Source organism: Eumetopias jubatus, unplaced genomic scaffold, assembly GCF_037043125.1.
Source record: "Eumetopias jubatus isolate StellerSeaLion01/CBP00866 unplaced genomic scaffold, mEumJub1_p1.0 scaffold_2, whole genome shotgun sequence".
NCBI lineage: Eukaryota > Metazoa > Chordata > Mammalia > Carnivora > Otariidae > Eumetopias > Eumetopias jubatus.
Genome location: NW_028274808.1, coordinates 166,666,966 through 166,739,054, shown reverse-complemented (window position 1 = coordinate 166,739,054; position 72,089 = coordinate 166,666,966). Strand labels below are relative to the sequence as shown.

General features: G+C 35.3%; 1 pseudogene; it reads right to left on the bottom strand.

The window, feature by feature from the left end:
* Positions 1–37,669: 37,669 nt before the first annotated feature.
* LOC114197583 (small nuclear ribonucleoprotein Sm D2 pseudogene) lies at positions 37,670–37,995 on the bottom strand (annotated as a pseudogene).
* Between the last annotated feature and the right edge of the window lie 34,094 nt (positions 37,996–72,089).

Sequence of the window (72,089 nt, the reverse complement as noted above, 5' to 3'; positions counted from 1 at the left end):
ATAATATTTCCTCCTGCTCCTTTCTTCTTTACAAGGTCTCTGGCAGTATCTGTATGTCAGGTGACTGCTCCTCCAAAATTCCAGTTCTCTGTGAGCTCTGGCCTTGCTCTTCTTGTCTTTTCAGCCCTAACAGTGGTAATGGTTTTGCATTGCTGTTACGAGTATCTCACCATTGCTAATTTATCTCCTCATCCCTGCCCACTTTTTCGTAAGTGGGGTTCCTTTGTAAGTCTGCTCATTGAAATATTTGTATTTCCTGGTTAATGCACTGGTGAAATGAGAAAAGCAAAAATAATACAGTATAATAAGTATAATACAGTATAGTAAGTGGCAAAATCTATTGAAATTTGCCATTTAATTCATGCAATGTGAAAAAATTAAAAAGTGTATAAAACTATTTTAATTTAGTTGATTAATTGACAAGTCAGAATTTTTCACACCGAACTCCAAAATATATGGTCTATTTGGAATGTCCCAAGCCATGAAACAAACTGATTTAATGATAGTTGTTAGTTTATTTAGGACAATTAAAATAGTACTATATGCAAATGTAACTTTCAATATATTTAATTATTATTTTGATAGGGACCATTGTAATAGCTGTTATGGCCATTAATCCAGCGGTCAGGTTTTAATATGGTTACAATGATGTGAAATTTTAAAGTGTAGCAGTCATGTTGTAATTCATTTTCCAAAGATAATTCACTAGAAATAATATATCTCATTATGAGCCCAAGGGTTTTTAAAATGGAAGGTAACCACGCTCCTTTAGCAAAACTGATTAGTCTGTCCTCTTACTTCAATGTGTTTATCTATTAAAGTCAGACTAATTAGCAAATTCGCTAATGAGGTTCCTATATCTGTTGTAAAGAAAAACCTTTCCTTAGCAACCTTGTTATTAAAACAGTAAGCCAGACCGGAGCTCAGCTTGGCAAAACTCTGCAATTCATACTCAAGAAATACAAGCATATTTTCCTCTACTGCCTGCAATGTTGATTGGTAATAAAAGGATCTCAGTTCAAACAAATAATTAGAGTTGATGATAAAAGGGTAAACATAACCCTAATTAATGACTTTGTTAATGGCTGCTGCTTGCTTAGGGTATTAATCCAAGTCCATTGTTTAGCCTCTTCATACCTACTAATGTATATGAAATAATTAATTCACTGACTCAGTCTTAAGGCACTATGTGGTGATGTGGGACTGTATCCTTGAGGTGCTACTAATTATGATTCTGCTTATCCACTCTGCATTTTGGCTGGATCTTTTGCTGCAACTTTCAGTCTTTATCTAGACTTTCTACTTCCATAAACGCCAGTGACCGCAGGCAATTTTGTAACCGCAGATCACCTGGGGTTAAGGTGGAAAAGATTGGCATCTGGATTAATGACCACTATCAACCTGCTTTCCTATTGCCTATGAGCAGAGCTTTTGCATAGTACTGGGTGGTGACTGCTAGACCAAGTCAGGGTGCCCCCCCATTTTGTCTTTGAATTCAAAACATGCAACATGTTTTGAAGGCTTAGAGACAAGAGAATATGGCCCCTTTAAAGAATTGAAATATACTTAGGCAGCAGAAATGCCTAGAAATGAGACTGGAGATGGAGTCATGGCTCATATGTCAGAAAGTTTGCAAACCATCATAAAGATTCTGATATTTCCCATACAGGTTATTGGAACTCTTGACAGAGATAAAACCAGAAAGTCATGTGATCAGATTTACATTTTTCCTCTTTGGTTTATTCTTACATTCAACCTGGTTTGAGGTCATGTTTTAGCCTCAACTTCTGCTTCTGTTAGGAAACTTGCTTTTTTGTATTTTTTAACAATCTTTTCCCAGCTTCTGCCAGTCCAGATAATTTCTGGTAGACCATGTTTTACCACTGTTTAAAGCCTATATTACCAGACTTTTACTTCTCATATGACATTCAGGGTCAGAAGTTTGTGTCTTGGCTCGGCCCCTTGCTAGCTTGTTGACTTGTCTACTCTAATCCCCATAGACTGAATTTCTTTTTTTTTTTTTGGTAAAGTGATATTTTATTTATTATGCTTTAGAGATTTCTTTTTAAAGATTTTATTCATTTATTTGAGAGAGAGTGAGAGAGACAGCGATGGTCAGAGGGAGAGAGAGATGGTCAGAGGGAGAAGCAGGCTTCCCGCTGAGCAGGGAGCCCACTGTGGGACTCTATCCCAGAACTCCAGAATCATGACCTGAGCCCAAGGCAGATGCTTAACGTACTGAGCCACCCAGGCACCCCTATACTTTTTAGAGATTTTTTTTTGTTGGGGACAATTAGAAAGTCTAGATGAGGGTGTTACAAATACAACATGATTCATGACTATGTTATTTAGGTAAAGTGAATTTGATTCATGCGTATTATTGAGACAGAGCAAGAAAAGGTGGGGAGTCCTCTTATGATGGCAAATGTGGGATTTAGAGTCAGACAGGTTTTAGTCAAACCTTTGCTATGTAGCATTTGTGTAGCCCTGGGCAGACTGACTCCCCTAAACTTCAGCATCTTTATTTATAAAAGGGAGACAACAATATCTACTTCACAATGTGTGGATTTAATGAAATAAAATACATGAAGAATTTAGAAAAAAAAGCAATTGGGACACAGTAAGTGTTCAATAAGGTTGTAATTACTTTATTAAGTACTAAAAACATTTGCATTTTAAAATTTATATTTAATTGTAGGAACCTATTATAATTGATTTAGAAAAAATAGCACACAGGAAACTAATTTGGATAGAGTAATCATTCTGTGTAAAAAATAGTCTTTGGGAAGTAAAGTTAAAGCATAAAGAGGGAGTTGATAGGAAGTTAGTAGCTATTTAAGAAAGTGAGCGTTTGTCTTCTTTCTGCCTTCCAAAATCAACTTTAAACTTAGTGTTGAACACACAACATGCTGTTTATAGGTGTTGTTGAATGGACAAATGAAAGAAAGAATGAATAAATAAAGACTGTAAACGCAAGATCACAAAGGGTGGCAACATATTCAGGTCACTCTGTGCATTGGGGGATACAGTTAGAGTCTGTAAGGATATAAGGTGAAATTACTGCTCTAAAAGCAGCTCTAAAAAGTAGACACAGGGGTACCTGTGTGGTGAGTCAGTTAGGTGTCAGACTCGGTTTAGGCTCAGGTCATGATCTCAGGGTCTTGGGATCGAGCCCTGCATGGGGCTCCACGATCAGCGAGGAGTCTGCTTGAAATTCTCTCCCCTCTCCTTCTGCCCCTCCCCCTGCTCTCTCTCCCTCTCTAAGATAAATAAATAAATCTTTAAAAATTTTTCTTTAAAAAGAAAAAAAAGAATAGACACACAAGTCTGTGGGGAAAAAAACTGTGGGGCAATAAACAGCATGGGGATGATGATGAGGAGGATGATGTTGATGGTGACGATGATGATGGTGATGATGATGATGGTGATGATGATGATGGTGATGATGATATCTAACACTTACCGGTGCTTAACAGTGTCAGGCACAGTTTCAAATACTTCATGTGTATTATCTCCTTACTTCTCTAAAACCCTCTGTGATCAGAGGCTAACCCTATTTTTATAGGAACAAGCTCACACAAAGTGAGAGTCAGAAACTTGCCCAAATGTACGTGCTATTAAGTATGAGAGAAATACTATAAAAAAGAAATGACCCGACTCTAATCCCCCAGGTTCCATCTAGGTGATAGAAGAACCCAACAAACCTCTATCTTGCAGGTGCCCTGGGAAGAGAAAACACAATCCCGGTGTCTGAAATCCCCAGAAGAGGGTAGCCGAGGAAGCTGCATGCCTGTTCCACAGGGAAGAGTTTGTCTCTTGTCGACTGCAGATGGGCCTGTCATCACCTTCTCAAACATGAGGCATGGATATTTGCTATGCCCTCATATTCCTAAGGACTGAGTTTGCTGGGTACTCTCTGAATGAAATACGTTTAAGAAGAAGAGCGGAGATTGGCTTAGGACATATTTAAGTGCTGAGAGACAGGAATCATGAAGTTTTTAGGTGCTAAGGATTTAAAATTTTCCTTTCCATACTTTTCCAGTTTCTGTTTCTCAATGAGTAGTCTCTTTTTGTGTGTTCCTCTTTGTTATCATTTGCTGTGAACGGGCAGAAGCTCAAGCCATTACCAGAAAACATCACACCTGTGGGCTAGTCAATGGGAATCCAGCAGGAAGGGCAAACGTAGGCACAAGCTCAGGTACACATCTAAATATTCTACCTTTTCAGTTTGCGCTAAATCTCCTTTCATAATTACTTGGGAGTTTCATTTCTTTCTTGACTTCCCTGCTTATCCTTTCTTATCCTTTCCCCGAGGCCTGGTTTGCTATGCTTCCACTTCTTCTCTTTTCTCCTCTCTCAATCCTATTTGTCTTGTATTTCACATTCTTTTACCCTCCCATGATAGATTATATAAGCCAACCAATGTCTCTCTTGTTAACACTGATCCCGTTTCACAGCACAACTTTAAGGTGGTATTGCCCAGCAGATAACACAGCAGCTCACACATAAAAAGTGTTCAATAAATAGTTCATGCACACATGTTGGATGATGGCTGGCAATCTTACCTGGTCCTGTGGACTGCAGAGACGGACAAAGTGATGGCAGGGCACAGACTACCTCATCCTGCCCCATAAATTATTGCTGTACAAAAGAATAGATGTTTTATTATTAAATAAATATCTGGCGGGACGCCTGGGTGGCTCAGTCGGTTAAGCGACTGACTCTTGGTTTCGGCTCAGGTCACGATCTCAGGGTTGTGAGATTGAGCCCTGCGTCGGGCTCTGTGCTCTGCAAGGAGTCTACTTGTCTCTCTCCTTCCCCCTCTGTACCTCCCCTCTCTCTCTGTCTCTCTCTCAAATAAATAAATAAAATCTGTAAATATATATATATACACACACATATATCTTACAATAGGAAATTTAACTTATTTTCCTAGAGATTTAAAATAATTTCCTTAGGACAGTTTGGAACAAAGCTCCAAACAAACTATGTTGTTAAATATCAAGACTCACCATCCTCTAATAGTCCATATGAGGAGAGTTTGTCCTAGAATCTCTTCTAAGGTTTTTATAATCAATAGTTTCATGTAGATCAGGTAAAACTGACTTGGTTACTGCACGCTTTAGTAACATGGTTCTACAAGGACACAATAATGGTCAAGATCCTATAATTATAATGCAATTTCAATGATAGTATTTTCTATTCCAAATACTAGATAACAAGTACAAAAGTATATTTGCATTTGGAAGCTTATAAATGGAATTTGGAATTTTGGTCTAGTATCCCCATATGTCCAGTGTTTCTTGTATACTTAAAACAGTTTTATTTTTATGATCAGCACTGCGTCTGTAATATTGTCATCTTGAGTGGTCTGTTTAACTGGGGTGTGGTTCCCATGCTTTTTCTTGCTGCTGATTTTATCCTGTTTTCCCATTTCATATGTGAGCCCCTCAAATCCCTAATATAGCTCTCCTTTCTTACAGGGATTTTTTTTGTTCACTTCCAAAGATGTCCATTTTGTCTGAAAGGTTAAACTATTTTTTTTGATAGTCACTATTTCTAATGGAACTTAATGATTTTGGTCATTTACTTGTGTCTAATCTCAGGACAGTGTCTTCCTTTTCAGAAGTAGGGACTTTGATTCCAACTCTGAGAGAAAAAGAAATCCATTTTGCTGGAAGCCTCTGAAAGTGAACTGTAAACACCCAGAGTGTGCAGGTGTTATTAACCTGGTAGTTTCACTCAATTTAAAGTCTAAATTGCTCACCGCTGATTGTGTCATGACCTCATCATCTCCCTCAATGTTTCTATCTAGTCCTTTTCTTCAAGCAACAATTTCTTATTTACTGCTCCCCCTCAGCCACAATCTTTTCATTCTTCTAAGCTTCCATGCCTGCTCCCTGACCGCTTTACTCAGCAGATGGGAATCGTCCTTACCCACTGGCATGTTCTGCCGCCTTTGGACTCTTCCGGAGACCCTGTAGCCATCCTTGAGAGTAAAGCTGCTTCTGGGGCTTAGCAAAGTGGTCAAGTGGTTATGAAGCTAAGCGCTCTGTCCATGACTTTCTGCAGAGGAAAATCAAAACCTTTATTATAGTATATCAAGTTGATGTAAAGGGCAGTATAATTTTGATTCATCCTCAAAGCCGAAGATGGAAAGAGATGCACCCTGGAGAAACTATCTGATACCATAACTGCTCTCACTTTTTGTTCAGTAGCCTGTCTCTTCTGAATCTGACTGGATCCCATTTCCTGTTACCAAACACACTCCACACTACCAAGTGCTATCCTTTGTCTCAACAAATCCCGTTTCTTTTTTTTCCCATTCCTCAACAACCTCATAGCATACACACAGATGTACCCCCACCCACACACACACATACACACACACACCATGCTACTTTTCCGTTTCCCGGAAACTGACCCCTCTTCCAACTCAGTCCATATTGCATCTCCTTTGTGAAACACGGCTGACAGTCCCAAATCCAACAAAGTCACCATCTCTAGCACACCATCTCTGGTGGGAAAAGTCAATCCTCCCACATGTTTGCACACTAAGTGCATGTTACAGGATTACTAAACCTAAGCAAATAGATTAATCTTATTCAAGCAATGCTGTTGTGTTTTTTTTTTTTTTTCCTCCCCAGACATCAACTAGCAGGAAAATTTGGGCTGGTCCATGTAGATATTTGTCAGGATTAGTGGCCAGCTTTAGAATAAACTCCCAATACCTGTGGAATTTTCCATAATGGGAACTTTGACACCTCAAGCTAGAAGCCAGAATCTCACCTTTTCAGTCCTTCTGTGCTTTTCCCATCAAACTGAAGGTTCAAGACCAGCCTGGCCGTACCTTTCACAGAAGTTCTGCCTTTCCCGGGAGGGAGAAGCAGAGGTTTTGGCATCCTGTGCCCTGACTCAGTGTTGCAAGCTGCAGTATCTATGCCCAGTGGCAGGGGGGTGAGGTCTTATGGGAGCAACCTGGAGGTGTGGGCCAGGGTTCTGTTTGGGGCTTTTTTTTTTTTAAAGAAGATTTTATTTAGATATTTGGGAGAGAGCGAAAGAGAGAGAGATCACAAAGGGAGGAGAAGCAGACTCCCCGCTGAGCAGGGAGCCTGATGTGGATCTCGATCCCAGAACCCTGGGATCATAATCTGAGCCGAAGGCAGACTCTTAACCAACTGAACCACCCAGGCACCTCTGTTTTTGAGTGTTTTATGTACAAGCTTGACTATTTGATTCACCAGGAGGTTCTGTGATGCTGAAATTGACTAGAGGGGATTTTATTGTTTGTGAGCTAAAACTTTAACGGATACCTAGCCTCAGAGCCACAAAACTCAAAATAAAGTAACCAAAATAATTAGTCTATGCTGGCAGGCTAATTATTGCTAGTTCCTTCTTTTCCTTATCAAACTTCTTATCCTATCATTTGTTTCAACATCGTATGATTCCTCTTCCTTCAACATTTCTCCTTAGCTGAAGGGATTTTAAAAAGTCACTCAACTCTTCTTGAAAGCGTATGTGTGAGGGTGTGTGTGTGTGAGAAAGAGTGTATGTGTGTATGTGTGTGTTTTCTAGGTATGGGATGGTGATGCAAGGGATGAAGAATCTCGTGCTTTTGTGTCTTGTAGCAGGAACTGAAAAGATAGATGTATTAGGATCAGTTGGAAGTTTTATAAAGTGATTACAAATTAACCACAAAAAGTGAAAACATGTTAATAAACTCACTGCTGTTTTGCTAAATGAGAAACTGATACATAAATATACTGCTTCTCATTTTTATTTATCTAAAATGTGTAAGTATTCTGTTTCTAGAAATGGATTTTCATGAGGATTTACTATGAGTGATGTTGTAGAGAATGTTCAATTTTTTTAAATTTCTGATTTCATTCAGGCATCCTTATATGAGAAATAGTCGGAAGACCTAATTTGATGTCTGGCTTGACCATGAATTCACATTTTAATGCTGGCAAATTTATTCAATTCCTATAAATCCTAGTCTCTTTTACTGTCTGTTGCGGGTGACATTCTTTCATAAGTGGATTCGGATACTGTGTTTAGTGTGCAGATTTGTGTCGGGAAAAGTCCTTGAGATAAACATCTGTGGAAAGCAGAAGAAGGAAGCAGGAGTGGGTTGAGCTGCCATGGAGGCCTGACAAGACTCAGCCAACCCTACAGGGAGCTCTGGAGCTAACATGGCCTGCAGAGTTGTCTGGCACTGGGCCAGAACTGGATGTGGGCTGCACCAGAAAGGGCCTTGGCCTTGGTCAGGGTGTTCTCTGCAGTTGAGGTAACATCTCAAGGGACTGAGATCTAAAAGGTATCTGCCAACAGCGGGCCTAGCTGCTGAAGACACAAGTCCTTCCTTAAAAGGATACCATGGCAAGTTCAGAGTGTCTACAACAATACATGACTAAATAGTGACAATGATTTTCCCACCTCAATCAATTACCATGAGAATAAGACAACATTTTGGAAAATAGTTTGAAAAATAAAAAGTGCTACTGCTAACTAAGTCTTATAGCTCTATACTGATATCTGTACATTTTGTTTGATTAATTCTTAATGTAATAAAATCCTAAACTGTAACAATTTTCACTCTTAAAACAAATGTATGCAAAATGAGTAAAAAATCAATAAAATTGAAGGATCAGGGTATTTTCTAATATTTTTAACAAAAAAAAAGCTAATTTTTTTTTTAATTTATGATTCCTTCTCAGTGTTTGAGGGTCATCTTCCAACAATGCAGAATAAGACAGAAAGCAAGCAAAGCTCAGTTACTGAGGCACACCTGGGGCTGAAGCAGGAATTGGAAGTTGGACCACTTATTTTTTGCTTTCCCCATCCACTGAAATCAGTTTAATTTTCTTGTACCTGTGCTGCTACAGTGGAAGGGCCTGAGAATGGATCTGGGTCTTCTCTATGGAGCTCTGCAAAACTCACAGTGAGAATGTCTGATGATGTATTTCAATTGAAAGTTTTATATTTCATTAGTCTTTTGATATTGGTAAAGAACTGTACTTTATAACATCTTACCATCTTTACTCACTCTTACAGTTACATTGAATTTTTTATTCTAGTTCTTACTGTGGCTTCCTTGCATCTTTTCTTGATTAATTTATCCCTTATTTTCTTGGGGTTTTCAAAGAACAACCTCTTTGATATTTTTATCTTTTCTACATTTTTCTTCTTTTCTTATTTCTGTCTTTATATTTAGAAATTCCTTCTTCCTGATTTCTTCTCTGAATTCTTTCTTCTGGATTCATTATTACTATTTAAAAATCATTATGACTGCTTTATAATAATGACAATAACATTATTTATTAAGATGGTCTCTGCAATGCCAAACACTTTGTAAACAGCACATTTATTTCATTCTCTTTTGTTTAATGATAAGTGGACAATTATTTAATTTTCTTGTAAATTGGTCATGTCACCTGAGCCCTGAAAATGTGAAGTTCTCGTTACTTACCCTTATTCTTTAAATAGTCTATGAATAAAATTTTTATTTTCTTTTCAATTAAAATTGATTTGGAAGAGAATACATTTTAGTTTCAAAATTGTCTTATAAAACTTGATCCAAGGCAATCTGGGTCTGTTGGAACCCTGACATTCAGTGAGTCACACTAAGTTTAAAGAGGCCACACGGGGTGAGGGTCCTTTATCTTAATGTTAAGATGCCATGTCCTGGGCCCTCTTTTGTGCTACCTGAAGTTGTGTAGTAAGAAGATCTAGGACATATCTGTCACTTTTTCTTCCTCTTTTTGGATTCTTGCAGCTGGATGGTAAGAGAGTCAGTGCCTTTCTGCCCCAATGTGACACTTCTCTGTTTCCTCTTAGGAAGGGGAATTTCACATGAATCTGAGGCTTAAGCAACTACTCTGGCTGTGAACTAGGCAGCCTGACCTAACTACCTAAGTGCGGGCATACTGCCGTGGGGCCAAACATCAATTCCTCCAATCTCTTTGAGGCTCACGGGTATGTTTTAGATTATTCTTTCCCTTCACCTCATGGGTAAACTCTTACCCTTATATCTGAGGTCTTCAATGTTTCCTGTCATGTTCGTGCCAGGCCATTTGAGGGAAAAAACAATATGGGATAAGTCAGGGTTGGGGAGAGCAGTATTACTAAGAATACTGCTGAGTTTGAGACCAGTCAAGACCTCAAACTAAAATTAGGGAATCACTCTTGCTTTGGAATGTGTTGAGGTAGGTCTGGGGTGTGGAAAGGTGAGGACTTTACTTAGTAATCTGAGAGTTTAAAGGTTGCTTCTCTTCCCGTGGGTAGAGTTTCATAGGAGAGGACCATTAAATTGTTTGCTGGGGCTGAAGAAGTTGCAAGAAAAACAGGCAGAGCTTCAGTGTTAGGTGGTATAGACACTATGAAGTGAAATAGCTTTCTAACACAGTATATGTGTATTTATTTATTTATTTTAAAGCTTTTATTTATATGAGAGAGAGAGTTAGAGAGAGGGAGAGTGTGCATGCATGTGTGCGAGCACGGGGAGGGGCAGAGGGACAACAGACTCTCCGCTGAGCAGGGAGCAGGACATGGGGCTCAATCCCAGGACCCTGGGATCATGACTTGAGTCAAAGGCAGACGTTTAACCAACTGAGCCACCCAGGCACCCCACAGTGTATGTGTATTTAACTATCAATTCTCCTCCTTCCTTCCCTTATTTATAATCTGGGGTGTTTCTCCAGGGAAAACAGGTTCTACCATGAAAGGAAAATTCTGAGGAAATAAAGGCTGTTTTAGTTTTGTTTTTTTTCATTTTCCTTTTATTAGAATAGTGAAACTAGTAATAACTAGTAAAACTAGTAATCTTGTCTGGTATTCTGTAATAATTCTCTGTATATCTTATTTCCTGGAATTGTATTTTTTTTTTTTGAGTTATTGGATATCAGAGAATTTGTTTTTAATTTTTTTCTAATTCATAGGACATCTATATTTCAGTTTTGGTAGTTGAGAAGGTGTCTTTAAGAATTAGGATGGATTTTCATTAAAATATTTCATTTAAAAAAAGTTATCTGAGGTTGTTCTATTTTCCCAGACTGAAGAGGAGAATCACCCAGAGCAGGCCCAGGCTGGCAGGCCCCAGAAGATGGAAAGTTACGAGCAATACTAAGAGATAACCAGAAGCCCCCCTTAAGAAAGAGATAACCAGCCATTTATGCTTCTGTAGACAGGCTTCCTGCCAGGAACTTCCTGCACTGCCCTAACTGCTGCCCTAACCACTGTTCCCACCTAAAGCAACCCCCCCCCCCACCAATTAAACCTACCTACCAGCAGTCAGCACAGCCCTTGGAACCTGACCCCCTGTACTCTCCTATAAAAGCTCTGTAACCCTGCTACCCGGGGCCCAGAATTTTGAGTGCGAGCTTCTCTGGGTCCACCTGCATAAAATAAACCCGAGTTCTCCTCCTTCTCTGAGTGTCGCTTGGTTTCTCACCGGTCTGATTTTTTTCCCGTAACAAGATGAGAAGTTTTACTATGAAAAATCAGAGGTTTAATTTTTAAAAGATCTTGCCTGTTAGATAAACAAACTGATAACCATTTTAACCTAAAGATTTTTTTAACCAAAAAGTCTTCTCCAGTTTGCTTTTGAAATGTATTAACAGGGGCGCCTGGGTGGCTCAGTTGTTAAGCGCCTATCTTCGGCTCAGGTCATGATCCCAGGGTCCTGGGATCGAGCCCCACATCGAGCCCCACATCGGGCTCCCTGCTCCACGGGAGCCTGCTTCTCCCTCTCCCATTCCCCCTGCTTGTGTTCCTTCTCTCGCTGTGTCTCTCTCTGTCAAATAAATAAAACCTTTTAAAACAATAGAATTGAAATGTATTAACATGAAGAGAAAAAAACATGCAAATTTGCTCTTTAAAAACAAGTAGTTTTAGAGTACAGTATAGCCAAATACAGTATCCATTATTTAAAACTGACTTGTGTTGTTATGTTTGTTCATTTGGTGTATGGGGGAAATCATAATAACTAGAAGTGAAAGTTTAATTTTTACAAATGTGCTTGATAAAGCTTATTAAGGAACATACAGAATATTGTCTCTCCTAAACATGTTAACTATTGTATCTAATATGATGATGAACTAAATTACAAATCTACAGTCCTGAATATTTGTGTTATTTTAAATATCCACTACAGAGCATTTGTCCAATAAAGAATGTGTCTTTAATACAAGGGAAAAAAAATAAATATATATATATAAAAGAATACATATATACATATATATGTATATATATATACACATACACATACATATGTAGTAGAAGCATAGATTTTGAAATTAAAAATATGATTATTTCTGAGTCTTTGTGCTTTAAAATCCCTAATGGAAGCTCCATCCTCACTTCTCTTTGCTGTTGGGCATCTGTGTGCTTAACATTAATCAGACTGAATTTTACAACTGACTGGCTTTAGGAGCCTAAATAAATGAAGCTAAAATAAACTTTGTTTAATCTAAATGCCTCAATTTGATGGCATACCCCCAAATCATGTGGTACATTTCAAAATGGCATTATAGTATTACTTTTGTAAGATGAGTTTTTCTTCCTTAACACAATCCTGTGGAGACATATCTTTGGAGACAAGAGATTGGTAGTCTTCTAAAAATATTTGTCTAGTAATGAAGTAGGTGTAAGTACTAGGAAATGAACTCAGCAATAATTCCTGCTCTGATATTGAAAAATGTATCATTTAGGATTAATATTTTTCTACTAATTAGAAGAAATGAGAAATAAAGTTAACAGACTTTTAGTGACATTCACATATCAGGAACCTAGCAAAGATTTCCTGCGTAAATAAAGGTGACAATTTAGTTGGTTGACTCTCAAACTTCTTTTTCCCTTAAGGAAAACTCACCCATAAGGGATGCCATTTATATGCATGACAGTACTCTGGAAGCATTCATATTTTGATGAAACCAAAATTTCTTGAAGGAAGTAAAGCTCTTCAATAATTTATATGCAGCACAACCATTAAGTCCTGAAAAGAGTTCCTCTCTGTGGACTGAGGCTGAAAAAAAAAAAAAAGCAGATTACAGTGTGCTTAATTCCAAGGACACTGTTCATTACTTCATGTTCTTTTTACCTACACAGGAAAAAAGACACTGCAAAGCAAATGATAGATAGTTATTACAGGGATGATAGTGAATTCCCTCTAATTCATGCAAAATAAATTAATTATCATGAAAATGCCTATGTTTTGATGTGTAACAAGCTAGTTTTAACTAATCCTAATACACCAGTAGGTTGCAACAATACTGTGGAGAAAGCCTAATTGCTTTAATCTTGAAAAGTTAGAAGAGAGAGATACTTGGGCTGTTGTGAACCATCTGACAAATTTTAAAGGCATCAACTATCCATATATATGGTTAGGAGCATTATCTTTATTTTATGAACAAGCAAAAATGAAAATCATGTATGAAAACAAAAATAATTTCTAAAATCCAGTTTACTTAAAAGATAATAGTGGATCATTCTCTTAAAATACCATCTGTAAAAATGCTCTTTCTCTTCTCTTTTTTACAACAAACTTTTTTGTCATTATTTATGTCTCTCTTTTTCAGTTAATAAAAGTTAGGGGGATAATTTTTGACATTTTCTTTTAGAAAAGAAACAAAAGTGTTTATTTATACAAGCTCATGGAAGTTTGTTTAGCAAAAATGATCCAAATTTGGGTATGAAGAAAAAGAAATAAACAAACCCAGAGAGTCTCATTCTATCTATCAATGACTGAAGCCTAGCGCTGACACATATCCAAAAATTTACCTTGCAGGCTTTTTTTAAAAAAGAATATAAGAAAGAATTGTGGCTTTTTTTTAACCACACAGAATTCTATTAATATGCTTTTATAGATCTCTTGCACCTCTCCATTTTAATGATAATTGGATAAAGGGATTTGTCATTGAAGGAGAGAGGTAGGTGAATGGTTACAAATCATCACCGAAAGAGATCTCATCTAGAATCAACAAGGATTTGAAGTTGTCATTCTGTCCACTAGGAGGAAGAGGCTGAGACGCGGGGCCAGGAGCTGGGGAGCAGTTTTAGGAATGGGCTGGAGAATCAGAACAAGACTTTATCCTTGTGTTTGCCAGAAAAGCTTCAGTACTTTATCCTGGTACAATCGAATGGGATAGTTATTGCTTATATTTACAAACCTTGATCAGTGCAGATGTGTATAGTTGGTTTCTGGAAAGATAAGATAAAAGAAATTAAATATTATCGGGATTGCCTGTTTCTGCCTCTCTCTGTTGGCTTTATTTTCTATTAATACAAATGGGCAGTCTCATGGCAGTGGGTAAGACAACACATAGCTCTTTGATCAAATACTTCTAGCTTATCAATCAGGGATGAAAAGAGAACCTGATCAGCCCTTCAAGGCTTTGAGCACTTACTTGGATCAGTCACTAAGTCATACTACACATTACACTGGGCATGGTTTGGGGCATTTACCATTTGTATGACCAGGGGAGTAGGACTTTTTATCAGAAGAAGGAAGGTTAGCACAGACCTGTGGACACTGTAAAACAGATACCAAGGTATCAACCTAACAGGAGACTTTCTTTCTGGTGGAGCCAACTTAGAGATAATATTATGTTTCCCTGTCAAAAGCACTGAACATCCTGGAACACCTGAGTCATGTGAAGTAAATCATTGACATTTGTTAATATTTAAAATAATTTGCTTAATATATTTTTTAAAATTTTATGAAAACTAGTTTGATTTTGACATGGGCAAGCACTGAGACAATTATTTTTGAATAATAATGGAACGAGCATTAAAAAGTAAATGAATTAGGGGCACCTGGGTGGCTCACTCAGTTAAGTGTCTGACTCTTGATTTTGGCTCAGGTCATGATCTCAGGGTCGTGAGATCAAAACCCTCGTCAAGCCCCATGCTCAAGGGGTAGTCTGCTTGAGATTCTCTTTCTCCCTCTCCCTCTGCCCCTCCCCCCTAAAAAAAGAAAGTAAATGAAATATATTTGTCAAATATACACATAAATGTATAATCATTTAAGAGCTTACTCATGAAGCTTTAAAAATCTAGTCAGAAAACCTGACCTATACTAAGACTAAAATTTAGGAAAACTTCAAAATATAGATTTTGTTCAAGTTAAATTATTTTCATCTTTATTATACCATCAACAAAATTTCTAATTTTTATTTATTTAGCTAATATATTTCTTTGGGGTTTTCCAGAAGCAGTTATTCCTCGGTATATCTTCTCAAGCATACTAAGGTGCACACTAACCTTTCTGGCTAAGACACAGAAGTACAGATCTTCCCCAGCTTATAATGGGGTTGCATCCCAGTAAACACATCACAGGTTGAAAAGTATCATAAATCAAAACGCGTTTAAATACACAGAATCTAACAAACATCTTAGCTTACCTTCACCCACCTTAATGGGCTCAGAATACTCACACTAGCCTACAGTTGGGCAAAATCATCTAACTAAAATCTATTTTATAATACAGTGTTGGATATCTCATGTAATTGTTGAATACTGTACTGCAAGTGAAAAACAAAATGGTTGTCTGGGTATCTGTTACCTACCCTCGTGATCGTAGCCTGACTGGGGTCTTCTAGTTGCTGCCACTGCACAGCTTCCCCATCAATAGCCCAGGAAAAGGCCAAAATTCAAACTTTGAAGTATGGTTTTTACTGAGTATGTATCGCTTTTGCACCATCATAAAGTCAAAAGATCCTAAATCAAACCACAGTAAGTTGGGACCTTGGCACGTGAAAGGCCTTTGTTAAGTGTGTTGATGACAACAAAAAGCATAGACAAGAAAAGTCTTCTTTCTTTAGGCTTTAGTGAAGGATAATGGACATAAATCAAAAAATATAAATAAATCATTGGAAATTCTAGAAATGAAAATATAGTACCTGAAATTTTTAAAAACCACCATATAAAGATTTTTTTTTTTTTAAATTAGAAGACATGCTAGAAATTTTCTCTGGTAAACTAAGCTGAGGAAAATAATGTTGCATCATGTATTTGTCAAAAAACTGAATGCAGTATTACAGAATGGATGCAATACTTAGGGGGGATATTTATTTGGCATATATGATAGTATACTTTATTAATAAAATTTTAAAAGGACTTGATAGAAAGTAAATAGGCAGATTGTCAAAGATTGATGAAAAGCTATTTACGGAATAGTTTGGAAAAACAAGTATTATAATGGAGGACCTAGTAGAACTTCCTTTCCTGTGGAATTTACATTTTAATATATCAGGGACTTTCTACCTGATTTCAGGACATGTACAAAGTGTTATGTCAGAAATTTTAGATTTGAAAAATCCTTTCAATATAAATGTTATTGAAAAAGCACTGGTTTTTCATGCTCTGTTAAAATATTAACCTATCACTTAACAGTTGTATAACCTTCCACAAGCCATGCTATTGATTCACTTTTTAAAATGAAGGGTTTGGACTAGGGGCTCTTAAAGATTCTTGATAACATTAATTATTCTGAGTCTATGGCTGCAGGTCTTAATCTTACATCTGTGTTCACTGAACTTGAATGCATCATATTTTAAAGTATTGGCTGAAACACATTTTGGGAAAAAGAATTTCCATGTTTTTAATTAGCACTTTCAAGTATTTTATTATCACCCCCCCAAATTAAATTCCACTGGTGTAGGGGAATATTTTTGAGACAGAATCAACCTTTTCTTTCAGGGTTGAATTCTGAAGAGTAATACCATTTTCAGTGAAAATGTAAAATATCTTAGAGTGCACAATTTTTTCATTCATTCATATTACTATTTACTTAAAACATATTCTGTTTCCTTCTAAAAATTCTATATTGATAAGCCAGCTTATCTGAACAAAAGAACAGTAATGTCTAAGTAGTAATACCTCCATTACTGATTAGGTGAAATATTTCCAAGGGAGACAATGACAGAGTTTGTTTAGATGTGCTCATTCATTCATTCATTCATCAAATATACATTGAGCCCCTCCTATAGACTGAGCAATGTTCTAATCAGAGCAGTAAATAAAATTACCTGCCTTTACGGCACTTGAATTTCGGTGAGAGAGACCACTGATAAATAAATACAGCTAAAATATAAACTGTTTTGTCAGAGAATGCTGAATGGTATAAAGGAAAAGAAAAGGAAGCGTGGGTCTTAGAGGCTGGTTTTGTAGAGGAGCGGTGGATTCTTGTTTGATTAGGGTGTTCGGGAAAGGGTTTGTGAAGACATGGTTTTTGAGCAGAGATCTGAATGAAGTGAGGGTAAGGACAAGCTCTGTAAATTCCAAGGGAAGAGCGAGCCAGGCAGAGGGAAGAGTAAGTCCAGAAGTCCTGCATCAGATATATGATGAGCATGTTTGAGAAAAGTAAGGAGATGAATATGATACGATCACAAAGAAAGAGAGGTCTGGTTCTTAACTTCACCATATTTATAATATCTTAGTGCCTATGACAAATTCCAAATAGACATCCTGTAGCTTTCATTTTGAAAGGATGACTGGCTATTGGATGGAGCCTATGGAAGTAAGAATAGATATCAGCAGGCCAGGAAAGAGGAAATGAAACTTTAGGAAAATAAGACTAATGTCTTAGACTAGAGATTATTAGTGACAAAGGGGCCATTGTCAAACCTCTGTCAAATCCCCAGTGGCTTTTACTTCTGGCTTGTGTTCTGGTTAAAAGCAGTGTTGTCTTAATCAAGAAATTCATGGTTTTCCTGCAACAATTTGTAATCTTTTCTAGGTTAGATTTAGATTGTAGGAGTTCCTGTTTTAAAATAAGTAATTTTAGGGGCGCCTGGGTGGCTCAGTCAGCCAAGCGTCTGCCTTTGGCTCAGATCATGGTCCCAGGGTTCTGGGATCAAGCCCTGCATCGGGCTCCCTGCTCAGCCAGGAGTCTGCTTCACCCTCTCCCTCTGCCTGCTTCTCCCCCTGCTTGTGCTCTCTCTCTCTCTGTCAAATAAATAAAATCTTAAAATAAAATAAAACAAAATAAGTAATTTTAAACATTGTCTTGATAACAATACCCACAGCCCAGATTCAGCTTTTAAGCAAGCTTATAAAGTTTTTGTCTGATTTAAGCTATTCTATTTCAGGATGTATAGGGAGAACTGGGAATTATATTTTGTAGGCAATAAATTCCGTTGCTTTCCTAGCAGGGTAGAAGTTAAGGTTAAATGAGATAATGCACTAGAGAGCCCTTTGATCTCTTTAGAGGAAAGTTATTATGTAAATTGTTGTATTTCTCTTGTTCTACATTTTATGTGGTTTATGCATATAACCACGCCATTTAACATGCTTTTGTAAGTATTTTCTTTTTTACCAGCAGAATTATTTCCTTATTGCCAGACAATGTGAGATTGGCTCTTACCCAATATTTTACTTTTGGTGTATATTGTTTTTCTCTAGATACGTGAAAAATTTGCCCACAGAAGACGTTTGAATATACATGATTTTCTTCTGTTGAGAAAACACAATACATACGTAGTATATTAAGAATTGATTATTCACTTTCCAAGAGAATTCACAAAAGGAACTTACTCATCTTGTAAATCCTTAGTGCATCTATGAAATGATCCAGTTATGAAAATATTCCATTGAAAAACTTATTTATGGATATTTCAGCTATATATATATATTTTATATATATATATATATAGTATAAAGAATTGTATTCATGAGTTACTCTGGCACTTTCAATACAGTCTTCTTTATAGAACTTCTTTAATTTCTTCTTCTGGTCTTTCCTACCAAAAAAACATCATACTACACACCTCAGGGATAGAAATATGGCAAGACAAAGAAACATTTTACACTGTGTCCTGTGAGGGAGCTAACATGATATGCTCTGTCACTTGCCATTCTGCATATCTGTCAGAAATTCCCCCAGGTTCATCTGCAAAGCTTGATTTCTCCCTGATTACCTCTGAAAATTTAGCTTCCTCTAATCCAACTTAAATATCTCAAAACATAATTTCATGATACTATTTTAAGACTGTACTTTAAAATCCAACTGCGTTATTATGCCAAATAATTTTTGGCCATGAATCCATTCATTTCTTTATTAATTCATCTATCAAAATGGTATGAGAGATACCAACATGAGACCTATGAAGTCCCTTCTAATGAGAATCTCATATTTCAGTGATGGATAAAATAGTTTGTACATATACACATTACATATACATATATACACACATGTGTGTATGTTTATGGGTACATAAATGTGTATACATACACATGACAAAAAAGGCTAAGGTAACGATATGAACAAAGTACTATATTATTTGTATATATACTGAGGAGACTGAGACAGCAGCAGTAGGCCTCCTTAACTTAGCATTTTCTATTGGGGGTACTTATCGGACTTTACAAAGTTGAGTAAGTCTTGGATAGAGAAGGAAATTGTAGGATGACATGAACAATACTAGCTTGTATTCTTTGACTAGAAACTTGTGAGGAAAGGGAAAAAGAAAAGAACACTTGTTCTGAATGCACTTGTACGAGATGGAAACTCTGTAATTAGAAAAAATATATGCATATAATTATTTTACAATTTGTCATGGAACAAATAGTAAATAATATACTGTGAAATCAGCAGTTGTTTGTTTCCAGAAGCAGCTGAGAATCCTTAACAAGTGTGGACACAAAAATGCCCTCATACAAAATATATTTTCATCTGTAGTACCAACATGCTTTTGTTTGCGGATATCAAAATGCATGCACTGATACCGGCTTCTAGTTTCTGTTTCTTTTCATTTGATAAATCACAAAATACATTTGCCCTTGTTTATGCAAATAATAGTCTTCACGTAATAATCTTTGGGTAAGGATAGATGTTCTTCCAGTAAGTGCTGCTTGATAGAGCTAGGTGTTTCACGTGGTTCATACAAATGGCAGCTAGCTGCTGGTACAGCTTCTGCCTCTCCCACTTGAGTATTTTTTGCCTTGTTCTGAAGGGCCTGTGGCCTTTCACTCACTATCATCATGGTTTTAAATCCCCCCTGATGACAGAATCACTTTCTGCTTAAAGTCTGAGATGACAGTGGGTCTACCCACTGTGTCCACTCTGCTATTTCCTTTATACCAACGTTAAAGACTCTGCTCTAGCGAGAGTTCATGGACATAACTCTTCCGTCCCTTCCTACTGAAGTCATGTTATCCTTCCAAATACAGCAGAAGAAATGATTAAACTTGTGCTGGATGTCAGGCAAGTCTTCATAGAGGAGACATGAGTCAGTGCTTCAAGGCAGAGGAGGCACTTTCCAGCACAGGAGGTGCAGAAAACTGACTACATGATCATTCTACAGACACAGTGCACAATAAAGGTTGATTCAATGAAGGACTGGGCTCTTTCTTAGCTAACTGTGCATGATATTTCTTTCCCTTTGTCCCACAGGACTTTCAAAGAAATCGCCAATGCAGGAAAAGGGGGCAGAAGAACAAGTTCTCCCTGGCTTATGGTTCTTTGCACATGCTACTCCCTCTGCTTGCAACAGTTTCCTCCTCTCCCTACACAAAACACCAGCCCCACCTCTTATGTTCACACTCTTCAGTTCTCAATCTGATCATCTTTTCGTAAAATCATCCATCGGTGGCTCGAGTTCCCCCCATCGGCATTAGGGCATGCCATATGTGCCCCTGTGGCATTCTGTACTTTCTGGTCATAGCACTGACCTCACCCCACGTCCTATCCTTCTACCTGCTTGTCATCGCCACCATGCCAAGAAGGAAGGGATAGTGCTTCTTTGATTATTATACAAGATAATACCCGACTCCAACTTGACCTATAGCAGTATTTCTAAACCCTTCTGGAACGGTTCAGGGTCAACATTAACTGCTCCATATTGGCATATCATAATACCCAAAAATACTCTATAAATAAATAAATAAATAAATAAATAAATAAATAAATGCATCTATGTAGGAAAAACAAGACCTTTCAGTTTATTCATATCAATTTCATTTTCGAAGCAACCCACTTCTTTGTCAGGACTGATTTCACCAGTGTTGTTATTACTGAACCAAACCAACTTTGGAGTGTTTAGTCTTACTATAACTTAAATGGTAACTAGAGGTTCCCTCTATCTCTAGGGATATGGAATGAATGAAATTCGTGCCCTCTTGACCACATCCTGGTGCTGGAAACTTTCTTTGTCTTTGTGACTATTGCAAAGATTTATGTCCCAACTACTCCAGATGCAAACATCAAGATTTTCCTATTATCTCTTGCAAAGGGAGGGAAGTAGCTACCTTTAGAATAAGGATGCACTCTCTATTGGGAATATCAAAGCTACCAGCTAAAAAAAGTTGACTCTCTTTCCCCAAGCGAACACCCTATTGAAGTAACTGAAGAAACTTCCTACCAATCTTTGTGTTTTTGGTTTCTTCAGTAAAACACAAAGATTGGTAGGAGGAGTGATGAACTACTGAGGAATGAGCAGTGATTTTTACTGCACTGAAATGTTAATGTGAAAATTTGACACATCAGTCCGATTGTTCAGGTTGGACAAGATGTGTGTTCTGGAGGCTCCTGCATTACTGCCTTCAAGCTTGTAAATAATGCAAGATCACTAATGAGAAGTGGCTGGTCAGCAATAATATGTGATGATATAAACTAAGCATGCAAATGACTAAAGCTGGTGTAGTTCCTAGAGTGTTGGGGGAGAAATTGAAATTGTACTTAAGTGGTTTTTAGGTTAAGTGCTATGGTAAGCATATTGTTTTAGGAAAATACTATTTCACTCCTCAAAGGCGATAACGTAGTTGGCAAAACATTTGAGTTCAATTCCTGAGCTGATTGGATTCTCTAGGAGGCAGAAGCTGAGAAAAAGTTAGCAGTGCAGATTTACGGGAGAGTGCCATCTGTGAAGGCAAAGGAGATCAAGTGTGAATGGGTAGAGGAGGCATCAGGCCAAGATGCAGAACTACCAAGGGTATTATGGCATGAGAAAGCTCTAGAGTGAAGACTGCCCGCATGTATGAACACCGTTAGGCTTTTAAGCCACCACTTTGATCAATCCGTGTCTGGGGATTGCCCAAGAATAGCATGACCTTGAAGGCTGAGGAAGACTCCAAAGAACTGACAGCTGGAGGCTTACAGATGACCCACATGTTTGCAGTTGGACAGCAAGTCTGTTTTTTGGGGGGAATCTGAGCGTTTCGTATTTCTATATGCCACAATTCCTAATGTGAATTTTTTTTTTTTTTGATTTGTGTTTCCCCGGCTACTTTATTTTAGAATGCATCGAATACATAAGAAAGTTTGATAAATATTAATCTTGAAGCTTTAAAACAAAGACACCAAGAAATTTTCTAATACAATCCACTTCTAAAATACTGGCTAGAAAATTTTGCAAGTTTGACAAACATAGAAGACAATAAATTATTTAATGACATGGATTTCAGAGGGTCATTTTTTAGAATCTAATATACTCAATTTATCTAGATAATTAATTTTTATGAGATTCACCAATTACAAATTCTATTTATTTAATTTTTATACCCCATATAACATTCTGGCAACATCTGATCAATCACATTTGTATGCTTCAAATGCAACAGCAATTTATATCTGAATAATTTATTAAAATGTATCTCTTAATTTTATAGTTAGATGACATGAAATATGTGTAGAAAGAATGCACAAATGAATGAATAGCTGTGGCAAAGAGATTTTTTTGAGACAAATATTTAAAACTAAATGAAATTTGGATTATATATGCATTCAGTAGCACTGAGCCATTAAACCTTAAAAAAAAGAATGACTTGTTTATTCCGTTTGCTAGAGAGTTTTGTGGTTTGGAATATTTCTAAGCAATACTAAATGCATTAGACATCTAGGCAGTAAAAAAATAAAAAATAAAAAACCCTCATATTCTCTTGATGAAAAATCTCCATTAAGTCCCAGAATTTGCCATTGCTTTACTCCACAACTCTCGTTTTGGAAAACTCTTGATTTTTAAGTTCTCTTTCTTCTTATGTATTATAATTTTTGCCATCGTTTTATGTTGAAATGGTAAAAAACAGTCATAGCAAAATACTATTGTCTTCAAGATTTTTTCAGTTTCTAAAGAGACATATTTCAGAGAAGAAATCTAGGACACCAGTAAATATTTCTATTCATTTTTTGACTAGATGCATTGCAAGCATTATTAACAATAGTTCATACTGATATATACTGTACCAGATATTGTAACTCAGCACTTATCACTGGTTCTCTTATTTAATCATTCCCATGCTGCTATCATATAAATGTTATTATTCCTATTTTACCATTGAAAGAACTCTGGCATAGAGAAGTGGGTGATGTGCACCAATTTACTAAGTAAGTAAACTATAGTGTTAGTATTTGAAACAAAATTTGTCTAATCTACAGACTAAGCTCTCTCCACAACATTATCTAAATATACTTGCAAACAAATAAATTAGTTTTTCATGCATTTAGTTACATATACATGAAATCACATTTGCTAACTGATAAGGAACAGAAAAGCAAAAAGGTAGCAGCTCTGATGTTTAAAAGGGAGGAATTAAATCACCACAGAATATAAAAATAATTGTCTGATGTCTAGAAATATGAAAGATAATACCAACCTCATAAGTTTCTTGTGAGCATTAAACGAGAGTAGAGAGTAACTGAGATAAAATAAGAGAAAATGCTTATCAATATTCTTGATGCAGTGTGATCACTCAAATATTAGTTTCTTCCTATCCATGCCTGCCTTCTCAGTGTAGGCAAAGCCAAAATTGACCTTTAGTGGTAGCCTGAAAGATAACAAAATAGATTTTAGAAAAAAGAAGGTGGGGCAGTTTAGAGGATAAGTAAGTCTTTCTCTACTACCTGAATGATACAAATTAGATAACAAACACTAAACCACAAAATTATTCTAAAGAGGTACTACCTTCGTAGAGTAGGCCAAAGCCTGTGGAGTCAGCCAAAAAAATATGATTTCAGTGGGGGTTGTTAATTTGTTCTTTGAGATAAAATTCTAGTTCAAAATTAAATTGCAAACTTTGAAATCTGATGTTAATAATGTTAATTTTTCTTCCCAAAAATTGAAATTTTGAAATGATTCTTTCTTATTTGTAATGAACTCAGTGTGTTCACAAACAAATCTGCCCTTCCTGAAATATTGGAATATTGGAAAAAGTTGATTAAAACTTCTGTTAAAAAAAAATAGACCCATAAATTCCAGCCCTTGCAGTGAGAAAAAAAAAAAAGTCTTACAAAGAGAAACCAAAAATCACAAATATTTGCAAAATAAATAATCGTCTGCTTACAAATTGTGAACTTCAAATGAAAAAGCACTAGAGCTTAGACAACAGCCCAGTGTTTCCGACTGTGGAGACAGAAGCACTTGGATTTGACTTGGGTCTTCCTGCACTACTAGTTGCCATGCAATAATCACGTTAGCCTCAGTTTACCATTCTATCAAATGGGGGTAATAATATTACCCCCCCTTTTTTGGGTAAGAATTAAATGAAAGAATGCAGGAAGCAAATCATATGGCATGGTATATGGCAGATAAAAGAAGTTCAGTCAATGTAAATTCATGTATTCACAAGGTAGATGTGTGATCAATAGTCCAAATGAGAAAATATAGTTGAAAGTTATAAAATGCTTATACATCAAGAAAAGTTTGAAACCCATATGAACAAAACTATGCAACTTTTCCACAGGCTGTAAAGGAAAATCTGAATAAACAGGAATAAAAAGAATGATATACCACGTTAGTCACCTAATACTTCTCACCAAGATAGTCTAAAAATTCTTTGCAATTGCAACCACAATTCCACTTTACAAATTTACAAATTGATTGAAAACGTATGTGAATGAGTGTTTGCATGAATATGACTAAGTCATTTTTTAAAAAGAATAACAATAATGGTAGACATGTCTTATCAAATGGCAACATAATCTAAGATCTTTTAGAGAAGTGTGGTCATGACAGAAATACAGACAAATAGATACATGAACAAAATACAGTTAAGAACGTATATTTTAAATCAGGAGGGAAGAAATGGATTTAGGATAAGCAATGGCCATTTGAATAAAAATGAAGATAGATCCCTATTTTCCATCTTATAGAGAAATTAATTTCTAGATAAATTAAGGAACTAGTTTGAACAACTGAAACCAAAAATGTATTAGAAGACATATGGAAGACCATTTTTATAATCTTAGAGTGTGGAAAGCTTTCCTAAGCTCAACAGAATCCAGAACACATGAGGGAAAAATATTGACAGATATGAATACACAAAAAACTAAATTTTACAAAAGAAATGAAGCTAAGAAATGTGTGAATAACTGAGAAAAATGTTAACATATTGAAAAGGGTAATTATTTATTTGTGCCTTTATATGAACACTGAAAATAAGGATGTGGAAATCTAATAAAAATGTCAGAGTATGAAGTTAATTACCAAAAATAGATTTTAAATAGCAAATGCATATGTGTTTAACCTCACAAGAAATGGAATGAATACAATCAAAACAACAAAAAGATATCACTTTTTACCAACTAGATTATTGAAAATTAAGAAGTCCAAAATTATTCAGAGTAGAGGCAATGCAGAAATGGGATGAGTGTTGGTGGAATGAGACTGATACAATGTATTTTTTAGAGAGTGATGTGACCAAATCTATAAATAAGTTTAAATAGTGCTTGTACCCTGACTCAGAAAATCCACTTGTAATAACCAATTAAACACAAAAATGTATGCATATTTCACCAAATATATTTACAAGTATACTCATTACAGCATTGTCATAAAAATAAAAACTAAACACCAATAAGGAAATTATTACATAAACCTTCAAATATGCATAATACTGAATTATATGCACAGAATGGAAACATTTAAAGATATATTGTTAGATATAAATTCATACATCATCATAACAGAATATTAGAAACTTCTTAAATGTCAATCAGTAATAAAATTATTACATTAATTTTTATATATGTGTTACCAAATTATTTACACCATGACATGGTGAAATTTAAGATACACTATTTTGTGAAATAAGAAAGTTCCATAATAGTAACATGAGATAACTCCATTTTTGTTACATGTGCAATCAGACACACGCACCCACACCCACCCATGTGTGCACGTGTGTACATGCACTCCTTTAATTGTGGTTCCACCATCAAATAGGAAATGGGAGGTAGCAGGAAACAGGGGTTTTATGTTTTCATTTTATATTCTTTGGTATTGCTTGAATTTTTTTTTTAAAGCAACATTCTGTTTCTATGTAGGAGTGATGAAGAGAACACCAACTATGAAATTTTCTCACACAAATCAGGGCTTTAAGCCATCTGACTCTCTTGATCAACTTTCAGATTGTTGTTTCTTAAACTACATTCCCAAAGATATTAGTGTCTAGTGAATTGCACCAAATGGTCCTTCCAATAAAATGGAATATTGGAATTTTCCCCAAAATTCATTGAAAAATAAAAGTTAATAAATACACTTTTCTCAATTTTGTGTTGGCTTTTAATTATGTCAGCAAATCTGTGGGAGGAAGAAACTATGGAACTAGCAAGCAGGCGGATCTGGGTTGAAATATTAATTGTCCTATAAAATGTGTTAAGAAGTTCCATAACATTAGCTAGTATATGGCTTTAGTCAAAGAAGATGCTCAAAACATAGTAGATATTAGCATCATTTTTTACTCTGAAATAGTACACAAAACAATGAAATAGAGGCAGTGAGCTTTGCACCCAAATTCCTTCCCGCTTTTTCAGTGCGTAAGGATACCACTGGACAAGGGCTACCAGACCAGGGACTCCATTTTCTCTAGCACTTATATGTGGCCTGGTGCCAGGTTACTGCCAACATAAATGTGTATAAGTTTTGTGTTTCACTTGTAGTCTGAGCCTTAAAGGAAGTGGGTGGGCCTCCTCTCCTCTCTATTTATTTTTATTTTTAAAATTTCAATATAATTGACATACAGTGCTATATTCATTTCAGGTGTACAATGTAGTGATTCAACAGTTCTAGACATCACCCAGCGCACTCCTGAATCCCCATCACCTGTTTCCCCCATCCGCCACCCACCTCCTCTCTAGCAACCTCTCAAAACCACCCACCTTTCTCTCTATGATTAAGAGTCTGGTCTTCTATTTGTCTCTTTGTTGTTGTTGGTTGCTTTTATTTCTTAAATTCCACATATGAATGAAATCTTACGGTATTTGCTCCTTTGCAGACTAGATGCAGAGGATTCTGAGGCTTTCTCAACCAGGGCTCTTAGCTACACCACCAAACACAGAAAATGATTTGATTGACTAACCTCAGTTCTCCCAAGAATCCACGTAAGTATTACTATGTTAGATGCCTAGGAAGAAAGTTAATTCTTTATATAAAATGGATGCTTTAGGGCATTAGGGCTTAATTGTCTGAAGAATCATCTCCCCCACTGAGAAAAACTGACCTGTGTGGAGCCACAGGATGGAAATGATATAGGTTGCTGAATCACCACATATATAATCACCTGTAGATTAAAGAAACTCACAACCAATAGGACATCTGTGTTAGATATTTACATAAAAGAAAAATAAATACCTAGTTTGTTAAAGCACTGGAAAACTGATGTGTATTTTTTATCACAACTTGCATTAACCAAATTAAAACAAATAATAGATCCTTTAACCACAGTACTGTGTAACTGTTTGCAAAATCAACAAGTACATGTAATATGCCAGCTATTGAAATAGGAATTGGGAACAAAATATTCATAAGACACATTTACATCCTAAATTAAATTTGGTTTAAGAGAGGAAGAATAGAAATACACATATTAAAATGATTTTTAAAGATATTACTATTTATCAAGAAAAGATGTAATACATATTGTTTAACTGTTTAATAAATTTCATTAAATGAAAGTATACTAATAATCACAAGTAGCAATTATATAGTACAATAAAACTGTAATAGAAATAAATATATACATGTCTTACAAAATTAAAGAGTTTAAAGGAATTTTCAATAAGGGGAAGCTACATATGTGCCATTAAACCTCAAGGTGAACTAATGGAATATAGATTATGTCTTGCAAACTTTCATGGTTAAATTACTGAAAAACAATCATTACATGTGCTTGAGGATAATTCTACCTTCGTATTAAGGACAATAAAGCTTTTTTACTCATTCCTTTAAAATATTTTAAAACCTTATTTCCTTCATTGTTTTAACCCCAGAATAATTTTTTTTACTGAATTATTTCATTAGTTTTTATTGAAGGATATCACAAGATTGTTGTATAAAATCAATGTAGTAATGATTAAGAACAGTTCTATTACATTGCACAGGCATCCTTTTTTATGAGAATGTGTAGAGAATATTATTTCCTCTCTCTAATAGAGAGAGGTCACATACTTTCCTCAGCTAAAAAAAAATCTTTAATTTTAATATGCTGACTTTATTTTGATTTCCTGGATTTTGCAGATAAATGCTTTTTAAGGCAGAGACTGCCAGTTGCCTCCCCTAGGACTCCCAAAATTCATTCTTTCTTTTTATAGTAATAAGAATTCCAAATTTTAGAATGCATATTTTAACTAGTACATTGATTATAAGATAAGAAATTTGCTAAACTTGTCATCAAATGGGTTCTGTTTAGGGATGAAACTGAACCATGAGACATGGTGGGAAAATGTGTATATACTAATACAATATCTAGAACAGTTAGGTATCTCCGAACTACTCAGTAAACTTCACTTTTCTCCTTCCCAAGAAACCCTTCTACTGTGCCCTCTGACATTTTTAAGCTGGGACAGAAAAGTATACCAGTGCACAACTATGAGATTGTCCAAAATCTGGAACACTGACATGACCAAATGCTGGCAAGGATGTGGCGTAACTCTCTTTCATTGTTGGTGGGAATGCAAAGTGCTTCAGACACTTTGGAAAACAGTTTAGCAGATTCTTACAAAAGTAAAAGTCCTTTTATCATAAGATTCAGGAACTCCTTGGTATTAACCCAAAGAAACTGAAAACTTATATAAACACAAAAACCTGCACATGGATGTTTACAGCAGCTTTATTCAGAATTGCCAAAACTGTTCTTCTTTTTATTAAGACACTTTTGACATATAAAATTTTTGTATATTTAAAGTGTACAACTTAGCGTCTAAATTTGCTGAATTAGTGCTCCAGCCTCGTAGCTGGTATCCATATCCAAATTCATTCCTTTTTTTTCCCACATAGGATTCCAAATTATCTGTTGATAATGTAAATAGAGTCATGTGGCTTCCTTGTCTAAAACCCCTTATTGGGTTCTTATTCCTATTAAAATAAAATCCAGGGGCGCCTGGGTGGCACAGTCATTAAGCATCTGACTTCGGCTCAGGTCATGATCCCAGGGTCCTGGGATCGAGCCCTGCATCGGGCTCCCTGCTCCGTGGGGAGCCTGCTTCTCCCTCTCCCACTCCCCCTGCTTGTGTTCCCTCTCTCGCTGTGTCTTTCTCTGTCAAATAAATAAAATCTTTAAAAAAATAAAAAAAATAAAGTCCAAACACCTGACTTAAAAGGATCTGTATGATCTAGTTCTCCTCTATTCAAGGTCACCTCTGCCACTTTATCTTTATTTATGATCCATACACATGGGCCTTCTTATGGGACCATTCTGAACCCCTAACATCTCAAATATATTATTTCTTAACATGTGTTTGTAAAAATAATTTTATTTTTGAACATTCTTTCTTGTACCTTTATATAGCTGAATCCTTAATCTGTTTTAGATTTTAGCTCAATTTTTTCTTTATAAAAATTCTTTCCATCATTATCCCTTCAAACCTAGACCCTTCTTCTTCCATCATTACAATCATCTATCTCAGGTTCTTGTTTTTTCCTTCATAACTAATTATTTTATATTTTGTATTGCTATAGTATTTTTTACTATTTCCTCCACTAGAACGGTACCTACATGAGGTCAAGGGGCTAGATCCATCAGCTCACAAGTATACCTCCTGAGCTAGCTCAGTGGGTTCAAGGAAAGAGACAATTACTTTGTATTTCCTGAATGAAAATAAAAGTCTTGCTAAAACACAATTCCTGAGAGTTTGTGCTGGCCAGATATTAAACTGTTAGTAACAAAATAGAGTCCACTCTATTCACATTACTATTTATAATAATAAACTTGGAGACGTTACTTACCATGGGACTTTAAAAAGATCACAAAATCATGTCCTAAGAGTGCCTCACATTTTCTGATAATAAAAAGTTAACTAGATTTGATTCCACACATAATATATAAGAAATTAAAGGCTGTGTCAAGTTTCCTGCTATAAAATTGTAGGGGTATGCTTTTCAAAGGCACTGGCAAAGACCCCTAAGCAACAGAGCTGGATGTCTTCAGGTAGAGCCAGGATTCTCTTCTATAATCATCTGCCATTGTTCCATTCTAAGTTATCTATGCTGGGGTATCCACTTCGTGCTTCAGAGGACTCATTACAAAAAACAGCAAGTCTTTTATCATTGTCTGAGTCCTGTAAGAACTGAATTTTTATAAACTGATTGTTATGGAAGACTTCTTTTCTTTTTAATATCTTCTGCTTAAAACTAGCTACGTGTGTTACATTTGAAAGAAAGTAGCTGCGTGATACCGAAGTTCTTGTTTTCTCTAACCTGAGAAGTGTGTGTATGTGGGGGCAATGGGGGAGTTGTGTTTCCCACTGTAATCAGCAGCCTCTGCTACTGGGTGATAGGAGAGGCGTTTTAAATCTCTTTGATGAAATGAGCCATTTTCTGCTTGGTTTTGGCTTAAAATGGATCCCCCACGGTGGAGCAGCAAAAGCATCAGTATACATCTTCCACAACACTGTTAAATTTCCATCTAAGAAATGCAAGGAAAATGTTAGAGCAGTGTGTTTAATCATTACATGGCAAATATTGTGCCGGGATCCCAGTATTTACTTACTTTAAGAAATACATTTTAGTGAAAAACTTCATATTACAAGAGCAATTTAAGAACTTAATAGCACCAGACTACAAATTTTTATTTGTACTACCTTTAATACCAGTGGATTTGGGCATAAACAATAAATAACTTTATAAACAAATGACTGATTATCATATTATGCTTACCAACATATAATTGAAGAAATGTTCAAGTCAAGAGAATGCGAAAACTCTACATAAGCATCCAAAAAAAGTTTCTGAGAGGAGAAACAATTAGGTATTTAGTCAAGTAATAAAGAACAAGATACTAAAGACCACAGGGAATAATGTGAAAAACAAAGCGGACAGCTTTTTTCATAGCAACAATATAATTAAGGGTGTAAACGAGAACTAATCTCAGAATTTATTCTAGGTATTAAATAGGCTGCAGAGAATTCCCTAATTTATTTCCTAATAGAACGAATATTAATTAGGTGAGTAGATTAATACTTATACTGTGACTGCTTTCTGGGCAAACAGCAGGAATGCAGGCTAAGAGGAACACAGGAAGTTAGGAACCAGGTGGAAGGACTGGTTAATGGACATAGAAAGAGAGGAAATGGCACACTCTACTTCAGTGGTTCTACAGTTTAATTGTATGTGAGTCGCCTGAAGAGATTGTTGCAGTTCAGATGGCTGGACTCCAGCCCCAGAGCTTCTGACTTAGCAAGTCTGGGATGGGACACATGCATTTCCCTCTCTAAGAAATTCCCAGGTGCTGCTGTTGGTGCTGATCTGGGACCACTCTGAGAACTCGAAGCCGGTTAAAGAGAGAAGTTCAACACAACCTGCTCTAATATAAGCACAGCCCCAGGATCAGTAGCACTATAGTCAATGTGTGACGAGGAACAGTGAACAAGGTCAGAAGTCAGGAGATAAGGAAGAGCAGAAGAAACAGAATTAAATTTGAGATAAGGCAATATTTTCCAGGATTTGAGTTGTTGAACAAACCGGAGGTTCAAAACTCTCAGAGAGCGTTGGCCCAGCTTAGAACTTGAGCTAGACATTCCACTGGCTAGAATTATAGGCTTTTCATGAAAAATCTTAATGAGAGATTAGGCTATTCGAACAGTAGAATTTAAAGTGCATCTGTTGTTTCATACATTTAATAGAATAGTTTGTGGTTCATGAAATTCATAGGTTTATATAGGTATCTACTATACAATTTTAATTTGAATGGTGTGTAAGCTATTGGCGGGATCCACAGCCAAGTATATGGTCACTGCCTAGGGTCACTGTTGACCAGCGGGCCAGCATCCATGAGGAAGGGTGGGCACGGAGGAGAGCATAGTGGTGGTAAATGGGAAGTCAGCACACATCTCTGAATCTGTTAGTCACCACATCTGAACTTGACAAATATCTTTTAGGGATTATAGTCACTGTTGCTATTATGCATTCCAAACCACTCATGGCTTCTCTTTTGGTTAATTTTAACTCAGACACATAGAGGAAGGGGAGTTTCAAAAATTCGATTCCCAGCATTACCAACCCACAGAGAATAGTCCACCACAGTCTATACCTCGTCCACCTGGTATTCATACACTTCATTTTAGTCATATGCAACTTCCAAACACAATAATCTTTTAACTAACACAATGCAACTGACACACATTAAACCCAAAACATGTTAACCTACTCCCCCAAAAGAGGATACACAAAATCTTACTTTATTCACCTTGAGGTGATGTTCGTTCTTCTAAGTCATATTCCCCTTTGATATTTTTTTTTGCATTTCTTTTATTTTATTATGTTATGTTAATCATCACACATTACATCATTAGTTTTTGATGTAGTGATCCATGATTGATATCTTCTCACCTAAATACTGAAATATAAGGTTAATCACTATTAACACATCAACATACATTTGCTTTAACAATAAAGGAACAGGAGTGAAAAAATAAAAATAATAATAATGGCACACGCACATATACAATGTTTTTTCATATACACACACATAAGTATACACACACACACACACAGCAAGGAAGAAACAGCCACAACCACTAGTCCTCCTTGCAGCAAGTGATCACACGGTCTTAGCTAGTGTTGGTAATTTCCATTTTACACTACCAGTTTATTTCCTTTGGCCTCAGAAAGCACCTCAGATGATTATGGTTTCTTGACTGGCACAGTGACCCCAAACTTTATTCCCTGAGGGTCTGTACCATTAAGAATCTGGACTATTTGATTTGTAGTTTGCCATTAGTTGTCATCACAATATATAGGAGTAAGACTTTTGCATTTCATTCATTCTCCCTACTTGCATTGTATAGCTGCAGCCACTTCCCTTATGGGGAAGAGGTTGAGAAAGGAGATGTTGGATAAAGAAAAAAATTATGAAATAAACTAATAAGGAGCCTTGGTAGTGACCAGTGATGCTGAGATGTCATGAAGTGAGGCAGATGATTAATTCAATTTATAATATTTGAAGCTAAAAAAGTTGATAGGACAAACCCAGGATTTTTTTTTAAAGATTCTATTTATTTATTTATTTGAGAGAGAGAGAGTGAGCGAGGGAGAGAGAGAGAACACTTGCAGGGGGAAGGGCAGAGGGAGAGGGAGAAGCAGACTCCCCACTGAGCAGGGAGCCCAATGCAGGACTCGATCCCAGGACCCTGGGATCATGACCTGAGCCGAAGGCAGACGCTTAATGACCGAATCAACCAGGTGCCCTCAAACACAGGTTTTAACATGGAATAAATGATCAATAAAGATGAATTTGCTAAAACGGAGTCTCCATCAAGAGAGGGACTGTCTGTGTAAGATATTAAACAAAGCAACAACATACACTGAAAAGGGAGAATCTGACTTGATTTTATAGGCCCCCAGATTGTAGCAGCTGTATTTCTTGCGTTAATCAGAAATGGCTTAGGAACTGGGTCAGTACAAGGCATGGTAGAGATTGTATTGATGAAGCAAATGTAAAATGCTGAAAATAAAAGGGACAGAGGTAGTAAAACATATTGGGACTGACAATTACCTTTTTTCCTCTTCATTTGCGTATCTGGCTTGCACAGATCCTGGTGAAAAATTAAAATGAATAATTCTTTAGCATAAATTATAGATTAATTCTTCTGATAGTCTAGCATAAACTAACTAATTTGCAATCCATTTTATAATGCCATAGGGTTCTTAGCTTGAGGCCCTGGCTATTTAATTTTTGCATATTTTAATAATGAATAAAGTCCTCCAATGTTTACTGTGTCCTTCTCTGGCTTGCAGAACTTAGATCTTTGTCTTTTTCATGAATTATAGTGGCTCTGGAGTCATTAGCCTTTTTCAGTTGTGAACACCTGGAACATTTGGGTTGTCCCTTGCAGCATGGTATCTTAGCACATAGGATTATGCATTAGCCCCCAATTTTATATATTCCAAATGCTTTACAGCCTATGTTTTATTAGTTGCTGTTAAAAAACAAACCTGTAAATCATCTCCAGAATATTACCTCTTTTTTTTCTCTTGTTTGTAAAGGGAATAAAGCAACATATAAACTAAGCAGCTTGCAATCATAGCAGGAACATCAGGGGCAGAAATCTCTGTTTCTCTGCAGGGAATGCCCTCAATGTACCACCCACAATCTACCTCAAAATTTGAGCTATTTTTAGAGAAATGAGAAGTTGAACAAGAACCTACTGAAAATAACCAAATTGATATTATAGATAAAGTTATTATTCTAGATACTTCAGTCATTCCCTCTACTCATCGTTTCCAAGAAACCTGTGGTTTTATTCTATATCGATTAAGCATTTTTGAACTCTTCAGTTTTCTTTGTCTTTGTAAACATAGTTTCTGGTTGGAGAAAAATTTAGCAGTCTGAAGTGTTTACATTTTTTCCCCCAGCATATAAACATGGCCAAACCTATGACTATTTTTAGGTTAGCGTTTCTTTCAAATTCATGCTCTCTGACTTATTTTACTCTCAAGCTGATCTCAACTACTCTACATTCCTCTGCACTGTTCTACCAAATACAAATCTAATATTTCACTGTAATATATTTTTCTATTCTGTAGCTCTTGGCTGTGTAGTAAGGCATCATATGTTTTAGCAAGGTCTTTAACTGAACTGTGAACTACAAACCAGATGGAAAAGCACAGATTTACAAAACTCTAACACCAAGTATAACTCAAATATTAATTTCTTGCTGAACCATAAACCGAATTGTTATTATTTACTTATAAAACAGCCATTTAGAATGTCAGTTTTCAATAGAACTAAGCCAATATTATTTTTTTATTCTGCTGAACTAGAGGATCAATTATTTTTTTCTGGTCTTTGAAATATTCCTCCAGCAAGTCTTTTCATTCCTGTTCCTGCACACAATACCCTAACACAGACCCTAATCTCCATGCTTAATTACTATTAGGGTTTTCTACTTTCTTTTCCTGGAGTTCTTTAAGCAAAATAGTGTTCAAATAAATGTACTAAACCCCTCTCGTCATATCGTTCCTTTGAGCCAACCCTTTTAAGGCCATTGTAACATACTTCTATCAAAATTGAATTGCTCGGGAACATATTAATTCTTATCCCATCTAATCCCATTCTGTCAATTCTGTCTATACTAAATGCTTTGTAATTAGGTTTTTTCTATTTTGTAATGAGTCAGCTGAGACTCAGGAAGAAGTTAAAGATCTTGAAAATGTCACTCATCTAGAAAGTGGGGGAGTCATAACTTGATGCAAAATGTTTTTGTTTTTAATTTATGCTTTTCCCGTTACCTTCTTCATATGTCATTATCTGTATGCTTTCTTTGTAATGAAAAACCCTATCAAACTCTACTTAAAAACAAAGGAATGTATTCTCTGCAACAAAAGTATAGTTTCTAAACTGGACTGGTACAAAGACTCAGCATGTCCAGGACCTCATATTTTTTTAAACAAAAATTTTTTTAAAAATTTATTTATTTATTTGACAGAGAGAGAGTGCAAGAGAGTGAGAGAGCACAAGCAGGGGAAGGGGAGACGGAGAGGGAGAAGCAGGCTCCCCGCTGAGCAGGGAGCCCGATGCGGCTCTTGATCCCAGGACCCTGGGATCATGACCTGAGTCTAAGGCAGACGCTTAACTGACTGAGCCACCCAGGACCATTTCACAGCTCTCCTTCTTCAATATTGGCTCCATTCTTGGCAGGATGCTCCACTCATGGTCCCGTGATGCCTCTTGTACCTCGTTATTTACACATGTGTGTGCATGACTATGTTTGAGAGAATTATGATAGGACCAGAAGAAGTCAGATGCCCATCCTTTAATAAAGCAATATAGACAATATTGACTTAGGTTTGAATCACTTTCCTTGCACCTTGCTCAAATAGTGAAATCAAACCATGCAACGTATAATTTGAGCAAGTAAATGTGGACACCTGGATAAAAATTGCTGTGTTCTTATCTGTAGAAGAGGAAATGGATACCAACCAATTAAACCCACCAAATGACTACTCTCTGACAATATATGAAACTTGCCTCTGCAGGCCGATCTATATCAGTAGCAAAACCTTTTTTGATCATTCCCACTTCCATCACTTTGCTCATGATGTCTGTACTAGAAAATTCTCATCCTTTCCTATAACCTGCCAAATCTATTTATGCTTCCAGGCCTGAGTTAAGTCCTATCATCTTTATGAAAGCTCTCTTAATCACCCCATTCTTGCTCACCTTGTGCCCCTGAACTGCTATAGAATTTGTAGTCATCATAGGTCTTTAAAATAGTCTTTGAAGAAATATTTCATATTTATGGTGTATGTGACCCTACTTAGACTGTGAGAGCCTGTTGAATCCAGCTCCATTTTTACTATGTTAGTTTAGGCAAGTTCCTTAACCTTCTGAGTGTCATCTCTAAGATAGGCATAATAATAATATTTACCTCATGGTGGTGTTGTTGGGAGGGGTAATTTATATACTACATGTAAAATTCCGATAACTATTCCAGATACAAATTAAATGTACAGAAAACTTGGACTGTGCTATTTGTTAGCCTCTTTACAACCCAGGTGATGCCCAGTGGAGTGCTAGTTAATATACTTAGTACATGCTCAATGAATGTATCTTGGATTCACCGAAGCTAAACTCATGTTCAATAAGGTAAAATTGCCTTTTGAAACACATTGGTTTAGGGGGCAAATAAGACAGGACACATGCTACAAACTGAATGTTTGTGTTTCGTTGAAATTACTATGTTGACACCTAATCTCCAGTGTAAGCCCTTTCAGAGGGGATTAGGTCATGAGGGTAGAGCCCTCATGAATGGGATGAATGCCCCTCTAAAAGCGACCCCACAGAGCATCCTTACGCCTTCCATCAAATGAGGACACCATAAGAAAGCAGCCATCTAGAACTAGAAAGCAGGCTTTTACTAGACACCAAATCGGCCTATGCCTTAATCTTGGACTTCCCAGCCTCCAGAACTGAGAGAAATAGGTTTCTGTTTATCAGCCACCCATCTATGGTATTTTGTTATAGCAGCCCAAACAGACTAAGACACTGACAAAAGAAGAAAGCAAGAGGGAGAATATTTACACCAAAGCAGAATTATAGAGGAGAAAGTGAATATTAATTGATGAAAATTAATTATTAAAAATTACATTTTTCTATTTTATTGTTTACTTATGTAAATACTACATTTTCAATTTAAAAATTGTTTTTTTATTTTTTAGAAAAAACACAAGATTTTATTATTCCCATTACAAAGGGCAGGTCTCCGCAGGGTGAGGGAGGGAATTCTGATGGTGGGGAAGGGCCCCTACTTGCCACCAATGAGTGGGTTGACAGGGCCAAGATGACCCAGTCCCCACACAAGAACATCTGGGAGATGTGGTCCTTGATGACTGGCTTGGACTACTTCTTGCCCTTGTCAGTCTTGGGGACCTTGGTCCCCATCTCCTTCACATTTTCCAGCACCATGCCGTAGTGCCTGTCGGCTGCCTTCATATGGCCCAAGAGCTTCTTCTTCTGGTGGCAGCTGATGAGCCCTTGGGTGTTGTTCTTGACTGATGGTGTGAGCACAGAGAGTGGACCCGGGTTAAACTCTTCCTTCTCCTGCTTCTGCAGCTCCTCTGGGGTCATCTCACTCTTGGACTTCTTGAAGAGGTACATGGTGGTAATGGCTGACCTCCAGGTCAGTGCCATCTCTCTGTGTTGTTCTAAACACTGTATTTTTAGAGCAGTTTTAAATTCACAGCAAAGCCAAGGGGAAAGGTACAGGGATCTCCCATATGTTGTCTGACCCTGCACATACATATCCTCCCTGTTATCAATATCCCCCACCAGACTGGTACATTTGTTACAATTGATGAACCTATGTTGGCACATCATAATCACCTAAAGTCCATAGTTTATATTAAGATTCACTGTTGGTATTATACATTCTATGGGTTTAGACAAGTGTATAATGACATGTATCCATCATTATGGTATCATACAAACTATTTTCATTGGCCTAAAAATCCTCTGTGCTTTGCTTATTCATCCCTCCTCCTCTCTCCAGTGTCTGACAACCACTGATCTTTTTACCATCTCCATAGTTTTACCTTTTTCAGAATGTCATACAGTAGGAATCATACAATATACAGCTTTTCCAGATTGGCTTCTTTCCCTTAGTAATATACAGTTAAGATTCTTTCATGTCTTGTCATGGACTGATAGTTCATTTCTTTTTAGGACTGAATAATATTCCATTGTCTGATTGTACCACAGTATGTTTATCCATTTATTTACTGAAGTGCATATTGGCTACTTCCACGTTTTGACAATTATGAGTAAAGCTTCCATAAACATCCATATGCAGGCCAGAAAAAGACATAGAAAAATTCATTAAGTGAGTAGAAGAATGTTCAACCTATTTAATAATTAAAAACACACAACTTGAAGCAACAAAATATTTTTTAAAAAAAGATTTTATTTATTTATTTATTTATTTATTTATTTATTTATTTATTTATTTATTTATGAGAAAGAGTGTAAGTGGGGAGAGGAGTAGGGAGAGAGGGACAAGCAGACTCTGTGCTGAGTTCAGAGTCTGACTCGGGGCTCCACCTCATGACCCTGAGATCAAGACCTGAGTTGAAATCAAGAGTTGGACACTTAACCGACTGAGCCACCCAGGCACCCCAATAATAAAATACTTTATATTTCATGGGAACTAATAGATAAATTACTAATATATTGTGCAAGAAAGTAAATAAATATGCATTCACATCAATTTTTAGTGAAAGCATAAATTCGTGTAGTTTTTCAGAGAGCAAAAGCAGTGACTATCAGGATTCTTTTAAACCGTGCATAGCTGGGGCGCCTGGGTGGCTCAGTCATTAAGCTTCTGCCTTCGGCTCAGGTCATGATCCCAGGGTCCTGGAATCGAGCCCCGCATCAGGCTCCCTGCTCCGCGGGAAGCCTGCTTCTCCCTCTCCCACTCCCCCTGCTTGTGTTCCCTCTCTCGCTGTGTCTCTCTCTGTCAAAAATAAAATCTTTAAAAAAATAAAATAAAACAAATAAAACACGCATAGCCTTTTCCCCCTAAAATTCCCCTTCTAGAATTCTCTCTTATAGAAATCTCAATGTGAAAAATATTTAAGTTGACCCGTTTATTTTGTTTTTTAGATTCCATATATAAGTGAAATCAGATAGTATTTGTCTTTCTCTATCTGACTTATATTTTAGCATAATATACTCTATGTCCATCCATGTTGTTGGAAATGATAAGATCTCATTCTTTTTTTATGGCTGAGTGATATTCAGGGGAGGCGAGTAGGAGGGTGGGTGAAAAAGATAGAGGATTAAGAGGTACAAACTTCCAGTTATGAGATAAATAAATCACCTAGATGAAAAGTATAGCAAAGGGACTATAGTCAATAATCTTATAATGATGTTTGGGACAGATGGTGACTCCACTTGTGTTGGTGAACATTTAGAAATGTATAGAATTGTTGAATCAGTATGTTGCATACCTGAAACTAATATAACATTGCATGTTAATCATACTTCAATAAAAATACTTAACTTGAGGGCGCCTGGGTGGCTCAATTGGTTGGGCATCTGCCTTCAGCTCAGGTCATGATCCTGAATCCCAGGACTGAGCCCCGCATCAGGCTCCCTGCTCAGCGGGAAGCCTGCTTCTCCCTCTGACCCTTATCCTGCTCTCTCTCTCTCTCTGTCTCTCTCACTCTCTCTCAAATAAATAAATAAAATCTTTAAAAAAATGTTTAAGATGAAAATATAATTGGTAGCATTGTGTATGATAGCAAAAAAATGGTCTATCAAAAAGCAACTAGTCAACAAAGTTAAATATGAGATAGAATCTTAGGTAGACATGAAAAGAACACCAAATATGTAATGGCTACTTTATGTCATGATACCAGAGGATAATCATTTATATTATTTAGATAGAGAAAAACATGGTAGCCCAACTTTTTATGTAAAACAAAAATTCAACCCATGTAAATATTTTTGTATACATTGAGCTACAAAATGGCAACTCTTACTATTTAGACTAGCAAAGTCTGGCACAGCCCCTCAGCTATTACTATGACTTTTGGGGGTCAGAAGTTCATTCTAGTGCTAATTTGATGTTTTTATACTTTCAGAGGCAGGCATGGTAATTGCCAACCAGAGGCAATTTCAGCCACTTGTAGATGTAGACATGTCAACGCTAGATCCTAAAAACAGGAATGAGATCAGGGCCTTTCTATTTTCCCTGTAAGTAGATTTCACTGTATGTCTTAACACATTTTAGAGCTCTAATGTATCTTGGCTTATAAGTACAGTGCATTAAAAATGTTGCCAACTTTTTTTTCTCAATAGGTAAACACTATTTCCCACTGTCATTTAAAATAATCTCTTAGAAACTTATAAAGCAATAAGAGCAGAGAGATTCTTGTTTAGAAAAAAAAAACAGTTTAGACAAATACACATTCTCCAAGCTATCTATAATATTTTAAGCTAGAAAGCAGGGAGAGATAGAAGTTAACAATGGCCATAAAAAAGGATAAACACAATAGTTTAGAAATCACTGTGGGTAAGAATATTTTAAATATATTTTATTATATATTTCTGATGCAAACCTTGAAAAAATCAGAATATGTTTTTGGTTTTGGATTTAAGCTTCAGTTAGGGTGAGGCAGAATGTCCTCCCACATGTGGTTTACAGGTGCTATGAACTAACTTAAAAGCTTGTATATGAACAAAGACTAAAACTTTGATTATGGGAGACAGTATTGTTCTTTATTATTTCCAGGTTTATTGAGATATAATTGGCATATAAGATCGTGTAAGTTTAATGATAACAAGATAATGGTTTCATATAGTATATACTGTGAAATCATACCACAATAAATTTACTTAACAGTCATCACCTCACATAGTCAGAATTTTGTTCTTATGATGAGAACTTTAAAGATTTTTTCTCTTAGCAACTTTCAAATATACAAGACAGTATTGTTAATTATACTTGCCATGTTGTACATTACATCCTCAGAACTTTTTTATCTTATAACTGGAAATTTATGCTTTTTGAACTCCTTTCCCACACCCCCACCTTCTGCATCTGGTAACTACCAATCTGTTCCCTGTTTCTATGAGCTTGTTTTTCTTTTCTTCTTTTTTTTTTTAGATTTCACATATAAGCAATATCATACAGTATTTGTCTTTCTCTATGTGACTTATTTCACTTAGCATAATGCCCTCAGGCTTCACCCATGTTGCAGGATTTCCTTCTTTAATGTGGCTGAGTAATGTTCCATTGTGTATGTACACTACATTTTCTTTATCCACTAATCCATCAGTGGACACTTAAGTTGTTTCCATGTTTGGGTTATTGTAAATAATGTTGGACTAAGCATGGGGGTGCAGATATCTCCTTGAGATTGCAATTTCATTTCCTTTGGATACATACCCAGAAAAGGAATTACTGGTCTTGCGCCAAAATTGACTTAAATATTTTATATATCCCTTTCTAATTTATCATTTTAAAAATAATACTTACTCACTAGCAGATAGATATTGTATATAAAATTATTTTACTAGACATAATTTTAATATTTTTAAAATATTTATTTAAAATTAGTTTGCTTTAAAGGATAATATTTTTAACTTCTCCAACAGATTTTTTAACATTGACATGAAAATCATCGTCATCAAACTTATAAAAATCAAATCTAAATGTGTATTAATTATTATTATATATAATTTGTTGAATGAAGTAAGCTATAGCAAAATCATTAATTGTCAAGATGCTTAATCACTAGTCATGAAGTTAGGATTGCTATTGACCAAACATTTTTTTTTTTAAGATTTTATTTATTTATTTGACCGAGAGAACGAGAGAGCATAAGCAGGGGGAACAGTAGAGGGAGAGGGGGGAGAGGGAGAAGCAGGCTCCCCGAGGAGCCAGGAGGCCGATGTGGGGCTTGATCCCAGGACCCTGGGGCCATGACCTGAGCTGAAGGCAGACGCTTAACCATCTGAGCCACCCAGGTGCCCCTGACCAAACTTCTCTTAATGACCCTGATATTTCCTCATGCTGAATACTGTCCCAATCTATGCCTGTGCACCCAGTGACATTATCTATTTCTTTTCAGTTTTATTGCTCATGTGCTACCCTGTGATTTTTCCCTTATGTTCTTAGATGCCAACTATGGTCTTTTTTTAATTATAGATCTAAACACAATATCATTGTCTAATTTTGTACCTCTATCCACATTTTGTATACCTCTCTCTGTACATCTCCTTGATTCAAACACCTTTAAAAGCTTAGTTCAAATTATTACCCATCACACATATTATTACAATATTTTGTGTAAAATTACTTCATTTGGGCCTTTGAAAATAATTTTAGTAGTCATTTTTTTCAAGATTCATGACTTTTTTGGTAATTTCATAAACAATATTTGTTATTTGATCTTTTGAAGAGTTTATAGATGTCGGCATATCTTAGTTTTAAAATAAAAAACAGCATACATAGCACTGTAATGTGATAAAAAATACTGTGTCAGTGTGTAGTGGAGTTTTGGTAAGAGTTTTAGCTATGCACAATATATACAGATGTGGATATAGGTATAAAATCACCTTTAAAGATTAGTAGTATTGTTTTCTTTCTTCCAGTTTTCTTTTTGCTTATTAATTTTTGTATTTTTACAGATATGGCCGACATGTCATAAAGTGCCCTGGAAATGGTCTAGCAACTCTCACTTCCATAGTGGAAAAGTTAGAATAGATATAATCAGTAATGCTTAAGGAAACATTGTCTACAATGGGAACAGCAACATAGCATAGACAATATGCCTTCTTTAAGTGTTCTCCATATTTAAAGAATAACGTCTACGGAGCAATACAAGGCCTTCCATGAACTAATCTTTGACTTTTTATTTTCACTACTCATTGAAGAAAGGACTGGGGCTTGGAAACTTAAGGAAAAGAGATGACGTAGAAAGATATTGTAATAGTTAATATGAAAGTTGATAAAGCTTGAACTAAGGCAGTAAGGATGGGAAAAATATAGTGGGATTCAAGAGACCCTTTTGATAGAATTGAGATACTTTGCTTATTAGTTGGAAGTAAAGAGAATGACTCCAAAAAAAAAAAAAAAAAAATGTGGGGCAGAGGGAAAGTGTACATCTTTTCCTTGAAATGAAGATCTGTTCCGTAATGTGATCCCAAAGCAGCATAGAAAAATGGCAGATCTGAAGGTGTTGCATTTGGAATCAAGTTAATGATGTGAGTTCTGTTTATACATTCTTCAGGTTTTCTGCTCAGGAATGAGAAGTTAAATGCTACAGAGGAAAAAAATAGCATGTCAGGCAGTATTCTTAATATTTATAGCAAATATATTGTCCATTAAATGGAATCCAATTTGAAAACTAGAGTCTAGATTACGTAGACATGTTTCAGAAATTGGAAAATATTTCAATGTAGGACTTTGTGACAAATCAAGGTGTTATATAATAATACCATTGGATATTAAATTATGTATCCATGGAACATTGGGTAGCAAGCACACTTACACAAAAGTCAAATATTGACAAGTTTTCCCATTGAAAAGGACATAAAAAATGAAAACAAATGTCAAATAAAATCTCTCAATTTTAAGTTTCCCTGCTCAATATTTTTCAACCTTTGATACCTAGCAAGAAACAAAAGAAAGAACAAAAAACAAAAAGTTAAATGAAATTAATGGAAATGTCAGAAATATGATTACAAGAAAATCTTATATGTGTTACTTTTTAGTTGCAGGAACTTGCCTACATATACCCACGTATTTTGTTAATAAAGTCATTGCTATTTCACAGAAATGATTAAATATATCATTTCTCCTGAAATTCTTTAAGTAGCACCATGACTTCCAGACTCACTGCCTGCCCCCTAACAAGTGTGAATTATAGCTAGGAAGCTACACTGAAAATAGGTGGGGATTGAAATGAATAAAGAACCAAAACAAGAGAGAAAGGCAGGAGAAGAGTGATACAAAGGGGAAATAACTTTATTTCTTAACTTTCTACTCTGTTTCAGTCTCTGTGTTGGGATTGATTCTTTCATTATTTTTTCTATTATCTTCAACTTCACTATGAGATGGCATAATTTTAATAAACAAGTGAGAACCTGAAACCCAGAGAAGTTCAATTACTTTCCCTAAGCCTCACAGCAAGTAAGTATCTGAGATAGTTTAGACTGATTTCAAAGTCTCTTTTACTCTCCCAAAGCTAGGCTATTTTGAAGGCATAAAATTAAGAGTGGCTAATCAGCTAAACTCAATAGCTTATTAGATAGATTCTAGTTATTTATAATTTAATGGAAGAAAATGGCTAATATTTTTATTTGGGGGCCAGTGCTACTATTTACACCTCCTTAAATAGTTCAAACTCATCTGGTTGTGCTTGTTTTGCTCAAAAATGAAAAAAAAAAAAAACAAACAGTTTTTAAAAATGTACCTTTTAAACTAGAACAAAATAAAAACATGATAAAATTCCAGAAAATCAAGTAGAATTCAAATAAGATAAACACAGATTTAGTGGCCTCATTTCAATACACTAGAATTAGGACACATTCCTTGAATTAAGATTAAGTTTAGCGGATGGCCACTTAATTTAGGTCTACCTTAACCACCATGGGGGGAATGCAGCTGCCATTCATTAGAATAAGAACTTTCCCAGAAGGTCTAGGATATTTCAACATAGCAGCACTATTCAAAAAAATATGAGTCTGATCACAAAACACAGAAATTTGACTATAGCCTTCGATTAAGTGACAAAATGGCCAGGAATTAATTCCAAGAATTATGTCAGGTATTTGCTTCACTGCATATCATTTTTTTCTCCCCAGTTCTGATCTCAGCTTAATAATGGAATCTAAAACTACTCTCTGTCTGTGATCAGATTCTTACCTCAGAGCCTGAGTTTACTAAGCCTGTTTCCTTTCTTTGCTGCCCATCCAACCATAAACACTTGTATTAGGATTATTTACATTCTCTACCTTCCTCACACACACACACTCCAGGAGAAGAAAGCAATGTTTCTATCTTGAGCTCAGATTGCCATGGTGCATAGGTGTTGTGCCTAAAACATCTCAAGTATAACTTTCTAACATATGAAATGAAACTTGAAACAAACCTAGGATACTTAAATAAATCCACAAGCGATGACCATATGGTTGGCTTTAAGGGAATTCATGACACTTTGACCAGGGCCATGTCTCATTTATATGTATGGCATTTGGCACAGCACATAGCACCCATAGAATAAATATTCAATAATCAGATGAATAGTTGAAAAGAAACATTGATATCAATAAGGTTCTTAGAATTAAGCAAATGAAGCCAACTCTGCTTGATTCAAGTAGTAAAGGAATAGACTGAAAGACTGGGAGAAAATGTTGGGACATGAATCTTGTACAATGGGTAGGGACAAAGGCAGTTAGGGGAAAGTGAGAATGACAGAATTACTCTAGAGAGTTTGGTGAAGACACCACAACCACTGTTTTGAAGCAGATACCATAGCTTGCTCCATCATCATCACCAGGTGACCCACAATGGACACCTGACTCAGCCTCTTGCATTGCTGTCTCTATTGTCCCTTGAAGTTTGATCGTGTTACTACCATCATTTGGCCACCTCCGGTATTAGGTGGTTCTCTGACCATGTCTCAACTGTTCTGTTTAATTTGAATATTGTATTCTATGTAAAATAAAATAGCACCGAAGTAGAGATCAGGGTGGTTAAAGGAAAACTGGTTGAAATATTTAGCTTGAGAAGATGAATAAAAGCTGCTTTAAATATTTAAAAGACAAACATATGAACTAACTTCAACTTTTTCAGAGGATGGAGCAAAGATTAATGAGTAAAAATTATGACAAGGTAAGATTTCTTTTTAATATAAAAAAGCCCAGAATTGGAATCGGCAAGATCCCTGCTGCAAAGAGTAATTATGCAAGAACAAGACAGTTACTTCCTAGGTTGTCTTGGAACAAATTACTGTTTGAGTATGAGACTGGACTACATAATTGGTTAGATTAGAGTAACTTCAAGTCTCCACAGTCCTTTGATCTCTGCCTTTGAATTTCATGTAAAATATTTTAAATAGTTTACATTGCTAATTGGTCTTCAAGTTGAAAGAAATTTTACATTTGTACAAAAGAACAAAATATGCCTCCAGCCTCTTGAGCATGATTATTTATGTGTGATGCCAACCATTATTATTTCTCAGTGCTTTTCTTAGCAATTTATGGTGTTAACAGATACATCTCAACTTGGTGTGGCTATGGAATTATTTTAGCTATAACTATTGGAAACATGTATCCTGTGTGCTTTTGGAATTTAGTATGTGGATTTTCATTCAAATAGTTTGCTAGACATTATAGAACATTTCATGTACATTTTTGCATGATTATTTAACTATTTATTTTGAAAAAAATCCCAAAGTATAAAGTTGTGAAATAGTACAAAGAGTTCCTGTTAGCCTTTCACTCAGGTTCCCCAAAAGTTAATGTTACTATATTCGTTTAATCATTTTTTTTCACTGTGTGTATGTGTATGTGTGTGATCAAAGAAAAATTGCATGGATGGAGTTAAATAGGTAAAAAAGACTATTCGAGACTATCACAATAGAGGAGCGAGACAGAACTCAATCCCCCTGAAACAATATGTGAGAGGAACTTTAAACCCTGGAGTGACCTAATGGGTAGGTACTAGAGGACATTATAGAGGAGGTTGGTCAATGTGATCTATGTTTGCTAACTGGTGTTTATCTAAATTTAGCTCCTACTCTCCCTCAGAGATGGGAAAATAGGGACACTTACCTTTCTTGATGATTACATTTTGAAGGGATGACTCCTAGGTCATTGAGAAAGACATGGCTGGGTTATAAAACTGACAAAAGCTATGGAAATATTTACATCTCTAAGGGGCAAGAAAGAATTTACAACTGCAAGTTTTCTGAAGTAAATATTCTAAGAAAAAGTGAAGTCAGGGGCTTAGGGTTGGGAAGGAATTTGTCTAAAGGTGAGAAGAATGGTAAGGCCATGTTGGTTAGTGTGTGTCGATATGGGTCATGATGGGTACAAATTATGGCATCCAGAGTTCAAAATAGCAGATGAATACACACACACACACACACACACACACAAATACATATATACATGTACATGTGTACGTGAATGTGTGCATATTTATATTGTTTCTAAAATGTATGAGAGTATGTTGCAGACATGCTACCTCTTAACCTCTAAGCATTACAATATGTACTCATACAAATGATATCATTCTTTTCTACACATTTTCATGTATAGATTTTCTTCCATTACATAATAGTTAATCTCACATATTTTTCACAACAACCCCAGAATGGACGGTTCCTGTTAGGCTAGTTTCTACAAATGAAAGGACCATGCATATTAACATTTGGCCCCAGTACTGGGGGCCAGAGATCTTCCACAGATTCTATCAATTTAGGAAAGAACATTTCTTTATGATTTACTACACACTGTTTTCTTAGGATGCTGAACAGTAATTGATAGTGGTTAGGTATGTTTGTAATGAATATGAAGATTTATGTTTTAGTAATCTCAAGAGAATATGTTTTCCATCAAGGTCTCTAGAATTTTGGAATTTCCTACTACTTCTGGCTGTGTCAGAAAACTGAGTAGGTTGAATTTAAATGCTTGTGGTGAGACCCATATGTTGTATTATGTTTTGCCAGGTTGACGTAGGAAGCTCAGCAAAAGCAAGGGAGTCCCTTCCATTATTAATGATTCTCTAGGCCCTTAGCCACATTCTGTAAGCCATAAAAATAAATAAATGAAATATTCATTAAACATTTAAACTATCAATATTGTATAAATGAAGATGAAAGAAATGACATGGTATGAATAGACGCTCATTAGACCAAGTTATCATGTTAAAATTTTCCAAGAAAAATGAGTAGTTTTTGAAATCCCTCAGTAATTCAGAGGATAAATTATTTTGTGTAAGTATCTGTAAGTCTTCAGTTTGGTTAGATACAAAAATCCACAGATACCAGAATGAGTATTTTTATGTATTAAAAATATCAGTAAGGAAAACAAGGGAATTATCCTCCATTTTACTATTTCTAATAAATAAGCATTGTAAGCTTCTAGACATAAACTAAGGTTTTTAATTTAGATCTTAACAGCATCCTGTTAGCATTTGGATACACAAGATACCTGATTGTTGAACAAGAATTTTGATTCAAAGTCCCCATCAGGAGCTGACATGTCTTTTCTGTAAAGTGAGATAGTAAATACTTTAGGTTTTGCAGGCCATGTATGGTCCCAATAACATATCTTTTTAAAATTTCTTTTGCAGCTTTATAAAAATATAAAAATTATTTTTAGCTCAAGGGCCATGCCAAAACACACCAAAGATACTATTTGGTTCATGGGTTCAAATTGTTTGCTGATCCTTGATCTAAAGCATATACATATTCAGCTGCAGAAGATTACAATAAACATAATTTGTTTATATGGACTCATAGAAATTCTTAAACTTTTGTTTAAGGAATTCATTGCTTTAATTTAACTGAAAACATGCAGTGGCAAAAATTCTAAAATGTATATATTGCTAATCTTATTGCCAAATGACTAACAAACTGGTGATTCAATTAATATTTTAGGGCTGAGTAAAATGAAAGGCTGAATTCAGGTTTAGAAAACATGCAGTTTATATTCGTCAACTTATTGGTATACTTGTATAGACAAACCTAACATGTTCAAGGTTATTATAAATCAATAGCTAACTGAATATGGAAACAGTAATGCAGGGGTTACTTAGTTATTGTGTGTTTTTGTGCGTGTATGTGCATGCATTTGTGCATGTGACTGTGTGTGTGTGATTATATCATGCAGCTATTACAATTACTAATTAACCTACAATAATAATGATTGTTGTAAGCAATTTTAGTTGCAAAATGAATAAGCCTGACATGAGATGGGCAAATACATTATGGTTTATTTTACTCACCACTATATAATTAGTATTTAGCAGAGTGTATGGCATTGAGGATACTAAATAAATACTAAATGAATGGATAAAAAGAAGTTCTGATGATCAAACTGTTGATATCAGTGGGGCCCTAGTGATAGAGAGAAAGTCAGGCCTGAAATAATAAAGGAAACCAAACAAAAAATCAGGACAAGATTCAGACTCAAGGGAAGAGACAGGGACTAGTTCTGGAACAGGAATACATGATAGGAGTTGAGAGTTAGGGTAGAAAAAGTCCCAGTACTACAACTCAAACATGAGAACGGAGGGGAACCATGCTGAATCCCTCACCTGATGGCCTCTAAACTCTTGTTTCTCTTGACTAGCAAATTTGGCCTCAGAGTATGCGTTGAGTTGACCCTACAAGTGGTGATCTGAGGGTTTCTCTGAAAAAAGGCATCTTTGATTTGCCTTTCCCTGAAGACGAGTGATGTTGAGCATCTTTTCATATGTCTGTTGGCCATCTGTATATATTCTTTGGAAAAATGTCTATTCAGGTCCTCTCCCCATTTTTAATCAGATTTTTTTTTTGGTGTTGAGTTGTATATGTTTTTAATATATTTTAGATATTGACCCCTTGTCAGATACGTCATTTGCAAATACCTTCTCCCTTTCAGTAGGTTGCCTTTTTGTTTTGTTGAGAGTTTCCCTCACTATGTAAAAGCTTTTTATTTTGATGCAGTTCCAATAGTTTAATACACTAACAACAACAAAAAGATGTGTTCCACCTAAAAATGACATCTTTGATTCTCAAAGGCAGCCCAGAGTCTGACATCTGACAGTTGTTTCCTACTTAACTAATTAAATAAATAAATATAGTGGAAAATAAGTTAAGCAGATCATTAAATTTCCATTTTTAAAAATTTATGTGTATTTATAAAGTGTTCATATAGTTTTTATGAAATGATTACTAAATATGTTGGGACTCATAATGACTAACAATTTAGTAACTAAATGCTATTTTCTTTACATTATGATTCATAGTTACTAATTTCTCATCATGATTTCGATATTAATTCCTTGGGCTGTAGAACTAATATCAGCTCAAACCATGAACTTTTTTGCCTCTTTCTTATAAAATCAGAGTAAATATGTCATAAAAAAATATCATTTAAAAATAATATTACATATTATAGACACTAGTAAGATGTGTAATTTCTGCAACAATAAATCAGTATGAAAACAGAAGTATTTAATAATTTTATTTCACAGACAGGGCTGAGTTTAGATGATTTTTTTATTCTTTCAAAACTAAGAATTGGGAGAAATGATCACAAAGAAAAGTAACGTAAGTAGAAAATGCCTACATAACTTTATAGTGCTGTTAGCAATGAACTGTGAGTAACAGAAACAGGTGAATTGCTCTTCTATAACTCCTGATTTTCCTGAATTCCCATCCAACCTAATAGTTGCAATACTTCATACAGTTCTTAGCATAACAGAGTAATCCATAAATAATTGATTTGCTTCAAAATCATAATTTTTTTTAGCCACAATCTTGGATGAAGTTTCAAAACTATAACGCGGTGGAGCACCATGGCTGGCCCCTATCAGTTCGCACAAGCAAATTGTTCACTTTTCAGGAAAGATGCAAAATCTTATTGAAAAATTAAATTGTATGAACTTAGAATTAAATAAATAATACTAAAAACACAAGTAAAGCATATAGAACTCACCACTTCCTAGCCATTTGATTACGTTGTACTACCTTTGATCCTAAGATGATTTATATCTATCGTTTCCAGGTGGTGAAAATATGTATATGGGTACATTACTGCACATCACTTCCCATTTTCACATTCAGCGAGGTCACTTTATAGCATGGAATATGCCATGGTGGAAGTATTTACACCAAAGAAATTAGCAAATGCATAAACCAGAGCTATTTTCCAGTTAGAACACCCATCATTAAACATTTACCAGCATATAAATTTTCATCAAAATCAACATTTCTTTTTTCCATTTGTAGGATGATCATATAAATGAGACAAGGGTTGCGAAGAGGGAACTTGATTCAAAATATTACACAAGGTGAAAACAAGTGACATGTTCAGGCAGATTTACTCATTAAAGAAGTCCTTCTAAATTAGGTAATAACCCAGAAACAAACATTGTACTGGAAAAGACAGTCTGAATTATCCTTTAAGAAGACTTGCTAAGGTAGATCAATCAGTATGTAATTGTCTCTAAATGGGCAAGAAGACACGAACAATTTACTACAGTCTGTATGTGTTGATGAGTGATATTCACAAAGGTTCAACTTTTTATCAGCCTTGAAAATGTCAAATATGTTTTTCATTTTGACCTCTACATTGACCACTGTATTAGTAACTATGCAACATGTTATTAGTGACAGGAGCAAGCTTCCGGAAGTTGGATTCAAACATTTGGGACATTCAGTAGAAGCCAAGGCTGGAGATTATTACCCTCTCTGAGCAGCCTCTTTATTAGTTTTACTTCCTATGGAAGGAGACAAATTTGGAAGAGAGACTGGCACTCATCAAGGGAAAAATAAAAACTCCAGGGAAGATAGATTGAAGATTAGTGTCTAAATTTCTCTCTGTTAACCACTGGGTTTGTATGGATATGGCAAATGAGAGAGGAATTAAATAAACAAATAAAATTTCATTTACAAACTCCAGAAATACAGATATGTATATGAATGTGTCTATAGAAATATATTTGCATACATACACAATAAAGAATTTCCCACCAAATATTGATAGTAGTTGTCTCTGGGTGGTGGTGTGTCTGGTGATTTTACTTTCTCTCTTTTTTTTAATTTAAAAATTTACCATTTAAAGCTCTAACAACTCGCATGCATTCCTTTATTATAAACAAAACAAATTAAAATAAAAATTCTAGAAACTTTAAAAAATTAAGTTTTTAATATCTTCAAATTTGATATGGAGGTATGTTTTTCCTAATTTCCTAAAAAATAAAAAAAATAGAATTTAAAGCAAGAAACCAAGTTTGCTCTCTTAAATGCAGTAAGTAATATTTCTTTTTGTCTTAAAAAAACAAAACAAAACAAAACTAAGTAGGGAAACAATTCTGCACAATTATATATAGATATGTTATTGTTTTTGCAATTTAAGTATAAAGTATAATTTAAGTATAAAATATTGGTTAAAAGTATAAGCTGCAAATGCCAGCAGATGCAGCTTAAAATCTTCACCACACCATTTACTATGTGATTTTAAAACAACTTATTTAACCTTTCTCCTTGTTTTCTCAACCATAAAATAGAGATAATAAAATCTACCTTGTGGGAATTTTATGAAGATTAAATATGAAAATACGTCTAGCATGTAATTAGCAATCAATAGATAGTAGCTTGAAATATCACTAAAAGTGGGAAAGGTATTTCAGAAATACATTTTAGCAGACTTCAATGGAATCCAGATATTCAGTCTTGAGATTTTGTTCTAACATTAGAACAAATTACCTTCATGTTGGAAAATGAAATGCTCAGACCTCTGACATTTAGAATGATGGCCATGATACAAGCGTTCATTACAAACTAAAGTAAATTATGCTGCTAGGAGAGTTGTGTAATCTTTGCTGCTCTCACTGGTGTGACTGCAGGAAGGAGAGCTGCGTATGTTGTTTCCAGTTGCTGTTGCTTCAGGCTTTACACTCTAGCTTTAACTTGTGAAGCTCTAATGTACAGAGCGAAGGATCTTCTTGCATATTTTCACAGTGCCTTTACATGGCAAACTGTTATTTTGTAATATGAGTCCAGGTGTTGCGTAGATTTGTGTAACGCTTACTTCAAATGTGGCAGAAGTCCAATTCAATGTGATACATAGAGTCACCCAATAGTTATTGAGAGGCCGCTATGTGCTGGATCTTATTCCTGGAACTAGGAATTGATGAACACAGTAAATAAGTATATTTTATGAAGCTTATCCTTTAGTTGTAGGGAGATAATTATTTTTTTTATTTTTTTAAAGATTTTATTTATTTTTCAACAGAGAGAGAGAGAGAGACAGTGAGAGAGGGAACACAAGCGGGGGAGTGGGAGAGAGGGAAAAGCAGGCTTCCCGCTGAGGAGGGAGCCTGATGCAGGGCTCGATCCCAGGACCCTGGGATCATGACCTGAGCCGAAGGCAGACGCTTAACAGCTGAGCCACCCAGGCACCCTAGTTGTAGGGAGATAATTATAATAAGTAATTTATAGATATGTTAGAAGCTGAGAAGTACTGTGCAAAAATAGTGCAAGGTAAGAGAATTTGGTAAGGTATATTTACATGTACTTCTAGTCCCTGCATAAATATCACCTCAGTGATACCTCCCCTGGCCACACTATATACAATTGTAATCTCTCCCAAAACCCAAACTCCAATTCCGCTAAACTTGCTCTATGTTGTCCATAGCAATTATTGTTATTATTATTTATTATCTTTCTTCTTCCTCCCACATGAATGTAAACTTCATGAATGCAAGGATTGTTGTTTGTTCTTTGTGTTATTCTCACTTTAGGCAAAACCACCACTGGGAAATGGGTCCATAATGTGGCAGAAAATCTTAAAAACTGAGCAAAGAGCAAATGACTACGGGCCATATTAAGGAAATTCACACTTACTGAACTGGACATTGTGAGCCACTGAGCACACAGCATAAACCCTTTTGCACTTTGGGACAATTATTTCACTCTTGCCATAGGATGAGGGATGGATGGAGGCTCCAGGAAGTGCTGATGACCTCCTCCAGGTAGTGGCAAGGAAGCTAAGAAGATGTGATGCCAATAAGAGGTGGGTGGGACTTGGTATCAACTGGAATTGAGAATTAGAATTTAGAAGGACTTTCAAGGTTCCAGTTTGAATTACTAGATGGAAAACAATGCATTTTAATGAACAGTGAGATTTTCAAAAACAGGAGGAAGGACACATTTGAGGGTTATATTCAGTTGAGACATTCTGAGTTTGAAAAAATATGTGGGATACTCAGGTAGAGTAAGTAAACACTCAAACCCAGGACAGGAGTCCCAGATGTAACGGGATGGGAATTATAGCTTTGGGAATCATGAGCATATTGGTAATAGTTGAATAGTGTAGCTAAAAAAATAACAATGGTTTATGTGCTAGGGGAAAAACAAAAAGGGAATTTTTTTTTTTAATGGCAGCATAAAATCCCATTGGCACAACAATCCAGAGCACAGGTAAAATAACTGTCTCCCTTGAAATAGGCCAGAAGGATACAATCATGTTTACTCCTATTCCTACTGACATAACTACAGGAAATTTCCTTTTCCTCTTCTCCACTTGGCGTAGGTACACATCTTAGTAATCGTTCTAAACAATCAAACCTTCCTTCTTTCATTACCCTTTCCCTATCTGTCCCAACGTTCCACATAAAATGTGGTCTTGTTGGGGCGCCTGGGTGGCTCAGTCATTAAGTATCCACTGGGCTCAGGTCATGATTCCAGGGTCCTGGGATCAAGCCCTGCGTCTAGCTCCCTGTTCAACGTGAAGCCTGCTTTTCCCTGTCCCACTCCCCTGCTTGTGTTCCCTCTCTCGCTGTGTGTCTCTGTCAAATAAATAAATAAAATCTTTTTAAAAAATGGTGGTCTTGCTTCTGGCTTAGGCAGTTTGACGTCAGAACTTGTGTTTTCATCATAGATGGGAAAAGAGGTCACACACACACAATTAAAAAGAGAAAAAAAAGAACAGATGTTACAGTCATGGTCTAGACATTCAGACCAAGTGTGAAAATGTGAAAAAGCAACAGAAGATGTGGTTGTTTCCATTCTCATAGATGTCCACTGCGACTTCAAGAGCAGTGGAGCATTGAAACAGGTCTAGCAGCCCTTACAAAAATTGCAAATTATTGCTGTAAAAAGGATTTAAAATACGTTGTGGATAAGGTGTTGTAAGCAAACCAGCTAAAACAGTGTGTCATTTAGGAGGTAAATGGACTGAAACAGATTCAAGGGGGAAGAGGGGAGCTTTCCTAGAGGCACAGTGTCTGTGTGTCACCAGCTGTTGCCGGGAGATAATTTGCAATGGTAAGTGATGTATATAGGAGGAAATCCAATTGCCTGTAGTCCTCTGCTTTGGACTGTTAGGAGAAAGAGCCTCTACTTGAGTTCTTTTAATTGAAGGTAAAAGCTGGAATTTGCAATGCCCACTTAAAATGACACTTTTTGATTTGATTGAAATATAAAACAGGACTCAAAAATTGCCTATTTTATTCCACAGTGGGATTCAGCTAAAGCTGAATTCAGGGAGGGAGCCAGGGGAGTTTTGGGGGGGAGAGGGTAAAGGGTAAAAGGTAAGGTAGAATATATTAGTAATCATGCCGTATAGTCCGTAAACATTTTTATTATTTTAAATTTAAATTAGAATTTATTTTAAATGTTGTTATTTAAATACACATAGGAGAAAAAAAATGCCATTTAAGCCACAGTGGCCTGAATTTGCTTTTTAGTAGGGAAGTCTAATTTTTACATTAATTGATTCCTTTATTATGAAAGACAAAATGCCAAGGCATGATGTGGCTAGCCTAGAATATAATAAAGAGGGCTGAATTTATCTAGGAGTTATAGTTTTTCACAGAGGCTGTATAAAAGGGGGTCTGTTGATGAGGGAAAGTAAGAGAAGTTATGATTAGGACATGAAGAAATGGTCTCAGATGATAAAGAAGCCAAAATAAATAGAAGAAGCCTGGGAACAAAGTAAAAGACAGCAGTTGAATATTTGAGTACTTATGTGGTATTGCGGATAGGCAGTGCCTGGAAGGTCATCTCTGGAAGATGGGTAAATTACACATAGTCTGGAAGCAGACTATGGAATAGTATCCAGTAATTACAAGGAAGGTATTTTATTTGCACATACAAATGGGTCTTAACAATGGTGCACCAAGTGAAAAAATGATATTATTTATAATAAGATATAAAAATGAGACTATTTCTGTAAATTATATGCATGCAAAAAATACATTTTATGAGTTTTCAGTGAAATAAAATATATATTTAACACATGAAAATGAATACAAAGTGAGGGGAAGAGGTTTGTGGAGACAAAGTATATGAGGAATGAATAATCAATCCGACTTGAGATAACCCAAGACATATGAGGGAAGCTAGATTAGTCTGCTCTGGCTGCCATAACAAAGTTATCACAGACTGAGTGGCTTAAACAATGGACATTCTTTTTCTCACAGTTTGGGAGCCCAGACATTCATGATCAAGGTGCCAGCAAATTTAATTTCTGGTGAAGACTATCTTCTTAGGTTGTAGACATCCCCTTCTCACTGTGTCCTCACCTGGCCTTTCTTCTGTGCTCTTTCAGAGAGAGAGATTGAGAGAGATCTTGGTGTTTCTTCCTCTTCTTTTATGACACCAACTTTATCAAATTAGGACTCTACTAATATGACCACATTTGACCTTAATTACTTCCTCAAAGGGATTACTATATAGTTAACAATAAAGAAAAAAATCTGCACTGGAAGAAGACTTACTGCTTTCTTCAATGTTACTATACGGTTTATTTAAACCCAAGTATGATAATATAGGGAAGGGACTGAGGGGGCAGCTGTTAGAATCTCTGTGCATTTACAAATGCAAACTGGTGGGATAGGAGTCCTTGAACCCACACTTCAGTAACAGACAAACAAGTCAGCTGCGTGCATACAGAGAACATAAGACAGGAGACATTTCAGTTTTTTGCTTTGTGTTACCATCTTCAACATATGTATGTCACACTTTACTTTTTAAATGACTGCATATTTTGTGACAATGGCTGAAGATGTAATGGTTCCTTAGCCATTGGGATGAGATTTGCAAGAAGAGGATGGGGGGATTCTATTATCTCCTCTGGCTATGGTAGGTAGATATTTGGGAAAATAGCAGGTCTAGGATTTTCAGCAGCTTCAGATGACCTTCTTTAGTGCTAGAAGCAATTGGTTTCATCAGTGGTAAATTCCTGTTATTTTGGCATTTCCTAATTCCTTTTCAATCAATAGTCACCTTTTCATAAATTTTATAAGCATGTAATTTCCTGTATTAAATCCCTTTTTGTTAAAATATCTTGAATCATTTCTGTTTCCTGGATGATTATTGAGTAATCATAGTAATTATTCACTAGGAACATTCTAAATCCTCTGTTTATAAACTAAAAATAAAATCTGTTGCTCAGCATTTAATTAAGTCAAGCTTCTATTTACATTTAAGATTTTATGTCCTATAACACTTTCAGTGAAATCTCATCTTGATAATTTTAACTTACAGTAGTAGAGTCTATTGAAATTTTGTCCAAATTGTAGAAGAGGTAAGTATTTGAAAACTATGATTAACACAAGTTGAACTTGAATGTAATTTTATAATAAATTTATTCAAATATCAGAGAATTTATTTGAAATATTAAAGAACAAGCAGAAGAATTTGGAAAATATTGAGCAGTGGGGCTTAAAAGGGTATTTTTAACTCCTAAAGACTATTTTTTAAAAATATATATTAATTTATTTTTTTCCTTTTTAGTGTTTTTTTTTTTTTATCATATTGTCCTTTCAGGGGAAAAGAGTAAAGTATATGAGAAGTAAAGTAAAAATATAATTAAATAAAAATAAGGAAAAATATGGGACTATTTTTTAGTGGTAAGGGGAAACTGAGGTGCCTTGCTTTATTATCATATTATTTAGATCATTTACTTATTCAAAAAACATCTTTAAGAACATTTTTCATATATATATAAATCTTAAATCCCTTTTTAGAATTCTTTGTCCTCCTTCTAGACAACTCTTGATTAGGGTTATGATTTTTCTGAATTATTTAATTTTCAATTTTTTGATCCAGGTATAACTATAATTCTTTAAGTCTTTGGAGGAATAAGACCTGATTTTGTTAAGGTCTTAGGATCCCATTATCTAGGTTTTTAACTTCTTGCCTTGTCAGTTCTTCAATGGTCCATCATGCTGTGCATTACTATATTGTTTTTTTTTTCTTTGTCTTTTTTTAAAGGATTACGTTGTATACTTTTATTTCAGATGAATCCTGTGCTAAAAAAATCTATATATATTTAGCAACAGCAACATGATAATGGTTGCTATTAAAAAAATCTTTTTGTTGGGTTTGTAAAATTCTGATTTAAGGAATTTCCCATGTTACATTGAGAGATCAAGCCCAGGAGAGACTCTGATTAATTTAACCCAGATTCTTTTCTTTTCACTTTTATTGAGATATTATTGACATACTTCACAGTATAAGTTTAAGCGGTACAGTGTAATGGTTTAACTTACATATATTGTGAAATGATTATGGCAATAAGACTAGTTAATACTAGTTTGTTTAATGGATGATTAGCCCAACAGATTTTCACAGACTAATTCCCATAAATACATTTAAATACAGAGACTTTTATTTTTTCCCATTTGTTTTATTATTTAAAAAAATTTTTTTAAAGATTTTATTTATTTGAGAGAGTGAAAGTGAGAGCAAGAAAGAGAGAGGCAGAACATGAGCAAGGGGAAGGGTCAGAGGTAGAGGGAGAAGCAGACTCCCTGATGAGCAGGGAGCCTGATGCAGGACCTGATGATCCCAAGACCCTGGGATCATGACCTGAGCAGAAGGCAGATGCTTAACCAACTGAGCCACGCAGGCACCCCTACTATTTGCTTTAGTTGGCTAGGGCTGCCATAGCAAAGTAACACAATTGTGGCTTTCTAACAACAGTAATTTATTTTTTTCACAGTTTTAAAATTTAGAAGTCCAAGGTCAAGGTTTTGACACAGTTATTTCTTCTGAGGCTTCCCTTTGGCTTGTAGATGGACATCTTCTTCTGGTCTCTGCCTATGTCCTAATCGCCTCTCTTTATAAGCATACCAGTCATATTGGATAAGACCCATGCTTTTTAATTTAATTACTGCTGAAAGGCTTTATTTCCAAATAGTCACATTTTAAGGTGCTAGGGATTAGGACTTCAAAATACGAATTTTGGGAGAACATAATTCAGCGCATAACACATATCTATTTATTGACCACAAAATTGGAGAGAACAAGGTTAGTGAGCACCATCATAATCCCTCTAAGTTTGGATATGATAAATGTAGTGGACTAATATCCTCTATTAAACTATTACCAAAGCTGAAAGACCATTCTCATGTCAGTTAGTGACCATTTATGTATATAATTCCTAACAGGTAGAGATAAGAAAGGTTTTGACTTACCTAACGTATAAATCTTATCATGCAAGACAAAAATAATAAAAAAAATTCTAGAAAATGTGAAAAGTGTTTAAGCACAATAATTCAAACACATTTGAAGAGGAAAAGAGAAAAAAAAAAACCCTTCAATGCATAAATGTGATTCCTTAAAGATGTACCATGAATAATCATTTTTATTTTCCCAGAGTGTAGAAAGGAAAAAATACATTTAAAATGATTGATACTTCACTTTATTATAAGATGAGGAACAGCTTATTTTAAAATTTAAAAATTATTATTTCTGGTTTTCAAAATGGTACTTTAGAATGAGGATATGTAGCTACTAAGTATAGCAGCTTGATTTCTTTTTTTCTGAAAAGATGCTTCTCAGTTTCAATGAGACATACAATTCTGAGAATGATTCAAATATGACAAAGTTCTTGCAGAGTTTTACAGTTATTATAGGACTTTGACATTGCTAGAAACAGCAAGTGAGGATTTAGATAATTTTCTATGGCAGCAAGTGGGTGTAAAAATTAAAGAAGAAAAGGTATGGATGAAGCTGACAAAATTAATGACTTGCTTCACTTTTAATTAATACCAAATGGCAAACTTTGTGAAATTATTGAAACTATCAATGCCAAATTTTATTTTTTAAATGTTTCAAAAATTTTTACTTAGTTTGTTATTATTGCCCATGTATATTTCACTTTTTCCTTTATTATTTCTTGTATGTCTTAACTCACATCTTGGAAGAATGGGAGAAAATGAATTGGTACTGTTTGTCTAATATTATTTTAGACATGTTGATATAAAGTCATTATCAAAAACAAAGAAACAAACAAGAAAAATAAAGTCATTATCAATTGTCCTTGATGCTTTCACCCATGAGAAAGTATTTTAAAATTTATCAGTGCTTACTGTATCTAACAAGGGGAAAACCTTTTTCCTTTAAAAAAGACTGTACTCATAAATATTAATAATTTCATAACATAATTTTGTATCATTTCTCTGCTATATGTGTATGTTTGATAAATTTTAAGATTCACACAGCTAAATAAATGAACATGATATCTAAAAGTATTTTGTAAAGTTTTGTTAGCACAATATCTAGGTTTTACATTTTGAGGAAATTATTTTTCCTTAGAATGTACCCTACCTACTGGCTTGTAGAAGATTTCAGACATCTTTAATTGTACTGAATAATGTATGTAAATCAAGAGTGTTGATATTATGTAAATATAAGTAGTTGATATCTGTTGCGGACAGAAATCTAGGAAATAAAAGAATCATGAGAGGACTAATGAGGAAAAACAAAGAAAATATGTATAACTGAGACATTATAAAATAAGAAAATGTAAAAGAATGCAGTAAATTTTCTAAACTTCACAATATCTTGAACTCCAGCTACATCTAATACTTTTAATATTGAAATTCCTGTGACTGTTTTGGGTTCATCAGATTGCACATGTTTAACTATCAAGGGAGTTTCCTTATACTATTGGTTATCCTTCTGTCAAAATGGAAAGATGACATAGGCAGAACAGGTGAGATCTTCTTTGTCCTAGACCTCCCCATCACAAGCACCATCCAGTAAACCTCCCCTATATTCTCACCACATCTGCTGTGCCATGATCACATTGTGTTATAGTTTGTCGTATGTACATCTATTTCCAATAGTGCAATCAATAGGCATTGATTCTCAGTTTAAATGACAATGTCTGAAAATTTTAGCTCTCTGTAACAGTCTTGAAATAACATCTGAACCACTGCCGGGAAAAAAATATATACATAAGATCAAAATTATGATAATAAACAAGTGATCAGTTTAACAAGCAAAAGGTCAAGTACTATGGAAAATTGAGAGGAGGAAAAGTGGTTTTGATACTGGAACAGGGAATACACCTTGAAAGAGGCAGCATTTGAGGTGGACCTTATACATGAAAATTCATTAATTTTCAGGGTGGAATTTAAGATATGTATTACTTGTTTTACCTACCATTTGTCATTGTCATATCCTAGCCTCAAAGAAAAAAAAATCAACATGTGAGCTAGCCTTTATAGAATACAGTTATGCATGAACAAGAAGATGGAATTTTCCTTTTATATTATTTCCTTTTAAGCTATTTTAATGATGTAATTTCAGAAACAATTTCCAATAAAATTAGTGTTATTTTATAAATTTATGATAATGAGGTATAATTTCCATTAAATTAAATTACTAGGTCAATAATATTACTTGATATGCTGAAATACAGGTTCAGACACAGGGAGCATATTGATTCCCTGAAAATTCATACCTGATTTTGAGCTAAAAAGTAAAAATCATGATACAAAATTAACGTACAAAACTCTGTTGTGTTTCTCTACACTAACAATGAAGTAGCAGAAAGGGAAATTAAGAAAACAGTCCCATTTACATTTGCACCAAAAAGAATAAAATACCTAGAAATAAACTTAACCAAGGAGGTGAAAGATCTGTGCTCCAAAAACTATAAAACATTGATGAAAGAAATTGAAGATTACACAAACAAATGGAAAAATATACCATGCTCATGGATTAGAAGAACCAACATTATTAAAAATGCTCATTAAAAAAGTAAAAATGGAATATAGTTGAAATTTATATTATTGTTGCTGTTGTTTTCTAATTCTTAGTAAGAGCTGTTCATTTTGAAACATTGCGTGACTAGCTCATGTCTGTAAGTGAACATTCTGTGATGAGGACGTTTGACGTTTCTACCCTATTTTCTAAATTACAACTAATACATGAAAATTATACCTTCCTTAGAAAAGAGTTATATATTTTATTGTCACATTTACATGCTGTTGCTCAGAGTTTCACTTCTTCAGAAGTAAATGTGATCATTTTTTGCCTGCTTAGTCATTTTAATAAGGAAAATATTGCTGTACTGAAGATTGTTAAGAATGATGCAACAAAACTCACTCCATCTTGTGAACTTGAAAGAATTATTTTCACATGCAATCTTTTTCTTTCACTTAAAGTGATACTTTTCTTAAAAAAAATTAAAGTATTGTTGACAATGTTACATTCATTTCAGGTGTACAATATAGTAATTGGAGAAGTCTATGCAATTTTTATACAGTGGGTTTCAACTGATGGCTAAAAATTACTGATGTGCCTTGATAACTCTATAGGTATCTATAGACATACTGAATCTATAGATATGCCAATCCTTTTTAATGTTTGAAAAATTTTTGTAATTATCCTAGATACGTAGTATTATAATGTCCATTAGCAGCTGGAATATTGAATTGTGGGATTATTAAATGGCACATCAAATTATTAAAAAAGGAAGTATTACACGAAATAAGTACTGTTTTTAAATTGCTGTGAATAAAAATTCTGAAACACAGGGTAAATTTAAAACAATATGCTCCATTGCATCTCCTAGATGTTTTTTGGACCATGCAAAACTTTTCTTAGTGAATATATAAATGAGCAAAGTCTAGGAAATAAACTATTCTACTCAGTGCCAGAGTGGTCAAGAACAACCATGTGGAGAATGCAATGAAACAGAATCCAATTTAATTTCTTCAGCTGAGTTGTAAATTAACTGTTTTCCAAGTGTAAGCCTCAAAACAGAAAGCCCAACAGCCTCTTCTTTAGTTGACTGTGTTTAGTGCATATTATCTGTGGCTTTCCTCACTTTATATCTAGCATCACAAACTGGATTTACAATCTCTTAAGTAGGTTGTACTTCTTTTGTTTATCCGGTGTACTTATCATAAAATAATGCATTGACTAGGCATTCTATACATATCTATTGATTTTGTGTGGAGTAAAAATAATGCATTTCTACATTATCTGAGTTGAACATTGTCCTATGATAAAAAAACAAAACAAGCATACCACATTTGAAAAATGAATGGCATTATATATAAACATTAAGTGAGTTGTTTTTTCAAGATTCGAATATATTCTCTATGACCTATTTCATTCTCTAAGTCTATGATTTGGCTAAGAAATAACTACCCAGTGTTGTCTATATATTATTCCTATAATACTATTGGACTCAAAAGTCTATTTTCTTGAATTAGGTATTCAATGCATACACCAACTCCTGCAAATGATGAGTAGTTGTTTTTTTTTGTTTTGTTTTTTTTTTGGCAAGCTTGCCTAGGCAGTTTTAAAAATGAATCCAGCCATTGACTGGTGTGTTTTAATTGCTATAATTTGAATAATTAATTCTATGTTTAGAAAATGAGTTCAAGGTGGTGTGTGATTAGCCATGTTTAATGAAGTCATTACCTGATTAAAACGCATTTCATGCCCATGACTGATTATATCCAAATGCTAATCAATTTGATTTAAATTGTCTCTATATATTTGAATTTGTTACAGGTTGTGTTATACCTAAGGTGATGAAAACTACATTGATATTCTATTATGGGTTATTGTTTATACTTTTGAACTCACTATTTCTAGAATAGTATATCAATTTCACTAAAAAAAGACATCTGCAGAAAATGTTCTTGGCTTAGGAAATGATTTCATTTTGGAAAGTGAGCTTTTAATAAAAGGGACTAGTTTGATTAAGAAGAGAGCTCTTTAGTGATAAATTAGGTGGCTGAATTTCTGAGAGACTTTCTTATATATTAACTCTAGCTCTGAGTCTTCACAAACAGAACGTGTCAAACTTGTTTTGTGGTCTTGAGAAAGTGAATGGTTTTAAAGAAAAGACATCTGAAGTATTTTTAATAATAGAACTCAAGAGTGTGAAGAGAGATTTTTTTAGAGGACAGGCACCAGCTGTTTTTCTTCTACACTGAGCACAGAACAAGAGAAAATATAATTAAACTAAGAAATGAGGTATTTTGGGGCTTAGGATTGCTTTGAAAGTATAAACTAAGTCTGTTATATGTTGAAATGCATTGTTGAGATCAGACTATGATACTCTTTTGTAGAATTTTAAAAGATGCATAATTTCTCATGTGATTTAGTTATATTACATGACTTCCTGCCTGAAGTAGTCAATAGCCTTTCAAAGTTGCTTCGTTCAACAAATAATCTTTTAGTGCTGTGGGACAAAATTTTCATATTTTCAGTACAAATCAGGTTGCAAAGAACAAGCCATTGTTTACACTGTGAACTCAGCTGTGTTGACTATGATCTCTGACATTTACAATAAATAAATGCATACCTACTTACAAACATACACACACATACGTACATGCATGAATCAGTGCTCTTCCACTATACTTTAAAAAATGTGTTTCATTCTGCAAATTTTCACATCTGAAGATAATAGATTCTTCAATAATTATTAATAAATTGTTGCTATTGGCTATGGACAAAAAACATAAATATATTTTCCAGAGAAACATGATTTAGATTTGTTGCATAATGCATGTGACGATTTTGAAAATGTATAAGCAGGTCAGGGGTTCTCAGCCTTGGCACTATTGACATTTTGGGCTGGACAATTCTTTGTTGTGAGGAGCTTTTCTGTGCCTGCTATGATGTTTAGCAATATCCCTGGCCTCTCTCCAATTTATACTAGTAGCATCCCAACCCTCAAGTAATGACAATGAAAAATGAACCCCAGATGTTGTCAAATGTTCTCTGGAGGGTGGGGAATGTGGTGGTCGTGGTGGTGACAAAAGTGCCCTCAGTTGAAAACCACTGAGGTAGATAATGACCAGTCTATATCAGCACTGGTTTTGTTAATATTTATAAACATATGATCTGTGGTTATTTTATGATAATTAATATAAAGGAGTAAAACTAATGTAGTCTCTAATATATAAGTTCACCCAAGAAATACTTTTATAGAAGTGAACACATGGATAAATTAATTAACATTAAAATGAGTAAGTGAAATAGAAGAAAAGTAAAAATTGCAATGCATACTACAATCTGGAAGATGTTTCTTAGAAGATACTGATAAGTTTTGTATGTATCACTGTTCAACTCAAAAATAGATGTCTTATGTGCAATTTAAACATAAAATCATGTAAACATAACCAAACTAAATTTATTTTTCATATTTTTCTAAGCTTTATAAACTTTTTGGATATTGGAAATAGCCAAAAGTAATTTGAATTTTTTACCATGCTTTACATTTTCAAGTATTAAACAATTTTTAATACATTTTTACAACAATAAAATTAATTTTCTTTTCCACTTTTCCTTGATTATTCTCTGCTTGGCAGTGACTACCAGTAATGTGAGGTACACAAATGTGACTGGTAACAGGAAGGAAGATTGATTAATGATCATAGGTCTGCCAACTCATTTTTTAAAACCACACTTTTTTTCCAACCAGGAGTCTAGGCTTCTACATTTCTAAGAATATCTTTCCTAAAACCTTAGAGAAGATTAAATTAGTGATTCTTAAAATGACCAAAGCTGATATTCTCACAGGCTGAACTTCATTACATTAAGAGGATTTCTAGGGACCCCTGGGTGGCTCAGGCCATTAGGCAGCTGACTCTTGATTTCTGCTCAGGTCATGATCTCCAGGTCCTGGGATTGAGCCCCATGTGGGGCTCCATACTCAGTGTGGAGCCTGCTTGAAGATTCTCTCTCTCGCAAATAAATAAATAAATCTTTTTTTTTTTAAGAGGATTTCTTACTCCATGAAAATGTGCATTACCTAGAAAGTGGTCTAAGTTTTTTAAAATGAAAGACAGTTAAAAGTTTTTAAAGTCATCTTAAAGTCATCTTGGCTGTCACCACCTTCACATATGAGACCACCATATACCAGTCATCCTCAGTGGACTCACCCTAATGGTGAGATTAGTCAAGCCATGTAAACCTTACACAATCACCAGTATAAAATCATGAGCTAAATAAAAATTGTTTTAAGATACTACATTTTGGGATGATTTATTACACTGTGAAAGCTGTCTATATAATGTCCTAAAGAGCAAAGCATAGCAAAATTAAGTGTATACATTAATCTTTTGATCAAGAATTACTCTTATACAGGGCACCTGGGTGAGTCAGTTGGTTAAGCATCTGACTCTTGATTTTGGCTCAGGTCATGATCTCAGGGTTGTGAGATTGAGCCTTGCATTGGGCTCCATGCTGGGTGTGGAGCCTGCTTAAGACTGTCTTTCTTCCCCTCCCTCTTCCTCATTTCTCTTTCTCTCTCTCTCTCAAATCTATATAAATAATTTTCTTTAGGTTCCACACCCAGCAAAGCCCAATGTGGGGCTTGAATTCATGACCCTGAGATCAAAACCTGAGCTGAAATCAAGAGTTAGACACTTAACTGACTGAGCCACCCAGGGGCCCCAAGAATTATTATATTTTTTAATCAACATAGACTGATAAAAATAATTGAACCTCCCAAGAATGTGTCATTTATTTATAGCTAAACAATCTTAGAAGAGTACTACCAATTGTTACTTTCATAGAATTACAATTCTCAGAAAACCACATAATTCTATGAGACCTAAAAAATAATTGTTTATCCAAGCAGAAGCACGTTAATTTCTATAGATTTAATAACTACAATATAAGTAGATATGTATACACATTACTATGAAATATCAATATTTATTAAATATTAACATTCATCTATAGCAGGGATCTATGAACACTAAAAATTTTTATTTTTATCAAGGTTGTTTTGTAAAACTTTACAATCTTATATTCTAGATAGAATGATGACTGTATGATACAGTTCGGTAGCTCAAGTATTTTTGGCTCCATTTAAAATAATCAAACCAGTTTTTTGTTTATTTGTTCACAAGTATTTAAAAAGCTAGAAACATTTAACCAAGTAGAATTGGCTGAGGATCATTTGGGAATTCTATCACTACATATAAGTGAAAGAAATACTATTCTCTATACATGTAAGTTTATTCTTGAGACTATAGGAATATATAATCAAAACATTTTAAAAGCCACTAATGTTATTTCTCTATAAAATTTGAAATAGACTTATTATTAATAACTAGACATTACTAATACATTGGCAGAGTGCACATTCTTTATCACTGATTCCTTTATCATGTTTTTAGTCTCAGGCTTTGGTAAAAGTATAACAGAAATGAACTTCATAAGATATTTAAAAGGCATGGCATAAAAAAACAAGATTTCGATTCATTCAGCTTTAAAAAAATACATGAATTAAGGTGATGCAAAGCAATATAGTTTTAAAGTATATACTTGCTATATAAAATGAAGGAAAAATCTTACTAATGGTGTCCACACAGTAGTGAAAGAAAGAATAATGTCCTAAGAATTAAGTTGAAAAAATATATCCTCTTTGGAGTAGAAAATATTCTTTTTTTTTTAACTTAATAAACCTGATATTTTGGATCAGTTGTAGATACACAACAAAACTGAGCAGAAAATGTAGAGTTTCCATAACCCTATGTTTTTAGTATGGCCATCCCCCTTCAGAGTGGTGCATTTGTTACAAGTGATGAGCCTACTTTGACACATCATTATCCCACCAAATTCATAGTCTACAATAAGGTCGCTCTTGGTATTTTATAGGCATACCTTCTTATTTTATTATGCTTCACTTTGTTACATTTCACAGACATTGCATTTTTTACAAATTGGAGGTTTGTGACAATCCTGTGTCAAACAAGTATATCTGTACCATTTCTCCAATAGCACTCGTTCACCTCATGTCTCTGTGTCACATTTTGGTAATTTTCACAATATTTTAAACTCTTTCATGATTATCATATTTACTATGGTGATCTGTGATCAGCGATGTTACCAGTGTTATTGTTTTGGGGTGCCATGACCTGTGTCCACACAAGACAGCAAAGTTAATCAATAAATGTTGCGTGTGTTCTGACTGCTTCACCACTGTCTGTTCCCCTGTCTTTCCCTCTTTTCCTTTGGGCCTCCCTATTCCCTGAGTCACACCAAAGTTGAAATCAGTCCAATTAATAACCCAGCAATGGTTTTTAAGGTTCAAGTGAAAGGAAGAATCACATGTCTCTCACTTTAGTTAGAAATGATTTAGTACGGAAGGCATGTTGAAAGCCAAGATAGGCTGAAAGCTAGACCTCTTGCACCAAACAGTCAGTGAAGTTGTGAATGCAAAGGAAAAGTTCCTAAAGGAAATTAAAAGTGCTACTCCAGTGAACACATGAATGATAAGAAAACAAAGCAGCCTTATTGCTGATATGGAGAAGGTTTTGGTGGTCCGGACAAAAGATCAAACCAACCAAAATGTTACCTTAAATAAAAGCCTAGTCCAGAGTAAAGTCCTAACTCTCTTCAGTTCTATGAAGGCTGAGAGAGGTGAGGAAGCCACAGAAGACAAGTTGGAAGCCAGCAGAGGTTGGTTCATGAGGTTTAAGGAAAGCAGCTGCCTCCATAACATAAAAGTACAGGTGAAGCAGCAAGTGCTGGTGTAAAAAGTGCAGCAAGTTACCCAGAAGATCTAGCTAAGATAGTTAATGAAATTGGCTACACCAAACAACAGATTCCCAATTTAGATGATGTAGCCTTCTATTGGAAGAAGATGCCAGCTAGGACTTTCATAGCTAGAGCAGAGAAGTCAATGCCTGGCTTCAAAGTTTCAAAGACCAGGGTGACTCAATTGTGAAGGGTTAATTCTTCTGATGTATCTGGGCAAAGTGAATTGAAAAACTTCTGGAAAGAATTTATTATCTTTAGATGCCATCCATGATTCATTGGTAAGAGGTCAAAATATCAACATTGGCTAGAGTGTGGAAGAAGTGGATTCCAAGCTTCATGGATGACTTGGAGGGGCTCAAGACCAGCAGAGGAAGTACCTACAGATGTGGTGAGAATAGCAAGAGAACTAGAATTAGAAGTGGAGCCTGAAAGATGGCACTGGATTGTGGCAATCTCATCATAAAACTTGAACAGATGAGGAGTTGCCTCTTATGAGCAAGCAAAAAGAAAGTGGTTTCTTGAGATGAAATCTACTCCTAGTGAAGGTTACTGAAATGGAAACAAAAAATTTACAATATTACATAAACACTGCTGATAAAGCAGTGGCAAGGTTTGAGAAGATTGACTCCCGCTCTGAAAGGCTTACTGTGAGTAAAATGTTATCAAAGAGCATCACAGGCTACAGAGAAATCACTCATGAAAAGAAGAGTCAGTCAATGTGACAAACTTCACTGATGTCTTAAGAAACTGCCACAGCCACCCCAACTGCCAGCAACCACCGCCTTGATCAGTCAGCAGCCACCAACATTGAGACAAGATTTTGTACCAGCAGAAGATTATGACTCACTGAAAGCTCAGATGATGGTTAGTACTTTTTAGCAATAAAATATTTTTATTTTATTTTATTTTTTAGTCATAATTCTGTTGCACACTTAATAGGCTACTACTGTAGCCTATGGTGTAAACATAACTTTTATATCCACTGGGAAACCAAAAAATTCATTTCACTCACTTTATTGCAATATTCACCTTATTGTGGTGGTCTGGAGCCAAACCTACAATATCTTTGAGGTATGCTTATAATATAGAGTTCTAAACAAGGCAAATAGTCATCACAATCCGTTAAGCTGAAATTACAAGAGCAATATGTGAAATGTGTATCTCAAGAACTTTAGTGAATTTGTCTAAAGTTGCAGGAGTATATTTGGCATATTTTCTAAAACGTATTAAATTACATTTGCATATGGATACACTTTAAAAGTTTCCTTCACTCAATCTGTCTTAATCCCTAGTGGATTACAAAATAACAGTAAATGCTAAAAGATGTTTTACTTTTCTTCAAGAGTTTGATTATTGAAACATACTTCATTGAATTGATTTGTTTATGGTACATAATTCTCTAGAATGTGTACATATGTTTTAAATTTAGATACATGTTCAGGTGGCACCAATACATACAATTTTTAAAGGCATTATAAAAATAGAAAAATTTAATTTACACATTTTTGATCTAACAATCATGATATCATAGACTCAGATTTGGAAGGGACTTTGAAATCTATATCAGTACCTAAGTCATTTATTCATTGGAAAGCTCAAAACTCAGATTTTAACTCATGCTTTGACAAGTATTTGATGACAATAGTGTAGTACTAATTCGCTTGTTCTGTTTTTCAGGCTAGTCATTTTTAGTTAGCTCAATTATTATTCAGTATTTTATGACTAATTAATAGTATAGGTATAATTGTCACAATTATAGTGACACCTTTTTCAGCTTCTAGAAGCTGTCTGCATTCCTTGGCTAGTGGCCTTTTCCTTAACATGTTGATTTATCATCACATTTCCTATTCACGCTGATCCTCCTGCCTCCCTCTAAAAATGACCTGTGATTACATTGGATTCATCCAGGTAATCCAAGGTAAATTCCCATCTTAAAACCTTTAATATATTCACATTTGTAAAATCTCTTTTTTACAATATATGATAACATAGTCACAGGTTCAGGGGATTAAGGTATAGACATATTTGTAAGGGTAGGGGACATTATTTGGCCTACCACAAGTGCCTAATATGGATCTGCAATAGTCAGGAATCTGGAGATATGGCAGTAAACAAACATTTGAATTTATGTTCATAGGTTTTACATTCTGGAGGATAAAAAGCATCAGTCACAGCATAATGACTGAATTTAGAACTCTGAAATATTATGTGTGGTATAAGACGCCTTTAAGGTGATCCGCAAAAGATCCCCATCTCCTAATATTCATGCTCTTGTGTAATCCCCTTCAACTGAGTATGAGCTAGACCTAGAGACTCATTTCCTAAGAACAGGATATATCAACAGTGATAGAACATCATTTTCTAGAATACACTACAAAATGCCTGTGGCTTCTATTTTGCTTCCCGTTTTTACTCACTCCCTAGTTGCTCTAAGGGAAGCCAGTTGACATGTTGTGAGCTTCCCCACAGAGTTCTAACTGCCCTTCCCAGTGTGGATGGGTCTTTATAATTCACTGAAGGCCTGAAGAGAATAAAAAAGGCTGAGGCAGGGACAATTTGCTTTCTCTATCTTTGGGCTGAGACATTGGTCTTCTCCTGCCTACACACTTGGACTTAGACTGGAACTTATACCACCAGCTCTCCTGAATCCCAGATCTTCAGACTTGGACTGGATCTGATCTTGGGATTTCTCACCCTCTGCAATCACATGAGTCAACTCCTTATAATCTTTTTATATACATCCGATTGATTCTGTTTCTTTGGAGAACATTAACAGTGCATGTTGTCCCACTGGTTAAAAATTATGAGGGAAGAAATGAATTCTAGAGCAGGGGGAAATGAAAAGCCCAGCTTTGGGGCACCTGGGTGGCTCAGTTGGTTAAGCATCTGCCTTTGGCTCAGGTCATGATCCCAGGATCCTGAGATGGAGCCCCATGTAGGGCTCCATGGTCAGTGGGGAGCCTGCTTCTCCTTCCCCCTCTGCCCCTCCCCCCAGCTCATGTTCTCTCTCTTGCTCTGCTGTCTCTCTCTCTCTCTCTCTCTCTCATAAATAAATAAAATCTTAAAAAAAAAAAAAAGAAAAGAGAGGAGAAGAAAAACCCAGCTTTGACCATAATATATTTGATTTGGAACATCCAATTGCAGATGTCAAGAAAAAATTTTGTTGCGGTGCCTGAGTGA